General features: G+C 35.2%; 2 protein-coding genes and 9 non-coding genes across 12 annotated transcripts; 10 read left to right on the plus strand and 1 right to left on the minus strand.

The window, feature by feature from the left end:
• The first annotated feature begins 19,938 nt into the window (after positions 1-19,938).
• Positions 19,939-22,817, plus strand: LOC126695469 (uncharacterized). The gene is made up of 2 exons (XM_050392224.1): positions 19,939-20,393; positions 21,996-22,817. Exons 1-2 carry the CDS (start codon positions 20,030-20,032, stop codon positions 22,691-22,693), a joined length of 1,062 nt encoding a protein of 353 aa, XP_050248181.1. The 5' UTR covers positions 19,939-20,029; the 3' UTR covers positions 22,694-22,817.
• A 3,203-nt stretch (positions 22,818-26,020) lies between these two features.
• LOC126697965 (small nucleolar RNA snoR134) lies at positions 26,021-26,167 on the plus strand. The gene has a single exon (XR_007646337.1). It is a non-coding gene; the product is annotated as a small nucleolar RNA snoR134 (small nucleolar RNA).
• Positions 26,168-26,507: 340 nt separating this feature from the next.
• LOC126697962 (small nucleolar RNA U36a) lies at positions 26,508-26,597 on the plus strand. The gene has a single exon (XR_007646334.1). It is a non-coding gene; the product is annotated as a small nucleolar RNA U36a (small nucleolar RNA).
• A 101-nt stretch (positions 26,598-26,698) lies between these two features.
• On the plus strand, positions 26,699-26,791 carry LOC126698010 (small nucleolar RNA Z223). The gene has a single exon (XR_007646372.1). It is a non-coding gene; the product is annotated as a small nucleolar RNA Z223 (small nucleolar RNA).
• A 184-nt stretch (positions 26,792-26,975) lies between these two features.
• On the plus strand, positions 26,976-27,091 carry LOC126698015 (small nucleolar RNA Z278). The gene has a single exon (XR_007646376.1). It is a non-coding gene; the product is annotated as a small nucleolar RNA Z278 (small nucleolar RNA).
• Positions 27,092-27,327: 236 nt separating this feature from the next.
• LOC126698016 (small nucleolar RNA Z278) lies at positions 27,328-27,449 on the plus strand. Its single transcript, XR_007646377.1, has one exon. It is a non-coding gene; the product is annotated as a small nucleolar RNA Z278 (small nucleolar RNA).
• Positions 27,450-27,590: 141 nt separating this feature from the next.
• LOC126697955 (small nucleolar RNA snoR97) lies at positions 27,591-27,693 on the plus strand. Its single transcript, XR_007646327.1, has one exon. It is a non-coding gene; the product is annotated as a small nucleolar RNA snoR97 (small nucleolar RNA).
• Positions 27,694-28,433: 740 nt separating this feature from the next.
• On the plus strand, positions 28,434-28,521 carry LOC126697963 (small nucleolar RNA U36a). Its single transcript, XR_007646335.1, has one exon. It is a non-coding gene; the product is annotated as a small nucleolar RNA U36a (small nucleolar RNA).
• Positions 28,522-28,615: 94 nt separating this feature from the next.
• Positions 28,616-28,708, plus strand: LOC126698011 (small nucleolar RNA Z223). Its single transcript, XR_007646373.1, has one exon. It is a non-coding gene; the product is annotated as a small nucleolar RNA Z223 (small nucleolar RNA).
• A 2,322-nt stretch (positions 28,709-31,030) lies between these two features.
• Positions 31,031-31,133, plus strand: LOC126697956 (small nucleolar RNA snoR97). Its single transcript, XR_007646328.1, has one exon. It is a non-coding gene; the product is annotated as a small nucleolar RNA snoR97 (small nucleolar RNA).
• A 14,058-nt stretch (positions 31,134-45,191) lies between these two features.
• Positions 45,192-47,724, minus strand: LOC126695470 (putative pentatricopeptide repeat-containing protein At1g03510). Of its 2 annotated transcripts, none has more exons than XM_050392226.1 (2): positions 45,982-47,724; positions 45,192-45,639 (listed from the first exon to the last, which is right to left on the minus strand). In XM_050392226.1, the coding sequence occupies exon 1, from the start codon at positions 47,432-47,434 to the stop codon at positions 46,148-46,150; it is 1,287 nt and encodes a 428-aa protein (XP_050248183.1). In that variant the 5' UTR covers positions 47,435-47,724; the 3' UTR covers positions 45,192-45,639; positions 45,982-46,147. The 2 variants fall into 2 exon arrangements, with proteins under 2 accessions (XP_050248183.1, XP_050248182.1); XM_050392225.1 differs by having other exon boundaries at positions 45,952-47,724.
• Positions 47,725-68,066: the final 20,342 nt, after the last annotated feature.

A 68,066-nucleotide genomic window follows, 5' to 3' on the forward strand; every position in this document is an offset into this window, starting at 1 on the left:
TTGTGAATGATAGTTTTTTTCCCTGAATAATAATAATAATAAATAAAGCATCATCTAACTCCCTCCTTGGTAAAGTGGGATAATACTTATGAGATCTAAAAACTTTTTCGTTTACTATGTTAAGCTGAGCCCTTGAGCTTACCTAAAAAAGAAATATTTGAGTGAAAAAAATAAAGTATCTAAGATTGTTGACTTTTGATTTGTCTTCCTTGGCTTTTTTCCTTTTGGGGTTTAAGTCTTTCTTCTCCTTCTTGTTGGATCCGTCAGGTGTTTGGTCACCTAGTGGACCTTGTCGTGTTTAGATTTTAAACCGCTTGGTTTCATTCACCCATTTTTTGTTGTTGAAGGTTTTCACAGAGAGAGAGAGAGAGAGAGAGAGAGAGAGAGAGAGAGAGAGAGAGAGAGAGAGAGAGAGAGAGAGAGAGAGAGAGAGAGAGAGAGAGAGAGAGAGAGAGAGAGAGAGAGAAGATTTGTGTTTTGTTTAGTGGGTTTAGGAGGCTAATTTTACCAAATAGCATAAATTTAGAAAATATTTAGGATAATAGCATCTGGTCAAACTTATTTAGTTAGAGCATTTACAATTATGGTGCCAAATTGCTATTTTTAACAACCAACCCAACAAAAATGAAGCTGCGCGCAATGAAGGTGCTATTGCTAAATTTTTTAATAATTGAACTATAGTAAATTGCCATCTACAGCAGTCCACTATAGCTCAAAGCAAAACACATAAATGAATTTTTCATATTTTAATTAAAAAGCACATCTCTCTCTCTCTCTCTCTCTCTCTCTCTCTCTATTTTTCTTTTCTCTTTCTTCATCGAGTGTCTTCAGTCATTCTCTTCTTCTTCTTCTTTTTTTTTTTTTTTCTCCTTTCTTCCTCTAGTGCCCACTCACCCAACCTTCGAATAGAAGCCCCAAGACTGAAGCCGCTAAACCTAAGCCCTAACTTGAAGCTTATGAGAGGGCCACCACTGACATGCAGTAGCGCCACCACTACCACCATCTTCTCCTCTCTCTTTGATGTTTTTGGTTTTGGTTGATTTGGTTTTGGTCAGCTTTGGTTGGATTCAGTTGTGGCAGCAGTGGGTGGGCTATGAGTGTTTGTGGTAGTGATGGTAGGTTGCCGGGGTAATGGGTTGCTCAGTTTTGTGGCAGTTTGTGGTGGTTGTTAAGGTGGGTTTATGATGGTGGTGGTGATGGTGGTTGTTGTTGTTGTTGTTTCTTTTTTCTTAAATTAGAGTTGCAATGTAGGCTAGTTGTGGTTATGGTAGTAGTTGGTGGTTGGTTGTTGCAAGGTTGGATCGATGGTTGTGATATGGGGGTTGTGGGTTTGTGATTTGGTTTTGGCTGGGGTTTCGATTTGTGGGGGTTGTGGGTGGCAGTGGTGGTGGCTAGTAGTGGTTGGCAGAGGATGTGGGTTTGTTCATGCTTCATAGAAAGAGAGAGATGGAAGAAAAGAGAAAGAGTAAAAAAAATAATAAAGAAATAATATTTAAATGAAAGTGATAAAAATATAGAACCATTGATGTTTGGTGTATTGTAAAGTAGGTTGTTAAAATAGATAAAATAGTTTTTGGAGTTGCAAAAAACTAAAATTTTTAGTTCCATCACTATGAATGCTCTTATGTAGTACTTTTTTAGAACTTGAGCTTGTTAAACTTGAGTTCCAAGTGAAACTTGAGTTTACAGAACTTAATTTCCAAGTATTATGTTTGATCAAATTACTATAATGCTTGAAACTCGAGTTTGCTAAACTTAGTTTCACTTGGAACTTGAGTTTGTCAAACTTGAGTTCCAAAGAAGTGCTACATAACTAAATAAGTTTGGTAGGTTACTTTTTTCCTAAAATTATGTTATTTGGCAAAAAAGGCCAGTTTTGGATCTTTTGTTTTCAATTTTCAAAGGAGTTGGGTGGGATTTTTACACTAAATTATTGGAATGGTAGAAAATGGATCCAAACCCATGGAAAAAAATGATTTGATTTTACTGGAGATTGGTTTGGATGCTTTGGATTGCTTAAGATTGGTTTGTGTTTTGATTTGTAATTTTTTTAGTGTTTATTTGGGAATTTTTTTTGATATATTTGGGCAAATGTTGAATGTCCAGAAAATCAGAAATATTTTAAAAGAAAAAAATATTTTATGCACTTTTTAAAAAAATTTTATGTAATCTTTGAATTTTAGAGCATTTATTTTAATTATATATAATAGAGTTATACACATGCCATATTTTTATTGGATCAATTGACATATATGGCAAGTTGATGTGGCACTTAACGGATACATCAACACTTAACTGACAGAGGGGTTGCTAATCAAAACAGTATAGTCATTATACACTTAGCCCTCGTTTAGGAGAAGGGAATGGAAAAGAATGAAAAAAATAATTTTAGAATATTCTTCCCCTTGTTTGGGAGTTTTAATGGAGGGAATGAACTTTTCATTCTCTTGTTTAAAAGTTTAAGTGGGAGGGAATGGAATAGGTAGGAGGGAACACTCACTCCTCTTTATTCTCTTAAAATCTTAAATTTTCATTTCCCTCGAAATTAAGAGGAATGAGAGGGAATGAAATTAAATTTAATGAATTTTTTACAAACTTGAAGAGATGAAACAAGGACCCAACAATATTATTAACTATGGCCGAGGGTGGGTCTGTGAGGCGAAGTATAGCGTTCACCACTGTTAAAGAATCACTTTCGAAGATGCAGTCTCAGATCCCCATATCCCATGCGAAAGTAACTGCTTCCTCCATTGCTTTAGCTTCCACCTTGAGAGCACCCAGAGGAGCTTTCAGCTTCTTGCTTACTACCGCCACCACCGCACCGAAGTGGTCCCGGATCACAACCCCCACGCCAGCCTCCTTTTGCTGAGCAAATACCGCACCATCCATGTTAGCTTTGAACCATGGAGGCTTGGGAAGTTGCCATGTTGCTTCCGTTGATTCCTTGTAGGGCCTAGTGGAATGATTAGCCATTAAATAATCCTCCAAATAGTTTTTTGTCCACCGAGCAAGAACAGATGCAGGCTTCCTACTTTTTCCATGGCGTACCTCGTTCAGTCATGTGCCTCGGTCTGGGAATAAAGCTGTGTTTATTCTCTTAAAATCTTAAATTTTCATTCCCCTCGAAATTAAGAGGAATGAGAGGGAATGAAATTAAATTTAATGAATTTTTTACAAACTTGAAGAGATGAAACAAGGAGGGCGTTTGGATACTGCTGAAACTCAAGTCTGCGTTTTGCGTTTTACTTTTTTTTTTTTTTTTTTTTTTCCTGCACCGTTTCTGATTTTGGGGAACAAAAACACTGTTCATACACTGTTGAACACTGTTCACACACTGTTTGACACTGTTCACAAGTTAAAAAATATTAAAAATGGGTCCCACGATACTATTCACACATTTAAAAATTATTTTGCTACAGTGTTTTCAGTTTTCAGTTTTCAGTTTTCAGTTTTCAGTTTCAGCAACAATAAGCTCAATCCAAACGGACCCAAGGACCCAACAATATTATTAACTATGGCTGAGGATGGGTCTGTGAGGCGAAGTATAGCGTTCACCACTGTTAGAGAATCACTTTTGAAGATACAGTCTCGGATCCCCATATCCCATGCGAAAGTAACTGCTTCCTCCATTGCTTTAGCTTCCACCTCGAGAGCACCCAGAGGAGCCTTCAGCTTCTTGCTTACTACCGTCACCACCGCACCGAAGTGGTCCCGGATCACAACCCCCATGCCGGCCTCCTTTGCTGAGCAAATACCACACCATCCATGTTAGCTTTGAACCATGGAGGCTTAGGAAGTTGCCATGTTGCTTCCGTTGATTCCTTGTAGGGCCTAGTGGAATGATTAGCCATTAAATAATCCTCCAAATAGTTTTTTGTCCACCGAGCAAGAACAGATGCAGGCTTCCTACTCTTTCCATGGCGTACCTCATTCAGTCATGTGTCTCGGTCTAGGAATAAAGCCACCCACACATTAGCACAGGTTGCTAGAGGCTTGTCAGGTCTGCATGCTTGGGTTGAAGAAACACCGGGTTGTATTGAGAGCGTGGTGTCCCAGGATGTATTGTTTTTGTCTTAGTTTGAATAAAAGTCATGGTTTTCACATCAAAAAAAAAAAAAAAAAAAAAAAATTGAAAAATTTTTGATTTAACCACCACCCAAGGTGGTACCATGAGCTTGGGCGGTTATATTATATAATTAGGATTTAGGAGCAAATAGTTTTCCACATTGGGGGGTTATATTATATAATTAGGAGCAAAGTGTTTGACACTTCACAATATATAAATTTTCCACCACCTTTGCTACGATTATTATATAATTAAGAGCAAATAATTTTCAATCGGTTATATTATATAATTTGGAGCAAAGTGTTTGACACTTCACAAGATATAAATTTTCCTTTGCTATGTTGGCTTCCACCTTAGGCGGTTACATTATATAATTAGGAGCAAATTATTTTCCACCTAAGTTGCCTTTTCCACATTAGATGAACTGGACCATGATCATTTTCCACCGTGTTTGATACTGCAAAATTTTTAAACTTTTTGCTCTATTTGTCACTTTATTATATCCTTAATTCATGTCTAAATTGAAACTATTTTGACATAAACTTGTTGTTCACTCACAATCTAATTTCTTCATGAATTTTCATGATCCTACAAAAGTAGTACTTAATTATGTTTGCCATATGGTAACAAAATTCCTTGATTCAAGAAATAAAAACAACTTTTTATTTGAAAGCACTAATGCTATGTTAGAAAGTTTGGAGGGAGAAAAGAGTAGTGGAGAGGAGAGTAGAGGAAAATGGTTACCTTCCATCTCGTTTGGATGTTTTTAAAATTAAGTATGGAGGAAGAAAATAATTAGCCCTTTCTTATGTTTTGATGTTTCAAAAATTAGGATTGGAAGAAGAAGAAATTATTATTATTATTATTATTAATTTCCATTCAAGTAAAACCACTCCTTCTCCTAACTGAATTATGAAATATATTAGCCTCAATGCACTTCTATCATTATTATTTTCTCATTACTGCTCCTTATTAACCGAAAAATGTTTATATGAATTTAAGTTTCTCATGATATGATGCCTATTTTTAAGCCTCAATGTAAAATTACTATCGTCATTAACAAATTATGAATCAATAAGGTGGCAAATTTGTGCATTACAAATTTACAAAAATTTTAGAATTAAGCAAATATCACAAAGTCATACATCATGACTCCCTATGTTTTGTTAAGCAGATGAAAGAAGATCATTGCAACCGTTCAAATATCTATAAGACATCCCAGAAGTTCGAAGTTACGAATGACAGCACTTCACATTTCTTAAGGGAGTGTCAATTGAAATTATTTAGAAGTAAGGACCAAAGGTTTAAAAAAAGAAAAAGAAAAGAAATGAAAACGTGCCTAAAAAGAATTTCAATTTCTTTACTTAACACTTTATTTTAGGATCATCTTGTTAATTGAATATAAGAACAAACACAAAGCACAGTTCACACAACAAAGTTAAAACTTAAAACTTGGCCTTGTCCTCTTACTATTGGAGCTTCCAAAAAATAACAACTCTATCTCTGTACACAATCACTCAAGTAATTTATCAAACACATTGTGAGCAACTTTTTCAAACTTTAAAATTCTCGGAAAAAAACCATCAGGTCAAAAATCACCATTTCAACATAACCCATAAACCAAATGTGTGTAGTATAGATACTTCAAACCACAAAATAACTAGAGATTGAAGAAATCCAAAAAAAGCATATGAATCTGCGAAGTTATAAATCCAAATTAACCCAAAATTAAACAATAAAACCCAAGAGAGAAATAAAGATAAGAGTTTACTTATGAAAGAGAGTTGGGTGTGAGAAAGAAGAGTGAGAGAGCAATGTCTGAGAGGAGTGAGAGAGCAGTGTGGAAGAGCAGCGTATAAGAGGGGAGAGAGAGAGAGAGAGAGAGGAGCAGAGAGCATGTGTCTAAGCTAAGAGAGAAATTTGTACGTGGGGATATTTTGTAATTGCTAAAAATGGTGAAGGGTAAAATAGGTAATTCAAAATGTTTAATTAGCTCTACAATCACTCTCCTCTACTCTCCTCTAAATCTCTACAATTTGGGGAATTAAAAATGAGGGGTTAAATAATAAAAACCCAAGAGAGAAATAAAGATAGAGTTTACCTATGAGAGCGAACTTTGTGTGAGAAAGAAGATCGAGAGAGCAACTTCAAAGAGGAGCAAGAGACTAGCGTGGAAGAGCAATGTGTAAGAGGAGCTAGAGAGGGGTAGAGAGCGTGTGTTTGATCTGAGAGAGAAATGTGTACGTGGGTATATTTTGTGATTGCTAAAAATGGTGAAGGATAAAATAGATAATTCAAAATGTTTAGTTAGCTTTACAATCACTCTCCTCTATTCCCTCTCCAAATCTCTCCAATTTTGGGGAATTAAAAATAAGGGGTTTAAAGTTCTTAAGATCTCTCCAAACCCCTCCAAACAAGGTAAATCCAAACAAGGTAAATTTAAATCATTCTCCCTCCTTCCCCTCTACTCCCTCTCAATCCAAACAAAGCATAAGATATGTCATTTGCCTTCATCCCCATGTAAAAGCTGCCTACTTGAATTTGAAGAATGAAGATCTTGAACAAGATATTTAGAAAAACAAGTAGCAAGAAAGAAAGAAGGGAAAAGGGTTATCATTGTTTCAATTATTTCTTGTAAAGCACACTTAGAGCATTCACATCAGCAAATTTTATCCTATTCTATTTTACCATCTCAAAAACCTACTTTATCAATTATACAATACCATTTTACAATACATCCAGTATCCCAACTTTTATTTTCCTATTCTACTCATAAAAATAATATATCTACGTAACAAAATATATATATATATATATAAAATTTTTTTTTTGTTTTTTCTCAATTTTCTCCTCCACACGCTACCTTCCAGACTCCTCCATTAACTTTACTTTTCACCTTCTTCCACACAACTCCATTCCTTTATCCTCCATCATCCATAACAACCCAGATCGGCGAAACACAAAAAAAAAAAAAAAAAAAAAAAAAAACCAACAAACCAAACCAAAACACCCCAAATAGACCAGCAAACCCATAAAAAAATAAAAAATAAAATAAAAAACCATTAACAGAGCCATCGTCAAAACCCACATCGATCTCCACTGTTGTCAAAACCCAAGACCCACCATCGTCAAAACCCACGCCGACCCACGCCCACGTTAGTCACAAACCCACCACCACCAGAGAAAGAGATAGAGAAACCCACAACCACCAGATGAGAGAGAGAGGGTCATTGGAGAAAGCACAGGGTCTTGGGTCTGAAGAGAGTAGAGAGTAGATGAGAAAGAGAGAGAAAAGAAGAGAAATAATGAGAGAGGAGAGAGAAATTTCGAGGTTAAAAAGGAGGAGAGAGAGTATTAAAAACTATTATTTTGTTTTAGAATTGAGCTACAATGCAATTCTACAGGTAGAATTGCACTGTAGCACTATTGCAATTTTTTTTGCAATAGTTGAGTTTTAGAAGTTCGGAAGAAGCTTGGTTTTTGTGTGAAAATGGTAAAACTCACCTACATATGCCATTTAGCATGCCCAGTGCAAATGCTTGGAGGGAGCTTCACAAACTGGATTACAAGCAAATTTTAAATAATGTAATAGCTTTTGTAATAATTTATCCATAACGTTATATTGAACTTTTTCTCATTATTATTATCATTATTTAGAGTAAGTTTAGATGAACTTATTTTTATTGACTCATTTTCTTTAAACAATAAATTATATATTAAAAAGTTGTAACGGTTTAGCTTTCACAAAACTTTGCATAAATATGATAAATAAAATTTCAAACAAACTCTAAGAATAAGTGTAGTGGAAAGCTAATATTGAGACTAGGAAATATTTTAGTGCAAAATTTGTGTAATAGGGATGACAATAGGGTGAGGTGGTGCCAAAGGATGGGGTTTCCACCCTCATCCTGCATAGTTTTGTCTTAGCCTAATCTTTATTTAAAAAAAAAAAAAAAAAAAGTGTATATGTGTGAGAGTCTCATTTTTGGAGACTTGAAGTCTGGTTTTTGTCCCTCACACCCCACATATACTTATACTTGTGAAGTGACCATCACACAAAAAATACACGATGGTTATATAAAATTAAAAAAGCCACTTAAGTAATGAATCGAGGTTGCACAACACAGGGCTAAATTGTTGGTCTCTCATTACTTGTAAGCCTACTGTCAAAAACATGTCGTGGTCAAGTTATAATCACAAAAATACAAATTTAGACTTATTGGACCACTAGGTGTCATTTTCTCAATACAACGTGTTTCATACTTCTATTTCTCCAGGTATCTACTCTTGCTGCGTTAATGACGTGTTGTCCACACTTTTTTATTTTTTGAGCAATACTATGAATGGATGACTTTTTTTATACCTATTGACGGTGGTCAAGGGTAGGGGCAGGGGCAGGAGCAGAGCCAGAGAGGGTCGAGGGGTGGGCAGTTGCCCCCTGGCTCCTTGAAAAAAATCCTTGAAGTAGGTATATTATGAACTATTCTTTGGTACTTTACCTTGACAAAAAAAAAGACTCTCACTTTAATACATGTACGGACCCTTAACACCAAGAAAGTAGGAAAAAAGAAATTTCTCCCACGTACCAAATCATATAACTTTTTCACCACATTTACTATTCTCATTAGTTTTATCTCACCATGTATGTCTCCAACCATTTCATTGTTCTTTTTTTTCTCAATCATTATTTTCAGTTTACTATTCACAACTATTTTCTTGTGGAACAATATTATGAATACTACAAAATTTACAAATTGACATGTTATCAATTATAAAAAAATTCATTCAAATATTTATTTATTACATTGTTTAACCGTCATACATTCTTGTCACATCAGTTTGTGAGATTTTTACAGTAGAATTTATAGTCGTTTTAGTTTTGAGAAATTCTATATCCACAATATTTTAACAATACTTTCACAACAAATCTTAAGTAACAGGTTGTTACTAACTATTATTGGTGAGCAAAAAAATAATTTCAGTGGTGGGTTGAAATTTGAACTAGTAACAATTTACCACTTATGATTTGTTGTGAAAGTATTGTGAAAATCTTACTTATCCCATTTTTTTTTCCTAGCAATCCAATTAGTGGTCCCCATAAGTAACATATAATTATTAGAAAAAAAAAAACTTAATTTCCTTTTAATATTATTTTAATCTTGTTCCCCTCGACTGAAATCCTAGCTACACCACTGGTCAGTCAGTGGGGAACTATAATTTGACTTTAAGCCATAAAATTTATACTCATATATTCACTCAAACATATATATAGTATTTTAAAGGTTAAAATGCAAAAATTAACCTCTAAGTTCAACATTTTTCATTTCAGTCTTATAAGTTTGGATTTTGTCATTTTAGTCCTCAAAGTTTCATTTTTTTACCAATTAAGTCCTCAGTTACTGTGCTGTTAGTTTCTGTTGTTAACTTACCAAAACAATGTCATTTTAGACCTTAGTTATTTATTTCTTAATTTTTGAAAAAAACATTAAAAAAAAAAAAAAAACAGAAATCCAATTAGACCCACACATAAAACCAAATAAAAATTACAAAACTTTCCTTCAATTTCTGCAAATGGATACTCAAATCAAAAGTAACCCAGTCCTTACCAAACCTTCATCGTTGCAAGGTGGTCTATTTTAAAAAATAAAATAAAATAGAAATGTAAACTACCATACCCAAAACTCACATCATAGCACCTAGCTTCGGATCTCTATGTTGAAGGCCAACGGGCATGGACCCAGCACTAGTCAAGCCTCACATTATGGTGGGTCGAGTTTTTGAGGGTATGATGGAAAGAGATGGGGTTTCTTGGAGCTCTATGGTTGAAGTGTATTGCAAAGGGGAAAGGATGGGTGATGCTAGAAATTCATTTGATATCATGCCAGAGAGGAATGTAGTTACTTGAACGGCAATGATTGATGGGTATATCTATACTATTATTTACGAGGTTTTTTCTATTTGGATTCCTCATTTTTTAATTCAAAAATATCCTTATACTCCTATATTTAAGTAGAGACAAAATTAAAGGACAATCCGGTAAAAATGTAACTCTAACTTCTACTAAAACATTGCCTAAAAGATAGGACCACTCTCCTATTAATTTTCAAATTACATTATCCACTTATAAATTAGATTCTCAAAATAAAAATTATATATATAAAATAAAAACACAGTTTTTTTTTTTGGGCTAAAAAAAAAGTCTCATTGCAGGCACGAAGCGCGTGTGATGAGACTAGTGAGGTTAGAGAGTTTCAAAGATGGGTTTGAATTGTTATTCATATGTGGGTGGGACTACGTGTTCCTCTAATTGGATTTCTATTTTTTTTAATTAACATTTTTTATAAAATTAAGTAATAAATAAAAAATAAATATTAATTAAGGTCTAAAATGACCCATTTTGGTAAGTTAATGACAGAAACTAACAGCACATTAATGGGAGATTTAATTGGGAAGGAATGAAACTTTAAGAACTGAAATAACAAAACTCAAACTTAGAGGGTGAGTTATGCATTTTGGCCTATTTTCAACCAATATTAAATCTAAAAGTCATTTATGTGTACCTTAATTGGTATTTTGTTTCTCAAAATAAATAAATAAACCTGATATTTTAATGTAAGAAAACCCAAAAAATATAAAATATTCCATACATTTGTTTATCTTTAAAGATTTTTTGCATGATTATTATGTTTTCTTATTATCTTTTCAAGTTTAAATTTTCACTTATGAATAAAAAGATTTTTAATCGTTAAATAGACACCAAGTACAACTTACATATATTACGTTATTATGTATAATTATCCCTACATGTTATTGTTTATTACACAAATTTTTATGAATGAGAATAAATTGTTACATTAAGAATTTGAGGTCTTATTATTAGCTTTTTTTATTAATCACTTTTTAAAGGTATGAATAATTTTTCTTTTCCTTATGTTAACCTATGTCTACTGAGATAACAAGTTGTTTAATCATTAATTCAATATTACTTTTGTATAAACCTGTCGTTAATACCAGTTTTATTGTATACAAATCATAATATCAGTTTTATTGTACACAAATCATAATATGTCTCCTCAATAAATTCTCTCTATATATATTAATTAAAAAAAAAAAAAAAGATGAATAGACTTTTTTTCTATCAAACCCAGTAAAAAAAAATAATAATAATAATATATATTTTTTTCTTTTTTGCTTTTTGTTGAAAATGGGAAGGGGTATGGTATTCAAATTATAAATATGAGACATTGCAAAGAATGCCGTACTAGCTTTGTTGTTGGGGTTCATTAAGTATAAGCCTCAAGCTCACTCTTAAAGAAATAATTTGACTTAAAATTGCTTAAATAAAGCATCATTTGGTAACTCAATGGCGCACCCTTTATCTATGTTTGCTAAATCTATCTTTACTAATGTAACTTGAATGGAAGATCCTCCTTCTCCTACCTTTAGTGGCTTTGTTCTTTGATGTAAATGCTTCTCTTTGTGAATGATAGTTTTTTTCCCCTAAATAATAATAATAATAATAAATAAAACATCATCTAACTCCCTCCTTAGTAAAGTGGGATAATGCTTATAAGATCTAAAAACTTTTTTGTTTACCATGTAATTGATTATTGATAGGAGAGCATGAAACCTGTTAAACTGAGCCCCCGAGCTTACCTAAAAAAGAAATATTTGAGTGAAAAAAATAAAGCTTCTAAGATTGTTGACTTTTGATTTGTCTTCCTCAGCTTTTTCCTTCTGGGGTTTAAGTGACTGTTTGGATCTGTGTTTGTGAGATTATTTCAGCGTTTGCATTTAAAACTCAGATGGGACACACGCTACAGTAGACAAAAATAAACGCTAAGATGAGAAACGCAAGAATGATCTAAAACATAGGAATGAAAATTAAGACACACTGTTTCATTAAACTCCAAACGCGTGTGCAGCTACTGTTCATGGACATAAGCCAGCAAAATTCATTGCACAAGCACAGCTGATCTGATCAAAACGGTGATTCATTTTGCACAAGCATAGCTATCTAATCAAAACGGTGCACTCTGTTCAACGATCTGATCAAAACGATGATTCATTACACAAGCATAGCTATCTAATCAAAACGGTGCGCTCTGTTCAACGGCTATTTTCGCATTCTCTTCAGCTTTCTTCTTTTCTCTCAACTACCATGGCAGAATGTCTACAAAGCTCTTCAATGCTCCGTCCAAATCTGCTTCAATGACTTGCACCTATCCACCAACCCTAAAACCATCAAAACAAAGCACACACAGTAATTGCAAACCCATTACATGGAACGCGCTTACCTGATCCCCTCTGTTCTTCCTTCGCTCAAGCTCACCTTCTCTCTGCTTGGGACATCGTTGCCGCCATTGTGGTTCTTTGCATTCACGGATAAGTTGTGTCTAACGTCTCATGCATTTTGATCTGTTGGTGTGTGGTTATATTATTTTCCATGAGGCTTCATCAATCTGTGGTTTTTTGTGTTCAACGTTTGTGTGTGATTTTTTTGTGTTTTCCATGACACTAGTATGTGGGTTTCTCCCTCCTTCGTGTAATTTTGTGTGTTTCTCTTCCTACCTTTGTTGTATTTGGATATATGTGACTTTACTTTACATTTTTTATGTGGGCATGCCTAACTGATTTATACAATGCACACGAACTGTTTGTTGAAATGCCTTAATGAGTATAGAAGGAAGTTGTAACAAAAATGGTTAAGGGAAAATCGAAGGACGGTGGTAATGATCCGAGAGTTGATTGGAAAGAACTTAAGGAACTACAAGCTTTTTGTGAGTTCTGTGCTGTTCAAGTCCTAGAAGGCAAGAGGGTCGGAGGATTTTTTACCAAAACTGGGGTTGATGCAGTGATTAAGTAATTGGGTGACATGGAAAAAGTGGTGACTCACCTGCAAGTTAAAAACAAATGGGATCATTTGAGAAAACTGTGGAAGCAGTATAATGAGTGTTTTGACAATGAGACTGGGTTGGGTATTGATGCTGGAATTGGGATGCTTGAGGCCAGTGATGAGTGGTGGACCCGAAAGATTGCGGTTAGTTCACTTTACATAATTGTGAAAACCTTTACTGTCTACAACTATATTGTGTTCTAACTACTGGTTGTCCACATGTAGGTATGTCTCAATGCAAAAACCTTAAAAAAAAAAAGGTTTTCCGAATCGTGACTCCATGGATATCATGTTTGGAGGCACGGTTGGAACGGGGAAAAATACATTCTGCATGAGTGGTCAAATACCAAAGGAAAGCACTGAAGGATCTGGGGACTCCGCTGATAGCATAGAATTTGTTGACCCTCAATGTGAACCCTTTGTGAATGTTGACCCAATGGAGGTTGAAGGTCCATCATCCTCGAGGGCAAGACCAGCAGTGAATAAGGGGAAAGGCTTGGCAACTAGTGTCCACATTTTCAAGCCAATTTGCAAGAAACCAAGAAAAAAGCGTTCAGTTGTATAAGAGATGTCCAACTCTTTGAAAAGCATCTCAGATGTTATTGTTGAAAGTAGAAGTGTAAGTACTCATACACCATTTGCTTCTACAGCAACTACTGAGGTTAAAGCAATTCTGGACATGGTGTTGAGTCTTCCTAAAATGCAATCGGGTGATCACCTTTATCTATTCACCACCTTTTTCTTTATGGAAAAAGTAAAGGGTAGGCACATATTTGCAGCACTTGGCGATAACAAGGATGTCCAGCTGAAGTGGCTAGAGAGGTAGTACCAAAGGCACCCTGAATATCATTTTTCCTAAAGGAAAGGGGATTGTCTCGATAGGGTTGCTTAGGCTTGGTGTTGTAGTGATTGGATTTTCAGTGTTGTACTCGTTACACTATTTTTTTCTTTTTTTTATTGGTAGAAACTATGCTTACCATGGGTGTGTATGTAAGACAATGGTTACTAATTCATTGTCATGTAGTGTATGCTTACATGTTCCTTTGCTTGTTGCATTTTCTCTTTTTCTGGTGAGTTTTGAAACTAGTAAAACTTTTTCTTTATTTTTTTAAGGTTTCTGTTTAGTATCATACTCCTATTGAAAAAGGTTACCTAACTTCATTTGGATAGTGGCTTATAGTTCTTGTCATCAACTCTGTAGTGCTATGCATTTGATATGGTCTCTAATGTAGGATGGCCCTCTGGATTGGAATGCTTGGACAATGTAAGTTACTTAGAGTAGTTTAGGAAATGCAAACTCTTCAAGAGACACACTCTTGGTATGATACCTATCAGGAAAGTGTTCATTCAATGCTCCAAAAACTGATTATAAAGTAGTAGGCTTGGTACATTTGTAGCCATCAAGGTAGGCTGCTATTGGTTGGCTGGTTTGTTGCACTTATTTCTCTTTGATTAGCTTACAATAAAAACTTTCTAACTAAATTTTCAGTTTTCAGCAAAATAAGTTGTATCCAAACGGACCCTAAGTCTTTCTTCTCCTTGTCGAATCTGTCAGGTGTTTGATCACCTAGTAGACCTTGTCGTGTTTAGAGTTTAGACCGCATGGTTTCATTCACCAATTTTTTGTTGTTGAAGGTTTTCAGAGAGAGAGAAAGAGTAGTAGTTGCTTTGTTTAAGAGAAGATTTGTGTTTTGTTTAGTGGGTTTAGGAGGATAATTTTTCCAAATAGCATAAATTTAGAAAATATTTAGGATAAAAGTGTCTGGTCAAACTTATTTAGTTAGAGCATTCACAATGATGGTGTCAAATTACTATATTGCTATTTTTAACAACCAACCCAGCAAAAATGAAGTTGCAATGAAGGTGCTATTGCTAAATTTTTTAGCAATTGAACTATAGTAAATTGCCATTTATGGCAGTCCACTATAGCTCAAAGTTAAACACATAAATGAATATTTTATTCCTTCTTTCATACTTTAATTAAAAAGTACATTTCTCTCTCTCTCTCTCTCTCTCTCTCTCTCTCTCTCTCTCTCTCTCTCTCTCTCTATTTTTCTTTTCTCTTTCTTCACCTAGTGTCTTTAGTCATTCTCTTCCTTTGATTTTTTTTTCTCCTTTCTTTCTCTAGCGCCTACTCACCCAACCTCCGAACAGAAGCCCCAAGACTGAAGCCGCTAAACCTAAGCCCCAACTTGAAGCTCATAAAAAGGCCATCATTGACATGCAGCAGCCCACCACCACCACCACCATCTTCTCCTTCTCTCTCTTTGATGTTTTCAATTTTGGTTGATTTGGTTTTTGTTGGCTATTTTTCTTTTCTCTTTCTTCACATAGTGTCTTTAGTCATTCTCTTCCTTTGATTTTTTTTTCTCCTTTCTTTCTCTAGCGCCTACTCACCCAACCTCCGAACAGAAGCCCCAAGACTGAAGCCGCTGAACCTAAGCCCCAACTTGAAGCTCATAAAAAGGCCATCATTGACATGCAGCAGCCCACCACCACCACCACCATCTTCTCCTTCTCTCTCTTTGATGTTTTCAATTTTGGTTGATTTGGTTTTTGTTGGCTTTGGTTGGATTTAGTTGTGGTAGCAGTGGGTGGGTTATAGGTGTTTGTGGCAATGATGGTGGGTTGCAGGGGCAGTGGGTTGCTCGGTTTTGTGGCAGTTTTGTGGTGGTTGTTGAGGTGGGTTTGTGGTGGTGGTGGTGGTGTTGGTGGTTGTTGTTGTTGTTGTTTCTTTTTTCTTAAATCAGAGTTATGATGTAGGCTAGTTATGGTTGTGGTAGTAGTTGGTGGTTGGTTATGGCAGTGGGTGGTTGTGGCAAGGTTGGATCGATGGTTGTGATATGAGGGTTGTGGGTTTGTGATTTGGTTTTGCCCGGGGTTTTGATTTTTGGGACTTGTGGGTGGCAGTGGTGGTGGTGGTGGTTGGTAATGGTTGGCAGAGGACGTGGGTTTGTTCATGCTTCATAGAAAGAGAGAGAGAGATGGAAGAAAAGAGAAAGAATAAAACAATAATAAAGGAAGAATATTTAAATGAAAGTGGTAAAAATATAGAACCATTGATGTTGGGTATATTATAAAGTGGGTTGTAAAGTAGTTTTTTGAGTTGTTTAAAACTAAAATTTTTAGCTCCATTACTATGAATGCTCTTATGTAGCACTTTTTTAGAACTCAAGCTTGTCAAACTCAAGTTCCAAGTGAAAATTGAGTTTACTAAACTCAATTTCCAAGTGTTATGTTTAATCAGTTACCATAATGCTTGAAACTCGAGTTTGGTAAACTCAATTTCACTTGGAACTCAAATTCCAAAAAAGTGTTACATAACTACATAAGTTTTGCAAGATATTTTTTCCTAAAATTATGTTATTTGGCAAAAAAGGCCAGTTTCAGATCTTTTGGTTTCAATTTTCTAGGGAGGTGGATGGGGGTTTTTACACTAAATTATTGGAATGGTAGAAAACGGATCCAAACCCATGGAAAACAATGATTTGATTTACTGGAGATTGGTTTGGGTGCTTTGGATTGCTCAAGATTGGTTTGTGTTTTGATTTATAATTTTTTTAGTGTTTATTTGGGATTTTTTTGATATATTTGGGAAAATGTTGAATGCCCAGAAAATTAGAAATATTTTAAAAGAAAAAATATTTTATGCACTTTTTTTATAAAAAGTTTATGTAATCTTTGAATTTTAGAGCATTTGTTTTAGTTATATATGATAGTGTTATACACATGCCATAGTTTTATTGGATCAACTAACATACAAGGCAAGTTGATGTGGCACTTAACGGACACATCAACACTTTACTGATAGAAGGGCTGCTAATCAAAATAGTATAGTCATTATACATTTAGCCCTCGTTTTGGCGTCACCATTGTTTAGTTGGTGTTACCTAAGGTTGTCAAAATCGAGATTCTATGTAGGATCGTGGGAGGTAGGTGGGATCGTGGATTGTAGGATCGGATCATGAATTGTAAGATCCTACATTTTTTCAGATTTAGAGCAAAAAACACATTGACAATGACTTTGTATGTTGAATAATCATATAAATTGTGATTTTATCCATTTAAAAAAAAAAAAAAAAAAAAAAAAAAAAAAAAAAAAAAAAAAAAAAAAAAAACAACAACAACAACAACAACAACAACAAAAATTTGCATCATATGATGCAATTTGCATGTCATGCATTGTTACGTCTATACTAACGAAACAAATATATCTATGTTTTGACTCAATGTATCTAAAGAGTTCAAAAAAATTTTAATTGGCAACCAAATACCAAAATATTTATCAACATAGATGGAAATATTTTCCAAGTTCCAAGTTTAAAATCCAAAATAAGTTATCAAATGGAAACTAGCTAATTAAAATATGAAATCCAATGCAAGATGAATATTAAGGTGAAGTGAACATATTCCCAATCTAGGGTTCTTATAACCACTATCCTAATCTTCATCATCCAATTCATCATTTATGTATCCATTGTATACTACAAAAGAGATCATGATAGAACTTCACACTCAGCTATTCAAGTTATACTACTCAGCAACAATTATTGAGCATGCTAAAAAAAAAATCAATCAATTAATCAATATACAAATACAAGCATACTAATAAAATTATATATAAGAAAAGCATTTCAATGATATTAGAACACAATTTAGTAGATTGATCAAACAAATTTAACAATATTATAGTGTAAAATGTAGCAAAACCAATATAATCTCTTCATTTAGAAATGATGAAGTATTCCTTCATTTTGATTACAAGTAAACTAGAAACTAGAAAAAATTTGCTTAAGTTAACATATTTATATATATAAAAAAAAGTCATACCATCACAACATAGAAAAAAAAACACTTAAAACTTCATTAAAACCAAAAATTTATCCCAAAAAAAAAAAAAACACAAAAACTGATGTTTTGGTAGGATCCCATATGATCTTACATACGATCCTACCATTTTTATGATCTTAAATGTTTTGATGAGGTGTGATCGTAAAATCATGCGATCCTATGATCTAAATCGTGATTTTGATAACTATGGTATAGTGCTAGTTTCAATTGTTGCTAGCCTTACGTATACTCTTTTTGATAAATAAAAGTTTCTACCATTTCTCCAAAAAAAAAAAAGAATATTCTTCCCTCTCCTTGTTTGGGAGTTTTAATAGAGGGAATGAACTTTCCATTCTCTTATTTGAGAGTTTAAGTGGGAGGGAATGGAATGGGTATAAGGGAACACTCATTCCTCTATTCCTTTAAAATCTTAAATTTTTATTCCCTTCGAAATTGAGAGGAATGAGAGGGAATGAAATTAGATTTAATGAATTTTTTTTTTACTAAAACTCTCAAAATACTCTTTTATATATATATATATATATATATATATTCAATCCTTTATTTAAAAATAGAGGTTAAATAGTAAAGTTTAAAATTTTGAAACTTTAGAGTGTGAAATTTAAATATTCCCAAACTTCAGGGTGTGTTTTACATTTTACCTGTGGGAGGGAAGGATCTGAACACAATCTAGAGTCCATGGGCCCAGCCCGAGGATGGGCAAAGGCCCATTCATGCGCCAATTTAGGCTCGACACGTGGACTAAAGTCCGAGGAAGGAAGATATAAAGACCACTCTAATCTAGACTTGACATGTGGACAAAGGTCCGAGGATGGAAAATGAACAAACCCATCGTCTAAGGAGCTTGAGGAACAAATGCACCTCAGGATTGCCTCATTTGACCACTTGCACCAAAAGATAAAACACCGTGGAAGACATCATAGACGTGCAAGTAAAGAAGAGAGAAAATATCTGGGGAAGGTAGCTATCACCTCCACATGCAATGCATTGTACCAACTTAGTTGGCCGCATTAATGAGGAAAAGACACCTGAATAATAGTTCCACAGCTCACAACACTCTCTACCACCTCCAGCAAAGTCCTGATGGGACAAGCATCCCAATTACTACCCATAGATGTACAGATGGAGAGTTCAGATGCATTAGGAGAGACTATATAAGGGAAGGGGCTCCCTCTAGAAAGGAGGTTGGAATAATAGAATTTGAACAAGAGGGAAGAGAGTATCAACTTGTATTAAGATTTGAGCAAATAATATATGAACATTGCATCCTCTGACAAGCTCGAGAAAGAGTTTATACTTGTTTTGTGTTTATTTTCATCGTATTAAGAGTCACGACTTCATTGATTTCATACTTGGATCATGCAGGGTATTATAGTTGACTTAGTAAGCCCACTCTCTTATAAATTAATTGTGTTTGGCTTGAAATACCTAGTACTACTATTCTAAGTGTGGCCGAAGGCCATTTTTGTGCTCTTACATTACCCCTTCAAGAATTGTTGCTTTATACTTTAAAATCATTTAAACTAAAAATTTTAAAATATAGAGAAAAATTAAAATCCAAAACTTCTTTCTAAGGGCCTGTTTGGATATCACTTATTTTGCTGAAATTGAAAACTTATTGTTGAAAGTACTGCAAAGAAAGGTAAAAGTTAGTTGAAATAGTACAGTGAGGCCCATGAATAGTACCAAAAAGTGCAGTGGGGCCCATGAATAGTAACAAAAATAAGCTGAATAGTGAAATAATTTTCATTTTTCATTGGTATCCAAACGGAGGTTAAGCATGCATTTGGGAAGGAATTATAAATTAAAATTATTCCACTATTTAGTTTTTTTTTACTATTTATGAGTCTCACTGTACTTTTTAACATTATTCATGGACTCCATTATACTATTTCAACTAACTGTTACTTTTATCTACCGTACTTTCAGCAATAATTTTTTAGTTTCAACAAAATAAGCGGTATCCAAACACATCTTAAGTAAGATGAAATATTGCGTCATAAAGTCATTTTTTCCAAAATTTTCAGCACAAAAACGAAAAATAAAACAAAACTAAAAACTAAAGCTAAAATTATCTTTTATATATATATATAAACTAAAATTAAAATGGGTATTGGTAGGATCCGATAACATTTATCGGGTCAAGATCCGAATTCTTCAAACCCCTGTTCGTCCTTAGATAATGGCAAAAACCCTCTCTATAGTCCCAATCCACCATGTCAATGACTCTTCCCACACTCTCATCTCCAAATGCCTCACTCAAAATCACTCCCTTTTCTCACCTCAGAATTAAAACCTATGTCCAAGCCATTCCATTTCGCTCATTACCAACAAAACCCCCATCTTTTGGCCCCATACCAAGCCAAAATTTTCATGGGTTTTCCGGGAAGAGACTGGGTTTTGTGTTTGAGAAAAAGTTGGACTTAAAGGTTTGTGCTAGTGCAGGGAATGTTAGCGGTGGTGCTGAAGATGATGAAGAAGCTAAGAAAGAGGCTCGAGGGGAAAGCACTATGCCAGAGCGGTTCAGGTACTTGACCAAAGAAGCTCCTGACCCACCACTCAGATGGCCTTTGTTTGTAGGTAAATTCTAACTCTTTCACTTTCTTTTTTTCTTTCTCAATTGGGTCCTGTTCAACTTGGTGCGTGTTTAACTTAACAATAAAAAAGAAAAGAAAATCTGGGTCTGATCCAAGTATTGATCTTGGGTTGAGTTGGGTTTTCCATTACCTATAAATGTTGAGCAACATAAAGCTCGATTTTCGTTTTTGTTTTATCATTTTGCCTGACTGTCTTAGCTTATAAACAGAGGATAAATGTTTGGAAATTTACTTTGTGCTTTATTTGGTTGTGGAGAAATGAATGAAAAGGAACGGAAGCAAAGAAGTTTCAAGTTTGTTTATTATTTTTCATGTAGTGTGGCTTTTAGTGTTATTATACTTGTGCATGAACTAATTGTGGGAAACTGGGTATCAATATCGTAGCTGAGTATTAAGGATTATTTTATAGTAATACGATTGTTTTTGTACTGGATTAATGTGTCTATTTCATTACTCCTTTTTAATAATTGTATGTCATCATGGTTCTTTACATGCTATGAGTACTCAAAATGGAGTCTTTTTTTTTTGAAAGTTAAGTAAAATTTCAATATTGAAATCAAACATTTTGTAAGCAAAAGTGGAAAACAATAAGCCAATTTCACCTAAGAGATTATGGGAAGAAGTTTGTAACTGATAAACTGCATGCTTCTTGTAGAGGGATGGAAGAAATGTAGTTGAAGAGAAGTGTTTTTGTGAGGGAGATTCCTGCACCTAATTACCATTTTTTCATGGTTCTATTTCCTGCGTATCTTTGCGGAATCGTATGATGTGAATTATTTTATTTAAATGCACTAGAACTGATGAGGTTCCTGTTTTGCTGAAATCTTTAAAGGTGTAAATTTTCCGAGTGTTCATGAGCTGTTTTGGATAATTTCTGTGTGATATAAACTGCCAATAAGCTCTAGCTCAAAATGGTATCTCCTCCTTTTGTAAGACCAAGGTGGAGGGTGGCTTGTGGGTTCAAAACCCACCGGTGCATGTATGTAACTTACCAACCAAATTTTTCCATACTAAATTATTCTTTAAAGAATATTTTCCTTGACATTGTAGTAAAAGAGGCTGCCTAGCTTGCATACATTTGCGCACAAACACAGAGGCATGGACTCACTCTTAGATAGAGGCCAAAAGCCTCACTTGGGTTATGCTTAAGCGAGTAGTGGGTTTGTTGCTTGTTGGAAGGGCCAGGCCTGGTAGACATCATCTGGCGGATTTGTGAGGGGCATTTCTACTATGTGTTATGTGGACTTTTTGGAGAGAACGAAACTACTTGGGTTATTTTTGTCACGTTCCTTGTATGATTAGATGGCTGATTTGATTGGATTGGTTATTCATTTTCTTCGCTTGACGAGTTTAGATTTATGTAATTTTAGATGGTTTTTTGTAGTTGCCCTAGTATACTGCCTGTGTACATTGGAAGCATGTTTCTCTTCTTTTTAATATAACTTTTTAAATTAGTGATAAAGAAATAAACAACTTGTTTTACTTGCTTAAAATATTCAGTGAATTTTGTTTTTTGTTTTTTTTTCAAAGAAATAAAATGCATATGCTGCTGACTAACTCATACTTACTGTCGATTATTATGCAGCCCTCGCTTTCCTCGTCTATGCATGGAGGGCAGTCTTGTTTGAACTTTCTAATTGGCGAAAGGCTGCACTTGGTATTGTTAGTTTTGTGGGATACCTCTTCAAACTTGCCCTGGCTCTCGTATTCCACTTCATTGGTGATCCCATAACTTCAATAATTAGATGTATTGAGACTGCTCTCTATGCCATTCGAGCTCTCCATTCTGCCATAGTGGCATATACACCTGTCCCAGAGTTGACCACAATTATCCTACTGGCATCAGCTGTTCTTGCCATTGCAGAAGTTGCTTCTCCCAACTCTGTAAACAGCCAAACTCATCTTCTCACAGTATCTGGCCTAATTGGGTATGCAGCTGTGTGTGGTTACATCTTGGAGCCATTCTTCTGGACCCTTCTTTTGTTGTTATATGGTTTCTCACGGTTTGTTAAAAAGAAAGATAATGTTTCATCTGCATTGCCTGTTGCGGCTGTGCTGGCTGCAGTTGGAGAACCTTGGGTCAGAGTTCTGGTAATAGCTTCATATCTGGCTCTTTCTATTTCTCACCATTCAAAAAAGGTTTCCAATGGAAAGGAAGAAGTGGAAGTTGTAATGGCAAATAGGAGGCTTCCAATGCCGTTGCTGGTTGCAGCCTTTACCATTGGAATCCATCTTGCTGCTAAGTGGGCTGGGTACCGGCACTTGACATGGAAGATAGTCTGAGCATGATAACTTGACTTGTGCCTACATAGGTTTTGAGGAATGTTGCCCTTGTACATTTTTGAGTTGGCTTGTGTGAGGAATTATTGTGGTGGCAATCAATATAATTTTCATTCTTTTCAATTCATTAGTAATCTTTCCATGTCGATGGGTAGAATAGAATGGTGACTACAATTTCTTGCTTATGTTGTTCCCCTTCTTTCTTCTTCCTTCGTGCAGGTTAGGATTCAAAGATTATGCAAATGTGATAAAATTAGATAATTTGTGGCATATAGTAATGGTTTCAAAGTCATCTGCAACTACAATTTTACTGGTATCTCAACTGCCGGTAGATGGCCATGGATCTGCACTCTTTGCATGGAAACTTTGACGAGATAGGTCTATAATTTAGAAACTATTTATTGAAAATTGTTTCCTGTTGAAATTTTCTCAATCACAAAAAAGTTTCCCCAAGTTAGATATAAGGGCTGTCTTGTTTCTAATAGGGACGATGATGGGGAAAGCTGAAATCTGAATAGAGTTTATGCACACAATCAGATGAGATTTTCATTTGACATAATGCATTCAGCGAATAAATGAAAAAGTATTTACATTCATAGTTGTCAGTATCGTATGATAGGTATCGTATTGTGTGTAAAAAGTTTCGTATTGTATCGGCGTATTGTAAGTGCTCATGAATCGTACGATACAATGTGCATATCGTATGAATCGAATCATAAAATCGTACGATACACAAATGCTTTAAAATGAGATTTTTTTTGTTAAAATTTGTACTTTTATTTGAATCTAACAAGCTGTTAGACTCGTTTTTAACACAAAATTATTAGTTTACTTAATTTAGCTTACTAAAATAATATATTCATAAGTTTTTTTTCCTCTCTCCTATAATGGGACTACACAGTATACACTTACCCTTCAATATTTACAAATTTGTTTTATATACTATGAATAAAATATTAATTGACAATATAATTTTTTTTATCGTTATTTTTATAAGTCCAAGAAACTAGAAAGCTAAAAAAAAATTTATAAAAAAATTATTAAAATAAAAAGAACAAGAAGAGATAGTAAGGGGCTGTTTGGATTGCCAATTCTCATAACTCAATTCTAAGCTTTCATAACTCATAATTCAAAAATGGTGGGACCCATAGCAAAAAGGTTGTTTGGCAAACGATAACTCTATTTCCATCACTCAATTCTCTGATTTTTGAGTTATGAGTTATGGAAACTAAAAACAACTAAAGATTGTTTTCAGTTTCCATAATTCATAACTCAATGGTAATATTGTAATTAAACGCACATAGGGGACCTATAGCTGCAACTTTTGACCACCTTTTGACTTTTTTTTTCACTTGTTCGGTCTTCAATTCTGGGTTTTATTTATTATTTTTTTTTTTTTAGCTTCGGTGAGTTTGGGTACTGGAAAAAAAAAAAAAAAGTTGCACCGGCTGACAGGTATGGGCCCACAAATAGTGTGAAAAATATTGAGTGATGGAAATTGAGTGATGATGCCAAATGAATGTGAAAAATTGAGTGATGAGTAATGAGTGATGGAAATTGAGTGATCAAAATATCGAATCCAAACAGCCCCAATGTTAATGGCGAATGACGATGAAGAAAATTTTAATGAAGAAATAAGTTTGCAAAATTATAAGCATGATGATAGCATTGACTTAGATGGGGTTGATTAGACAATTTGATGAATATGATGAAAATAAATAATTATTTTTGGGTCATTTGAAATATATTACAACTTTTTTTTTTTTGGATAAAATATATATTATCATTTTTGAATTTAAGTAATTTGAATGTGTATGTTATAAATATATGCTAGTTTGATTTTTTTAGTTAGCTTGTTAAATATTATTACACAAGTGATGAATAAATTAGTCATTAGTTGAATATATTCAAAATTTATAATGAATATACCTTATATATATATATATATATATGTATATTTATAATTTTTTATTAATTTTATTATGTGCTTGTGTATCTTACGATACACAATACGGAAAAATTAAAAATCTATTCACGATACAATTCACGTTTTGATAACTATGTTTACATTCTAGTCAGCAATGCCTATATTCAAATAAAAATTCCCGGAATTTATATCATGTTTCATATTAATTAGGTCATAAATTTAAATTTTATTAATTAAAATCCCAAATTTATGAAACTATTTTAATTTGAAGCATCAGTTTATTTTTCTGATATTCTTGATGGTAAGGAGGAATAGAAAAACAAGAAATTGTGGATAAAAATTTTACGTCTTCCATTTTCTAACATAGAAGAATCATTTTCATTTTCTTAATCTAAGCAAAATTTTCTCTCTAAATAAAGGTTTATTTATTACCCTATGTGTTTTAATGTTTTATGTCCATCAAATTGACTTATGAATAACTTTCAGGTAAAATGTAGAGTTTTATTAATAGATTTCTGCTTCGTCTTGCTGTATTATTAGTTATTACCCATAATAATGGATATGAATAATGAAGATGGGCACAAACATTAAATTGATTTTGTGGTGTGGTTGTTAGGCAAACCAATTGTGCTGCCCACGGCTTATCTACTTAAGCTCTTTTTTTGTAATGGTTTTAGGGCCCTTCTCACTTTGCTCTTCAATCTTCTAGCCCATGTCTTAGAGGCAAAGAAGCTTGATGGATCAAACTGTTGATGTAAACGGAATAGAACTATGTAAGAAATAAAATCAAAATTCTGAAATTTCATATGTAAAATCTAAACACTCTCAAATTTTAAGGGTGTAGTTTGCAATTTAACCCCAAAAAAAAGAAGAAAAAAAAAAAAAAAAAGAGTTACAGCTTTCCCCATCATCTGATCTTAGCGAATGGGCTGTGAAAGGTATTTGGATTCTAGATGTAAGTGGATTTTGAGTCCAAAATAGCAATTCAGTCAATTTATGTGAAGAAATTAGAGCTAATAATGGGCCGGATGGTCCTACTTGTACTGGGCAAAGCCCGTCTTCATTGGAGTGAGCTTGGACTTGGTCTCTCCCTCAGTTGCACTAGCTGGGCCTAATCATTGTTTGTTGAAACCCGGCCCGAACCCGGACAAAACAACCTACTACTGCCTCTTGAGAGCTGTCTAGGGTTTTTATAACTTTCATCCCAGAACGCCTATATAAACAAACGCAAGCTCCTCTAAATTCTCACGCAACCATTCTCTCAACTCTCTCAATAACACAACAATTTTCATTCTCAGCCAGCCTCAGCTCTAGAATTAGGGTTTTCAACTCTCTCACCGTCTCTCTCTCAATTTCAAAATTCGCTCTAGCAGTGTTAGGGTTTCGTTTTCGGCATATATAGCACGCACGATGCACAACCCCGGGCTTCTCTGAAATTCAACAATGACGATGAAAGCCCCAATCATCGTGCCAAAACCACTGTCGTCTAGTGTTGCAGTTTCGCCACTTTCTCTCCACGGCTTAGCTGTGTCAAAATGACGCCCACATCTAAATCTAAATCTCTCTCTCTCTCTTCATGTTCGAGTCTATTTTTTTTTCCCCCCAAAAAACGCTGTCGTTTTTATTGTAGTTTATGTTTTGCCTCAGCTACACCTTTAGCTTGTTTTCTCATTAAACATTAATGAAAACAAAGCTAGTCATGGAGGCAAATATTGATGTCGCGGTGTACACGTGGAGCATTTCTTTTTTCCTATAGTTTTGCCTCTAAAAACGTCCGCTATAGCTTTTTTTTTTCTTTTCTTTAATCTGAGATTCAAATTTTCAAATGCTTTTTCGGTAATTAGTTGTTAGATTTGAAATAGTTAATTAGTTTTATATTAGAATTAATGTTGGCGATGATTTGATATTTATCCGCGCTTCTGAGAGCAATCTATGAAGCATAAAAGGTAAAATAATGGTTGAATTTCTTAATATGAGCCAACTTATTTTAAAGTTTTGGTTTTAGAAAATACCCATATGCTAATTCTCTCTGTTTTAATGTACATTTATTTTGTATTTAGCAAATGTGATCTTTGTTGATAAATTGGCAGTGATGATGAAAATTTCAGCTTTAATGCCAGTTCTGCTTCAGAAAATTCTTGATTGATAGAGCTGTTTTGTGATCTGAGCCATTAAATACATATAATACCTTTAAAATATCTTGTTTGAAAACTGTTTCTCAAATTTGTATAACACTCTGTTTTTAAGACTATTATTTCCCAATTGATAGGTTCTGAGACTTTTGTTAAAAAGAATTTTCAATCTTGACCAAACTTCCTATTTTTTAGTTTAGTTTTGATGCTTTTATATAGATTAGATGCCTATGATGATCCAATCCACCTTGTTGAGGTGTAGTGGAGCCAAGATCCTGCCTAGCAGGGTGAACCTACTTGGTGAAGCTACACTAATAGGAAAGTAATGGATTTAGCTGAGGCTATAATTATATGTGAAATTAGTTTTCATTTTATGTCCCTTGTGTCAGTGTTTGTGATAGATGTGTTTAGTGTAATATATTGTGACTCCTTTGTTGACCTATGTAACTATTTTGATATTGATGTTCAGTTTTCTCCATTGTTGTAGTGTTTTGGAATTGTGTTTGTTATTTGGTTTATTACTTCATGTTACAATGTTTAGGCTGCCTTCAAGTTTTGTGTTTCATAAAATATAATCAGCCTATGATGTTTTTCAATCCAACTTGTTTGAGGGGCGTTGGATCCCAAGACCCTGTTCTACAGGGAGAACCTACTTGGTGTATCTGCGTTTTCCTTTGACTGAAACGATGTAAACTGAGGCGCTGGTTGAATTACTTTCTTCTTGTTTTCTTATTCAGCTGTCTTTGAATGTCTAATTTACTGCTTAGTTTGTGCCATCTACTTCTTGAACATATAGTGTTGTTGTTCGGTTTGTTATATATTGAGTTTTAACTATACTCATACCCTGTTGTGGGTATAGAGTCTGAAAAACTCAGACATTGTGTGTTGTCATCAGCTTCTTCTCCACATTCACGAGATTGGAGTTAAATAACAGCACTACATTCCAATTCTCTATTGAACCTAAATGTTATTTACATCAATACAAAATTTTGATAAATTAATTTTCCTAAATGGTGCTCTTCAATCATAAAACTGGTGAATGGACAGTTCAATTGTTATAGGAGGAATCGGTTTCTTACCAATTATTCAGTTGTTACTTCCCAACTGCTTATTTATATGGTCCAAAACGGATATTCATTCTATGTAACAATTGGCTTTTTGAGCAAGGCTGTATGGCCTCGGATGTGATAACATTGGAACGAGGAAAATTTCAGTGACCAAAAGAGCAGGAATTACTGATAATCAATGGTCCTCACTCACTACTGTCTAAATAATTCAACATATGACAGAGGGCAATGGTAGTCGGCTAGTCGAGTATCTTTTAGCTAGTAAAGGCTAGCTTTTCTTATTGATCAAGCACTTGCATGAGTCAGAATATGTCCATTCACATGGGCAGCAAGGTCTTATTAGATTTTAATTTTATTCATACATAGATTGATTTTCCTCGCGTTGTGCTGCCAATTGAACCTATCCTCCTTCCAAAAAAAATTGAACCTATCCTCGCTTTAGCCAACCCCGATGAATAGAGAGTGGGCCAGTTTTCTTATATGGTTTTTTTGAAGGTTACATCTCAAAGAGACCCATCAAAATTACCTTAAAAGTAGAACACACAACTTTGCTCACTGATCCCTTCAAAAGTCCCTCACTCCCTATTAATGACTACGGAGTAGGATCTCTACTTTTTTTGTGATTTAATATTTTATCTGCGCTTCTGAGAGAAATCGATGAAGCATAAAAGGAAAAACAATGGTTGAATTTCTTAATATGAGCCACTTATTTTAAAGTTTGGTTTTAGAAAATGCTATCTCTCTGAAATTTTTTATGCACATTTATTTTTGAGTTTAGCAAGTGTGATCTTTGTTGATTAATCGGCAGTGATGATGAAATTTTCAGCTTTAATGCCAGTTCTGCTTCAGAAAATTCTTGATTGATAGAGCTGTTTTATGATCTGAGCCATTAAATCCATAATATCTTTAAAAGCCTTGGATTTTAAAAATTGTTTCTCGTATCTTTAAAAGCCTGGATTTTAAAAATTGTTTCTCGTATCTTTAAAAGCCTTGGATCTGAGCCATGATGATTTTTCCATGTTTTTGAGGCTAGTTAGCTTCAAGCCCCTGTTTACACAGAGAACCTACTTGAGATTGCTATATCATAGTACGAAATTTCTGGATTATTCTGATATTTTCTATAAACAAAATTGTGTTTTGTAATTTAGAAATTTGTTTGTGTTTTCAATCTTAAGTCATACATTTATCACCCTAATTCCAAAGGTTAAAAACCCTGAAAGAGTAACTGAATTTAGGTCTATTAGCCTTTGTAATGTGATTTATAAGATTATTAGTAAAGTTATAGCAAACAGGCTTAAACCACTGCTTAACTCTGTTATCTCAAAAACACAAACTGCTTTTACAACTGGTAGGTTGATCATAGACAATGTCTTGATAGCGTTCGAATTACTACACCATAAGAAAACTAATTGCCTCGGGAAAAAAAGGTTTCATGGCACTCAAGTTCGACATGAGTAAAGTCTATGCAAGGATATTGAGGCAATGATTAGGAAATTTTGGTGGGGGCAAGAATAGAAGAAGAAAATTCTTTGGGTGAAATGGAGGTCATTGTGTTCCTTGAAATCTATAGGTGGCATGGGGTTTAGGGACTTTCAGTACTTCAACAACGCTTTATTAGCTAAGCAAGTGTGGCGGCTTTTTCACCAAAAAGATACCATTCTCTTTAGGGTGTTCAAATCGAAGTTCTTCCCAAGTGGGAACATTTTTGATGCTGTTGTACTCGCAAAATGCTCCTAATCATTGTTGTGTTGTATTCCTTCAGAACTAGACATATTCCTTTAGATTTCCAAAACAGATCCATGATCAGGCCAAGGCGGTTTGGAAATTTGAGGCTAGTTTTGTTGTGTTGTATAAGACCCAATTTCGAACATTCATGGATCTGTTTGAGGCGGTACTGGGCAGAGGATTAGTTTTCCACATTGCATGGTTCTCAACGACTGCTTGGAGCTTATGGCAGAGACACAATAGGCTTTGAGAAAAGCAACCTTCTTGGCCCCTTCACGAAGTTAGCTTGCGAGCGAAGAATATGGTAGTAGAATACTTTGAGATTCACAAGCATCCACCCAAGTTTCAAAGGAGAACTGAATCGACGCGTTGGCAACCTCCACTCGAAGGCTTGTATAAAGCCAATTTTGATGCAGCCTATTTTGGCAACTCGGGCATGGCAGGTATTGGAGTCGTTGTTCGCGACAGTGAGGGGGAAATTATTGCTGCCCTTAGTTAACAGATTCGTGAGCCTCATTCAGTGGATGCTGCTGAAGCATTAGCGTGTAGTATAGAGCAGTTTCTTTTGCAAGGGAATTAAGCCTCTTTTCTGTGATTGTTGAAGGTAACGGCATGCAGGTTGTTCAGGCAGTCACCAACAAGAGGGAGAACCTGACACTTTTTGGTCATGTGGTTAAAGAGATTCATGGCTCATGTTCTAGCTTTATTAAGATTAGTTTTCAACATGTTAGGAAGGAGGGTAACAATTTAGCCCATGCCCTTGCTTGAAGAGCAATTTTATCTGCTGACACTACTGTATGGGTAGAAGAACTACCCACTGATTTGGAGGATGTATTCCAATCGGATTTGTTTGATTTATAAAACTTTGCTTACCGGATTCTCAAAAAAAAAAAAAAAAAGTCTTAACCCAATTACCAATTTTTATAGTTTAGCTTTTATGCTTTTATAGATGCCTATGATGATCCAATCCACCTTGTTGAGGTGTTGTGGAACCAAGATCCTTCCTAGCAGGGTGAACCTACTCGGCTACACTTAATATGCAACTAATGGATTTAACTAAGGCTATAATTATATGTGAAATTAGTTTTCTTTTTATGTCCCTTGTTTTAGTATATGTGACGGATATGTTTAGTGTAATATATTTTGATTCCTTTGTTGACTTATGGAACCGTCTTGATATTGCTGTTCTGTTTGTTTTGTGTTTTAGCCTATGATGATTTTCAAAATGTTGTGCTCCTAGATTTAATCAAATTTGATAATTAAAACAAATAATTGTCATATATATATATACACACACACATACCGCAACTTTAACACAGTATCAAAAAGTTGAACCAAACTCATCCTAAGTTACTGCTTAGAGTTTGTGCAATCTACTTCATGGAACATGGCATTGTTGTTTGGTTTGTTATATATGTTGAGTTTTAACTATACTCATACCCTATTTTGGGTGTGTATATATATATATATATATATATATATTTTGAGAAACTTGTTGTGGAAATTGAGTCTGAAAAACTCAGACATTGTTTGTTGTCATCAGCTTCTTCTCCACATTCACGAGATTGGAGTAAAATAACAGCACTACATTCCAATTCTCTATTGAACCTAATTGTTATTTACACTAATACAAAATTTTGATACATTATGAAGCTATTAGAACTAGATTGGATTTTTCTATTTTAGTAGTAGTTAGACTAGCCAGCTCTAGTGCTTCTATGTTCAAATTGTTTTCTACAATCATGCCACTAAATTGATGCTTGCATTCACTAGAAAAAACCACATTAACCCAATACAGCTCCAACCCAACCATTTTTGCTACGAGGCATTTTTAGAACTTGAGTCTCCATTTCAAGGATCTTTTGCATTGACTTTGGATGCAATTCTTGTTCTCACTGCTCACTAGTAGAGCACCCACAACGATTCTCAATAATAAAAATCGAAAATCTGCGATTAAAAAAAATTGATAGTTATAATAGTAGGGGATATGATAGAAATGTTTAGGGAAAGATCATAATTTAGTTAGAAACATCAAGAGGTGTCAATTAATTGAACAACAAGGCTCATTGGATTGACATGGTATCATTTAGTTACGATCCAACAAATAACAAGTTATTGACAACTCTCAACTCATCATAATTCAAGATTGATGTATTTTCTAATCACCAAAATCCCTAGGGAAAGGAGTGTGATGAGATGTAGTACATAATATAAATACATATATAAAAACACATACATCTCGTCACGGGATTTTGGTGATTGAACAATGTATCACACCCTTAGGGATTTTTTGTCGCACATGTTTCAGAGGCTCTTATTTTTTTCCCCCTAAAGGTTAATAATTTTCTTTTATCATAATAATTCTAAGTTATTATTTCCTAAGGTTAATAATTTTCTTTCATCATAATTTGAAGTTATTATATTTTCACCCACAAACATATAAATCTCATCACACTCCTAAGCATTTTTGTGTATTTTTTTAGATTGGAAAATGTATTACTCCTAATTATGATGAATGAAAGTTATTAGCTTTTAGAAGAAGAAGAAGAAGAAGAAAAAAAAAAAAAAACTTCTAGCACTCTAGTATAATTAGAATTAAAATTTGTAGAATATAAGTCAAACCGAATGGTTTAGGAGCTATTGTGCATCAGTTTTCTGTGCTCAAGGAATTTTGAACACCAGTTTACTGTTTACTCTGGTCTAGTCTACAAGAAATAGAGCATGTAAGAATCCCACGATGGAAGTTGAGTTCTCCAATGAACCACCTAGGTAGAGCGAAGAGGAAGACGAGCTGGGGCGCAGCGTTAAGAAATTTAAAGAAAGTAGGGGTGCGAGGCAGTTTGTTCCTCCTCGAACTCTTGTCAACTATAAAGACAGTCTGGTAGGAGATATACCAGGTGCGTATGAGCAAACATTCAGATTTGAGAAAAAATTTGGGAAGATGGGGAAGATTCTGATACAGATGTTGAGCCACTAGTGGAAGGTATGGCAGAAGTGAAGCTTTCTAAGGCAACTAAAGCTCGTATCTGAGCTCCTTGGTCCAAAGCCTTGATAGTGAAAGTGTTTGGTAGGATTGTTGGATTCATCTACCTCACTTTCAAGCTCAATGCTATATGGAATCCAATAGCTACGATGGACTATGTGAATTTAGGAAAGGATTACTTCCTGATAAAGTTCTCAAACTCTAAAGACTATGACAAAGTTCTCCAAGGAGGGCCCTGGTTTATTGGGGAACATTTCCTAGCTATCAAGCCATGGGAACCTTATTTTAAGGCATCAGAGGCAAAATTGAATTCCATAGCTATATGGGTGAGGTTTCCAGAGTTGCCTATTGAATTTTATGATCTTGAAGCGCTCAAGGAAATTGGTAGTGTTATTGAATCAGTTCTCCGAGTTGACTCCTACACTACCACGAGTTCAAGGGGCAGTTATGCAAGGTTATGTATCCAAATTGATATGGATAAGCCCGTCATAACTTCAATTAAAGTGGGTAGATTAGTTCAACGGGTGATGTATGAAGGAATTTCAACTTTATGCTTTTGTTGTGGACACTTAGGGCATAAGCAAGAAATTTGTCCTTATAGCGTCAGGAAAATGGAGAAACCTAGAGAGGAGAATGTGGAAAAGATGAATAAGGAAAGTTAGGAGGATAGCCAGTTGGATCCTAACTATGGTCTGTGGGTGTTGGTGACAAGGAAGAAAAATCCAGTTAGGAATGGATGTGCTAGAATCCCTATGAAGCCTGACGTGGGAAAAGTAGATAATTCAAAAGGTAAATTGGTAATTTCCAGGACTAGATGGGACAGCATGGATGATGACACACCACAGGTATCGTTGGAAGAAGATTTGCTTGTCAATAAGGCTGCTACAACACATGAGAACTTGGTCCAACAACACCACGTGATGGTCATTCCCGAGGGTGAGAGTGAGGGAAACAAGTTACCCTCTCAAGTTAAACTAATGCATAGCGTTCAGAATGATGGGACTAGAGGTAAGGCTTCAGTAACTTCAAAATCCAAGAGTTTTAAAAACTTGGGAGTAAGAGGATCCAAAGCTCTTAAACGTTAGCTCTTTAACACACTCCACAGAGCTTCTTCCTCCAAGCATTCGCAGTCCAGTTTAGATGGAGACACAGAGATGGGTCTAAGCCTAATGCCTCGAATAGGATTGGTGATCTGTTACAGGGGCAAAAGTATTGTAATGGCAAACAAGATAATTGCGCAGATCCAAGCGGCTCCGACAAAAATATTGGGATGGTTCGAGGCGGAAATGAGCAAGGCCTGGAAAAATCTATTTCTGATCACTCCTTCAAGCATCAGAGAGGGCGATCTTCCAATGGATCATCCAGCGTAGGGGCAAACTCCCAATCAATGGTGGAAGTTCCTCACGGACACCCCACTGGTGTCTTGGGAGGATGCAGAGATGTTGAATAGGCAACGAAGGCCATTCGTAGTACCACACTTCGACGAATCGGGGTGGCTCATTCAGGAGAGGAGGTTGGTGGATTTCAGGGGGATGGCTTCATTGCACATGAGCAATCATCCAATGTTGAAACTAATTCAGATTCTTACTCCAATCCAAGTTTGCGACGTGCAAGTGTACTGCAAGGAGGATACGATGGGAATCTTGAAACACTTGATGATATGGAAGCCAAATTGGATAACCTCCAAGGACCTGTTGAGGAGGCTAGGGTGGAGTATGATAGATGCGGCTATGATGAATCCTAATCAAGTTGAGGTACCAATTGGTCAATCTGTTCAGATGAATATTTTGATGTGGAATTGTAGGGGTGCTCTAAACCCGGATTTTAAGAGAAGGATTTTTGAAATGGCTGTAAATCATCACCCTTCCATTATGGTTATTACTGAAACGAGAGTGGGAGGGGAGAGAGCTGAGAGAATTATTAAGGGGCTTCCGTTTGATGGTTTCATCACTACGGATACCATTGGTTATGCAGGGGGTCTCTGGATTTTGTGGAAGAAGGAGGAAGTTGAAGTTTTGCCCTTGGCCTCCACTGAACAAGAAATTCATGCCACTGTAAAGGTACGCTCCACTAACCTTTCTTGGTTAATTACTGCTATTTATGCTAGTCCGCGTTTAGCGGAAAGGAAAATTTTATGGTCTAACATTGTTAAAGTTAGTCAACTGCATAATCTTCCCTGGCTAATGGTGGGGGATTTTAATGAGGTCTTGTGTGGAGAAGACAAGTTTGGAGGAAGTCAAATAAATCTCAATAGGGCCATGGATTTTAAGGCATGTCTGGATACGTGTAGGTTTGTGGATTTGGGCTTTGCAGGGCCTAAGTATACGTGGTCCAATAAGAGGCAAATTACGGATCTAATTCTTGAAAGGATTGATAGGTGCTTTGCTAATTCTTTATGGAGAATCCTATACCCTGAGACTGTTGTAACTCATTTACCTAGAACCTTCTCGGATCACCATCCTGTTTTGATCGAGTTAAGTAGGCCCAATTCAAACCATTTGAGCAAGCCATTTCGGTTTCAAACTATGTGGATCACTCACCCCGACTTCCCCAGAATTGTCAGAGAAGCTTGGCTTGGGGATAATTCACTTTCTATGTCCATTTTGAATTTCACCACGAAAGCTAGGAAATGGAACCATAAGGTGTTTGGGAATTTGTTTGTTAGGAAGAGAAGAGTACTGGCCAGAATTGGTGGTGCCCAGAAAGCATTAGCTAATAGTCCCAATGATTTTCTTATTCGCCTTGAGAAGCAACTTATTGAAGAATATTCATCAATCTTGCTTCAGGAAGAAGAATTTTGGGCCCTAAAATCTAGGCTGAATGCAGCCACATTTGGGGATCGTAATACCTCTTACTTTCATGTCTCTATGATTGTTAGGAGGCATAGAAACAAAATAAGATGCATAAAGGATGATAGAGGGGAGTGGATTGCTGATGAGGAAGGTGTAAAGCAGCACATTATTGCTGGTTTTGAGAAACTCTATACCACGGGGTTAGAAAAGGCTTCCATAGCCTCGCCAATATCCAACTTTTCTTGCTGTTATCTCACGGATGAGGAGCAGACTTGGGTTGGTAAGGGAGTTACTGAAGAGGATGTCAAAGAAGGGTTATGGGCTTTAAAACCCTTTAAGGCACCGGGTTTAGATGGATTGCATGCAGGGTTCTTCCAGTACTTTTGGTTTGATTTTGGGAATTCAGTGTGCTCGGAAGTAATCCCTATCTTCAATGGTAGAGTTGTTCTTGAATATCTAAATGATACTCTTATTACACTGATCCCGAAATGTCAGTCCCCAGAGTCCCTAAGCAATTACAGACCTATAAGCCTCTGTAACACAGTTTATAAAGTGGTTTCTAAGATCATTGTTGGGAGGATTAGACCCTTGATCAGTAAGCTGATTTCTCTTGACCAAACAACATTTTTCCCTGGTAGGAAGGTCATAGACAATGTGGTGATTGCACATGAGCTATTCTATGCTTTGGATAGGAAAAAAGGGAAATAAGGGTACATGGCCATCAAGGTAGATTTGGAGAAAGCATACGATAGGATGGAGTGGAGCTTCATTCATAAAGTGCTCCAAGCTTTCAAATTTCCCCAGAATCTCATTCGTGTGATAATGAGTTGTGTAACCACTACAAGAATTTCAATCTTGTTCAATGGAGGTGCCTTGGAACCATTTACTCCTTCACGGGGACTCAGGCAGGGGGATCCTCTATCCCCCTAGTTATTCATTCTGTGTATGGAGTACCTTGGATACTTAATTGAGCGGAAATGTATTGAGGGTGTTTGGAAGCCTTTTAAAGCATCTCGGGAAAATGTTGGCATCTCACATTTATTTTTCGCAGATGATCTAATATTGTTTGCTAAGGTTAATGAGGAAGCTTGTGAGGTGATTTCAGAGGTATTGCGGATTTTTTGCAATGAATCTGGACAGAAGGTTAGCCTTGAAAAATCCAGGATTTATTTCTCTCCAAATGTGGAGGCAGAAGTTAGAGATGAAGTGTGTGAAAAACTGGGAATCCAAGCCACAACAATAATCGGGAAATATCTTGGTTTCCCAATCAAACACAGAGGAGCTGCCAGAAATCATTTGAACTTCATTGTGGAGAGAGCGATGAACAAATTGGCAGGTGAGAAAACTCAATTCCTTTCCTTTGCCAGAAGGTCAAATTGGCAGCTATTCCTAATTATGTAATGTAGGGAAGGGTTTTGCTTGTCCATTTATGTGAGAAGTTGGATAAAGTCAATAGAGTTTTCCTCTGGGGAACCACCAATGAGAAGAGGAAGATGCACTTAGTTGGGTGGAACAAAATCATACAAACCAAGGAGAATGGGGGACTTGGAATTCAAGAAGCCAGGGCAAAAAACATTGCTTTGTTGGCCAAGTTGAACTGGAGGATGAATCAAGAAAAGGATGCTTTATGGTCTAAGGTAATTTTGAGAAAATATTGCTCAACAGACAGGAGGAGTTCTAGGGACTCGGATAAACTCCCTGCTTCTCCTAATTGGATAGCAATTAAGCTTGGGTTCCAATCTTTGTTAAAGGTATTTGCTGGGATATAGGAGATGGAACCAGGGTTAAAGTTTGGTCTGACTGTTGGATAAGAGGTGAATCCCTTAGGGAACTTATGGAAGGCCCTTTAACAAGGCATGAGAGTGACATGGTGGTTGCTGATTTGATCAGTGGTCGTGGGCAAGGGTGGAATTAGGGGTGCTGTGTCTTTTGAGCTACCATCTAGCATCAAAGAAAAGATTAGAGCTATCCCATGTCAAAAGTTTGGAAGGGAAAATGAACCATTCTTTGGAAATTCTCTAAGGATGGTGATTTCTCTGTAAAGTCAGCTTATGATGTTACCAAGCCTCCTTAGGATCAAGAGCTTCAATTTCAGGGGCAATGGATTTGGAAATTGGATGTGTTACTAAAGATTGTTCATTTCCTTTGGCTGTGTCTACACAACAGTATACTTGTAAGGGAGGTGTTAGCATCAAGAGGAATTAATTGTGAAGGAAGGTGCCCACTGTGCAAAGACCATAATGAAACAGGCTGAAGGAGTGTGTATATGTTCGAGAATTCTGGCATAGGTTGCGCATTCCTCCTTCTTTGGTTGGTTCTTTTAATTATGAAATTTAGGATTGGCTCAGAGTAAATTGCCAAAGCAAGGAAAGTCACCCTTCCTTAGCACCTTGGAAGTATTTGTTTCCCTTTGCTGTTTGGAATCTTTGGAAACATAGAAATAAGGTTGTATTTGATAATACGACCCTACATCCTAATTTGCATAAGCAGTGTGTAAGCCAAGCATTGGAGTATTTTTTCTGTGTGGGGAAGATTCAGAGGTAGCGGAATATGGTGGCTATTCCTGTGAAGTGGAATAAGCCCCCACCTGGTTGTTATAAGTTAAATACTAATGGAGCATCATTAGGCAACCCAGGGAGAGTTGGGGGAGGCGGACTGATCAGGGATAGCTCGGGGAATTGGGTTAAAGGATTTTCTAGATCCATTGGAAGAGCAACGAATATGGTAGTAGAATTTTGGGCATTAAGAGATGGTCTAATACTAGCCAGCCAACTGGATATTCAGCACCTGGAAATTGAACTACATGCAAAAGTTGTTGTTAACTTGATTAACTCCAGCAAATGCTCTAATGCAGCTTATTCTTCTCTGTTGGTGGACTACAGGTGGTTGCTAAACAGGGTGCCTCAAGCCACGATGAAGCATGTGTTTCAGGAAGCTAATTATTGTGTTGATGCTCTAGCAAAGAATGGATGTAATCTTGATGTAGAATTCTATGTTTTTGATGCTCCCCCATCCTTTGTTACTGATCTTATATGCGCTGATGTAAATGGGACTAATTATTGTAGGCTTACAGCCGCGAACCTAGCTATTTTGGCTTCTTAGTTTATATATATTATCCCTTTAACCAAAAAAAAAAAAAAAAACCTAATGGTTCTACATGATGGTGAAAAATTAATTCACCTAAAGCCTAGTTTTTCATAATTTGACTCTAGCCATTTGTCAAAATTTTCAAAAAAAACATGATTAGGTTAGCAGTAATTGCATTCCTTAAAAGTTTCAGCACTATCAAGTGTCTATTTAGGAACAATTTATTTAGCTGAAATTGAAAACTTTTTGCTAAAAGTGTAGAAAATATGTTAAAAAAATAAGCTAAATAATACCGTGGGACCCATGAATAGTATCAAAAAGTGTAATGAGACCCATGGATAGTAGCAAAAATAAGCTAAAAGTGCAAAAATAAACTAAAAGTGTAGATAAGCTAAATTTCTCAGCTCATTCGAAATGGATGCCAAGAAAAAAATTGCATAGGTTAGTTTTCTATAAATACCAAATTCATTTTATATTTGTCCTAAACTAACACATTAAAACAGTTGTGGATTATCGGCAAACTAATTGGAATCATTAAGCATTTTTCATTGACTCATGAATGTTGAGAAGTCTTGTTTTAGTATTGGCTTAATTCAGTGACAAAAGTTTTGTTTGTAATGCTTTTAATGTTGATGTATTGTTTTCTAGGTTTTCATGTGTTTTTGGGTAGAGTACTTGAGCCTTTCCTTGAAGAATTGAAGCAACATTAGCTAGTGATCTCACGACCTAGAGGTGACCTTCTCGCAACCTAGCTTGGATGAGAATGCCGATGTGCACCTCACGACCATCTCATGACCTTAGGGGGCGACCAAGTCACGAGATGCATGATCTCTGTACTCTGCTATGTACTTGTCCACTACACATCTACTAGCACACACAGCTGTGATGCGTGGCAAAGGGCTTCAAATAAGGGTTGAACAAATCCTTGAATATGCGAGAGAGTGTAGGGGTCTTTTTTGCGTATTGTGCGTTGGGCTGGGCTGCCTCCCGCAGTAATGGGCCTGAATGTTTCTGAGTAAGGGAATTGAGACCGGTCCAACTGTAACTCAACTTGGGTCGGCTTGTGCACAAACTATGCCTCGTCTGCTAGGAGTGGGCTTACGGCAAGCAGAACTGTTTCAGATGAATTACGGCAGACAGATATAATAATAATAACAAAACAGAGTACTCTAACTATTTACTGGAAAATGGCCAAGTAATCCCTACTTATAAAACATAATTATAGTCATAACAATGTCATTTACAAAGAAAGTAAAGGAGAAAGAAGGTAATATGAACTAATAAAAAATGAGCATGGAGTCAAGTTTAAGTTTGGTCCACATAAGCAAAACCAAAGAGGGGAAAACGTCTCTTCTCAATGCAAATAATCTCCTAGGAAAAAGATCCTGCCGTGGGGATTAATGGCTTTGAGGGAGTTGGACCTGAACGGTTAATGCCCAAAAGGAATCCTCGTTATGTTTTGGAAGAGAGCAGGATTTAAAAGGGGAGAGAGGGAAATCGACTTACTGGTGCATGCCCATTGTATTATCCCTCTTTTTTCTTCTGTTTTTTTTTTTTTTTTTTTTTTTTTTTTTTTTTTTTTTTTTTTTTTTTTTTTTTACTCCGTAACACCCTCTGTTTTTCGATCCCCCTTTCAGGGCATGACAAGGGTCCTTTTATAGTGCCTGCCGTGACCAGTTTTTTTACCACTTTGCCCCTTAACTGCCTTTGTCTGGTCTGGGCGTACTTGCCGACCACCAAAGGGTTCGTCTGTGTGCCACTTACCCTTGCCAGAAAAAAGGCAGATTTGTTTCATTTGTCAGTTCACCGTAGCACTCTTACCTGCCACGGCGTAAATGCTATCTCTCTCTTTCCCTCAAGGCATGCACCTAACGGTTCCCCCCCTCAACCTTGCCTTTTTTGGGTGGTCTATCATCTCAGCAGGACGTATCTTCCAAAGGGCTTAGGCAGGAGCCGCAAAATAGGTCTTTTCCCCTCTCCCCACCACCAAACCATACTCCCTTTACCTCTTAACTCTGACCTATGACCCCACCACATCCCATATTGGCTGGGTACAGGCTGGTGGTTCTTGGGCCTTGCGCGTGCTTTCCTTTCAGATATGTCCAAAAAATCTGCCTGCTGCTCATGAGTTTGCCGTGCTCTAGAGGCTCGCTGTCCATTTTTTTTTTACCTCTTATGTGGGCTTCTCTTTGTTTTCCCGCTTCATTCAAGAGCTGGACTTTGTCTGATGATGGGCCTTACATTCCTTTGGCCCATTCCTTGGTTTTCTTTCATTTCTTGCAATGTTGTACTATTATTCCTACCCTAATAACTTAATCCTGCTGGGCTTCTTTTTAGGCCAGTCGTTTATTCCTTCTCTCAGTGGCTTGACATGGTCACTGTTTTGCTTTTACTTATGGGCTCCTATGTCCCTTTGGGCATCCTTGGCCCGTTTGCTTTCTTTGGGCTTCCTCGACCCTTTTGCTAATTCCACACTCCCATGGGCTTTTTACTAACTTCATTGGGCTTCCCTGGTCCAATAACCTTATTCTCATCCTTGGGGTTCATGGGCCTGCTATAAACCCCTTACTCTCTTAGTTTGCATTACCTTGGGCCTGCGGCAGCCCTTTCTCGCTTTTCTACCTCATACACTGCCCATGGGATGCTACTTCTTTCTTTCCAGGCTTCTTTGAGCCCACTTGCCTCTTTAAGACCCATTTGTTTATTTCTTGGACCTGTGATCCATTATTCCTGCTGCTTGGGCCTAATGGTTTTTTGCTGTCTACTTTGTCAATTCTTTGTTGCCCTTGTTATTGGGCTTTCTTTCTTTCTGCCTGGACTCTCACAAATGGCCTTCAACAGAGAGAAAAGATTATTGAAGCTAAGCCTTTGTAAGAAAAGAGAGAGCTTTTCCTTAAGAAAAACCTAAGTTCCCATCTTTCTTTTCCATCTCTTTCTATTGTTAGAGATTCTATAAACAACTTCCTCATCCACAAACACAAACCTTGTGAGTGAGAGAATTGCATTAGAAATGTGAGAAGCCTTATCCAAATCCAAATCCTTTGGTGGCTTTTCGTTGGCGGCTCATCGGTAGCAAGAAGCTAGGTGAAGAACAGACTCATAGAGTTAGTTGTTAGCTGAAGCTTGGAGGACTTAAATACATAGGAAGATATAGGCTTGGAGGGTTTATAGTTATCCATGTACTACAACTATTCATTCTAGTGAAGTTTTCCGATGGGTGGTTGGGGGAGAGGTTTTTACGATTAGGGCTCGGGTTTTCCTCTTCCATAACACTTTGTGATGTTATGTGTGGTTTGCTTTCTTGATCTTTATTTCCTCTATCTTTCTATATTGCCATGTTTGTGTAGTGTAGTTAGTTAGTTTGGAAATTTGCTAAGTAACATTTGGACTATATTGTTTATTTAATGTTAAAATCAACTTAGTCATAAAACTTTGTGTTAAGGGTTCTAAATATAATGCTAGGGTGTTTTTAGCATATTTCAAAAGTAGCCAATTTTTTTACACTGTCCTTCAATGATTGCATGAGAGGATCACAGGAAAGATAAAAGTTTATTTTATAATACTTTTTTTTTATTCAATCCCTCTGAAATCTTAACTTGATTCAACCAATGCACTTCTTGGGCAAGTCTTCAAAAAATATATACATTCTAAACTTTTATATGCTTGCAAAATCAAAGTAATAGAAAATTTTAACTGATGAGCCAAATTAACACCATTCAAACATTTAGATCTAAAAATTGAAGCTTGTGGATGGGGAAAAAGACTTTGATATCTCATAAGTGAACCTCTTTATCGCAAAGAGATTCATTTTCTCTAGAATACATATTTTTCAATTTTGTATTAAAAAATATGTGACGCACATGACCAAAAAAAAAAAAAAAAGGTTAAATTGGAACTTAAAGTTGAAACCTCTAGACAGAAATTAACAACTCTGCTTTTAAAGGACACACAAAATCTCTTTGAATAAAAAGAGAAGTGATACGTCCACAATATTTTCACAACAAATTATGGATGGTTAGTTGTTATTGGTTGAAATTTGAATTTAACATTGAGATTACTTTTTTAACCCAATAATAATAACCAGTAACAACTAACCACTCATGATTTGTTATGAAAATGTTGTAAAAATGCTGTGGACATATCATTTCTCGAATTAAAATAAAAAATAAAAAACCCATACCTTCAAACACTCACCCCGTCAATTAACTACCCTCGGCTAAATCTCAAGTTCTACCATCATAGTTGTGCAATCTCCAAGCAGCCTCCAACAAAAACCATTATGACCAAAGCAAATCAGCCGCTATGAAATCCCAACCCAAGTATTGAAACCCTTCGATCTTGTTGAATATTTTCCACTTTTTTACTCTAATAACCAAAGAAGCAATCCATTAAAGCCACTAATTTTGAAAAAAAATAAAAATTAAAAGAGATTTTAATAACGTGGAAACTATACCTCAGCATACTATTTCTTATTAGAGTTAGACTGCTTCTAGGATTTGCTTTTTCACCTACAAACCCAAAAAAGAAAAGAAAAAGAATTATCCAGTGATTTTTTATTACATAGTGTAATCGAGTTAGAAGAATGAAGCAACAGATTTGGAATTGAAATTAATCATGATACATTAATCCAAGAGAGTTAAATACCAAGGAAGTCAATCTCGTACTGGAATTTATATCGGTTTGACCAGTTGAACGATATATTTTGACACCGATCAATACCGGTGTACCGTTTTGGGTTTACCACTATTTTTTATAATAATAATAATAATAATAATAATAAGTTTACCATAAAACATTATCTCAATTCAGAACAAATTATTCATGATTTTAAACTTTAGCATTAACTAAAAGAAAAAAAAAAAAAAAAAACACAATACAAAAAGCAGAATGCTTAATTGTTCATTGCATACTAAGAAAACAAATAATACAAATAAGTTACCATTCCGCTCTTACAAAAATTCGAAAATTACAAAAAAAAGAAAGAAAGTTTTTTTATTATTTATTTTATTATATATATATATATCGGCCAATATGCTTGGTACCGGCTAAAACGGCCAAAATCAACCGGTATTTAAATTGGTATGAAACATTGGATTTTCGGTACCAGTGCACGTATTAGTACGATACGGTATCCTCTTCCTTGTTAAATACCCCTAAATTGTCCTTGTTGCAAGAAAAATTTATAGATTTGTCTTTCTACAATAATAAAGAATAATTTATAGATTTATCCCTCTGCAATAATAATAAAAGTCATATAGAGAAAAGATTGGGATAAGGAGGAATATTGCTTTTTTAAAAGGAGTAGGAAATGTATGTGGCTAAGGCCTAGTATTTGAATTCAAATAGAACACAAACATTGAATTCGAATGGATTGTGAGGTAAACGTTTTTTTTTTTTTGTTTTGTTTTGTTTTGTTTTTGTTTTTGTTTATTTTATTTTATTTTTTTTAATGTGTATTTGAAAGTGATGTAAGGGTATTTTTGAACCACATAAAAATTCAATCCAAGAAATGAAATTTTATGGGGAATCTTGTGACGTTATTGATGTAGGAGAAGTAATTGGTTAGTGGATGAAATATTTTTTACCTTAAAAAAAGTCCAATTAAAGAGGAGAATTCCGTTATAAGTAATATAGATTACTATTGGGCAAAAAAGTAATTTTAGTGATGAGCTTAGGTTAAAACCACCAAGAGATGCCAATCACTTGGGGCCGTTTGGTACATGTGTTTAAACACATGTTTTCATTTTTTAAACAATATTACACGCATTTTTACACACTTTTTCACCTACACGTATTTTCAAAAAATACAAACAATGTTACTAGAATAACGTTACTAAACGGCCCCTTGAAGTCTTGAACAACAAGGTTCCTTGTTGAAAATCTACGATTCTATTAATGAGGAAGAGTGGATTAACATGGTATCATTTAGTTACATCCACAACAATTTCACAACAAATGCTAGGTAGCAAGTTGTTATTGACTATCACTATTAGGCAAAAAGGTAATTTTAGTGATGAGTTTAGATTAGAACCAGTATAACTTATTATCTAATATTTGTTGTGAAATTATTATAAAAATTGTAGACGTAGCATTACGCATCTCGATTTGCTAGTAAAATTTGACATTATTTGGAATTTAGAATCCCTTCCCCACTTTAGCTTTGCAATTACAAGCATGTTTCAAAATGATAATCAGATGAATCATTTAAGTCTTTTTATTATTATTTATTTACTTCTTTTTATGTGGATAAATCCTTTAAGTCAAGTAAAATATAATATGTACCTAGAGTTTTGTAATGCAATTAACTGGTATCTCTTGGTGTATCCATGATATTTAGTGTTTTAATTCTTCATTTGCTATTATAACATGTCGAATTATGGGAAGGGGGTATTTTTTTTTTTTTTTGGGGGGGTTGGGTAATTTTTTTTTAAAATTACCCATACTTTCGTTTGATGTTTCATCAATTGAATAATTGGTAACCAATTGATAGCATCTATTTTTTTTTTTATACATAACATAAAAAATAGAGACAGGCAGTACAGCAAATGTTAGATATATTAAAAATAGTGTAAAGATTCTTGTTTAAGAAATGTTTAGAGTAGTGGATTTCATTGTTTCAGTTAGCTCAATTGGTAAAGTTTTTAATAGTTGAATAAGAAATATATCTTTTTTAATAAATAAAATAGAATAAATGAATAGTATTAAAATTTAAAGTAGAGTACTGCCTTACCCAAAAAAAAAAAAGTAGAGTAGTGAAAAGAAAAATAGACTCTACTGGAAGTGAAAAATTGGACTAGTTAAAATAGAAAAAATTTCCTTTTGGGTTACATATGACTAAAATTTTTGGTCCAGTCTAATGTTAATGCACTTCGAAGACTTAGATACTAATAAGCCACCAAATATGTTTCAGTCAAGATTTCCTATGGACTGTATAGACAAAAAATTGTAAGCCTTGTTGTGCATAATGCTGGAGTTTGCGCACAACCTCTGCCTATTTGCTGCTAGTTAGGATGATAAACCTGCAAACCAAGCAGTTTGGTCTTCCTTAATGCTTCTCTTACCCCTAAACATTGATTCATTTGTTGATTTTGATATGGAGAGCTGTAGCAGTGAACGAGAAAATGCTGACCCTCTCTTGACGACTTGGCGATAAAAGGAAAATTTGTCTGTCCTGCACACCTTGATCTTGGCATTCTAGTAAGCTACTTGTAGACACCGCACCCTTTCTACAAAAGCCTGGGAAGATAGACAAACACCATCAAATGTGACCTGATTTCTATGACACCACATAGACCACATGGTGACAACCAGTATTCTAGAAAATATGTAGTCTGATATTGAGTGTATCTATTGTATAACATTATTCATATGTGATAACTCTCAACATTTTGATGAGTGGATTAAATTTTATCACAGCATCAATATTTGAACAAATGATTACTATTATTATTTAATATCAATTAAAATTATTGATGATGTGATAAAATCCAATTCATTCATTTCAAAAAGATGAGTAAGATTTTAATAAATTTGTGATGGAGGAGGCACCATAAAAACTGAGGCAAAACTGATTCTCACACCATAACGCCATATGTTAGTCATTGTCGGGATGGTTTCGGCTCTGCATGATTGTATCTAGTGGAGGCTTTTGCACACTGTCTGAACTCTGAAGTAATTAATATATCTTGCACGTTTATCCCTCTTCAGCAGGGGAAAAAAAGAAGTAGTTCAAAGGTCACTGTCATCAATCCTGATAAACTATCCAACTACTACCAGGGGCAGCCTTCACTCCCTTCTCCTTCATTTCACTTCTCATTCTTTCAGCTTCTTCATGTCTCCCTTGGCTAGCATATATTCTAGCCAACAGCACATAGTTGGCAGGATTATCAGGTTCAATCTCAGACAAAGCTTTCCCTGCAATCTCTGCAAGCTCTAACTCTCCATAAGTCCGACATGCCCCAAGAAGAGCACCCCAAGCTTTTGCAGTCACCTTAACTGGCATTTCTCGTATCACCTGATATGCCTCATATAGTCTCCCGGCTCTGCTCAACGCATCTACTAAACATGAATAGTGATCACTACTTGCTTCCACGCCATAATCTGTACGCATTCTAGCAAAGTAATCCATTGCTTCGTTGGCTAATCCTGCATGGCTACAAGCTTTTAATACCCCAAGGAAAGTGATTCCATCAGGCTGCACTTTTGCCAATTCCATTTGTTGAAACATTTCCAGTGCAGTTCTTGCCTTCCCATGAAGTGCATATGCTGATATTATGCTGCTCCATGCAACCACATCTCTTTCCTTCATACCCCAAAACACATTATGTGCATTTACAAGACACCCACATCGCCCATAGGCCTCTACTAGGCCACTACTCAACTGTGGATGGGAATCAATGTCATTTCTAATTGCATAACTATGAATTTCCTTAATTAAATTCAAAGCCGCCACATCTATGCAAGTGGGTAATAGAGCAAGAAGCGTAATTACATTTGGAATCAACCCCATTTCCCTCATTTTCCTATAAAGAGCAATCGCCTTAAATGACCCATCATCCAACTCTGCCAAACCCGCTATAATTGAATTATAAGTTGACACATTGGGCGCAATGTCCATGACTTGGAATAATTTCAAAGCATCAGGAACACGATTAGAATGTGTATAAAGCGATATCATGGCATTCCATACCACAACATTTCTCTGAGGAATTTCATCAAACAAGTTGCGTGCAGGCAAAATTGAGACGCATTTACCATACATGTCAACCAGAGCAGACGCGACAAATGGGTTTGAGAGGAAGGAGGATTTGGCGATATGGGCATGGATAGCGGTGCCAAGTTGTGGGCGGTGAATGGCTGCGCAGGACTTGAGGACGATAGAGAAGACATGGGGGTCAAGAGCAAGGGCAAGTGTGGCTTGTATGTGGTGGAAAAGAGAAAGGGCTTGGTCATGACGACCTTGGTTCACATATGATGACAAGCGCTTGGTGAAGGAAAGGAGACGTAGGTAGTTCGAGGTGTAGGAAGCCATGTTGGTTTGGGGTTATGATCAATGGAGAGGGAAAGCTTTATTCAAGGTGGTGGTCGTCTAATAGTAATAAACTTTCTTCTAATACTAATAGTAATAAGCTTTATTCTTGACCCTTTTGGATTAAATGGCAGGACTAGCGTCACTAATCAACGAAATTTGAATCAAATTGTAATGTTTTCTTTACAAATTTTATGGACAAGTCTTGCAAATGAAATAACTTAGTCATGAATAAGACTTGGTAAATTGCAACTCCGCAGAGCTGTTTTAAGAAAATAGTCAAATGTTTTTTTTTTTTTTTTTGGGTAATCAATAGTCAAATGTTTTAAAGAGTACTGGAAACTAATGTAAGGTGTTCTAAGAGTTTTCGACACACTCTCTCTCTCTCACCTAGAGAACTAGTGTCTAATTACAGATTTTTGGACGAAATTGTAATGTTTTCTTCACGAATTTTAAGGAAAGTCTTGTACATGAATGAACTTTGTCATTAACAAGATGTGTAAAAAAATTGCTACTCCAATAGAGTATGGGAGTGTGGTGTGCAAATTACAAACACACGAATGATTAATTATAGGGGTGTGTAGAAAACCCGCCAACCTGTCAAACCCGACCCGATCCAACCCAACACAATCCGCCGGATTGGGTTGGTTTTTAGGGCTTGGTGAGTTGGGTTGGATTACAAAATTTTTTTATAGCGGGTCGGGTTGGGTTTTGGTCATAAAATTACAAACCCGCCAAACTCGACCCGACCCACCCATACTTTAATATATGTTTAAAATATATTATATATTTAATAAATTTTTTAAAAAAACCAGCTGTATAGCACTTCCTCGGTTCCTATTATCATATATAATATAAAATCCTATTAGTCTTTTTAATATATATTTAAATATATTATATAATTAATAAAAAAAATATAAAAATTTTAGATATATTTTGTTTAAAACTGAGTTAGGAACTCATGTATATTTTGTTTATAAGTGAATTAGGATAGTAGTTCATTTATATTTTGTTTATCAACTTAGTTGGATACTTAAACATATTTTGTTTACAACTAAGTTGGAATATTAGTTTATATATTAATGTATATTTTGTTTATCAACTTAGGTGGCAAGAGTGATATATTTTTTTCTGCTCAATTTAATAATAATAGTAATAAAAAAAATTGTTCAACTCATGGGTTCAATCCGACCCAACCCAACCCATGTGGGTTGGTTGGACTTATGTGATGGGTTGGGTTAGGTTGAATTTTTTTTTGACCCACCATGGTGGATTGGGTCAAAAATCCCCTCAACCCGACCCATGCACACTCCTAATTAATTAGGTATTTAAAAACCTAGGCTCATTTAATAAGAGTATTTGTGTTTTTGTTTTTAAAACAATTTGAAAATTGTTTTCAAAAGAACTCAGAATGCAAAGGTGCTTTAAGAATCCTGGATACTTATATTAAAAAAAAAAAAAAGAGAGAAAAAAGAGAGAGAAATGTTATATTATTCATGTGGTCCTCCATTTATGGACTTAAGTTCATTTTGGTCCACCAACTATCAATTAAGTCAATTTAATCCTTGAACTTGTAAAATTAAATTAATTTGATCCTGATTACCATTAAAACTATATAATATAGAGTAATATAACTTGGCTAATGGAGCACTATCATATGATATCTTAAAAAAAAAAAAAAAAAAAAAAAAAAAAGACATGTCAACAACTAATTCAACATTTGTGGGTCAGATTGGACGGGTTGAGGAGGAAATTTTTAACTAATTCACTATTGGTAGGTTGGAAAAATTCCAAACCCCATCATCAACCTAGCAAACCACAAAAATGGTAGGTCGGTTGAAAATTTGAGTAGTTTCAACTCGATGGATTAGGTAGGTTAGTTTTAGTTATGTGTTGTATATATACTAAATTTCAAAATTGATTTTATCATTTATGAATAATTTAAAAATTATTTCCTATTAATCATTGAAGGACTTGCATTAAAATATAAACCATTAAAGAAAATTATAGGAAGTGTCCACTTTGTCATAGATCAAAGTACACGTCTTATAGTATGAGTAATTTTCTAACATTTTCTCCCCAAAATAATCTTAAACATATCAATATCATTATGTATGCTTACGAATATGTTGAAAAAATATTACATTTTCCATTTTAGCATATGTATATTATGGAGTTAATAAAATAAAATAGAATAAAAAACTTAAATTTGATATGATATATTGACTAACAAGAAATGAATGTATATATATAATATATGTGGACTGAGTTGGGTCTTGGTGATTTAAAAAACTCAACCCACCACCCAATTTGACCTATCTAAATAATGAGGTGTAAGGGTATCCACGAGTTAGGTCGGTTCAGTTTAGGTTGGTTCGGTTTTAGATTCAACCCAGTCCTAACCCGCCTACAGTGGGTAGTAGGCAGAGAGACCTGTTGCCAACCTCTTACACCAGTGGGTTAAGTCGGTTTAAGGCTTAAGTGGATGCCAATCAGTTTGGTCAATGGTGAAAATCACTGGAATTTGCTGGAACTCGTTAGATTTGAGAGAAATTTCTTTGATTTTGGTTGGATCTAGTTAGATTCGATAGAAATCTCATCAGATTTGGTGAGATCTCGCTGAATCTATTGAGAAGTCTCAACGAGCTGAAATATCACTGAATCCAGTGGAAATCTCGCCAGATCTAGTAAGATTTTGTTGGATCTGTTGAGATCTAGTCGGAGTTTACTTAGATAATGGGTCGGGTCAGTTTGATCGTATTTTGGAGGAGAGAAACCAAGACTTGACCTGGCAGAATCGAGTCTTAAAGGCTCCAATTTGCCACCGACCGCCACTTCGCCGAATCGGTTTGGTTTCAGCTTGGGTCCTTCAGGTGGGTTGGGTTCTTAGTTGTCTCGGACAACCCTAATGTGGTGTTAGTAGTTAGTACATAGTTGTTGAGGCTCATCTTTGGCAAGCCTAGTAAGAGAAAAGGCCCAGCAACACCGGCAGACCAAAGTTAGCAAGCAAGAAAAAGCTATTGAGCCCAAGTGGCAGGAATGAATGGCTCTTGGGCTCATAAAGTGGGTTCTGAAGAAGCAAACAAGCCTGAATGGGCTCGGAAAGAGAAGAAGCAAACCAATGGGCAGTATGTAGAAAAGCGAGAATGGGCCATAGCAGGCCCAAAGTAATGTAAGCAAAGAAAGTAATGGGCTAATAGAAGACTCATTAGCCCTAAGGATGAAGTATAAAATAATTGGGCTAGGGAAGCCCAACGAGAGTTAGTAAAGGCCTATGTGAAAGTAGGATTGGAAAAGGGCTGAGGAAGCTCAAAGAAAGCAAATGGGCCAAGGATGCCCAAGAGGGAAATGGGACACAGGAGCCCACAAACAGTGTAAGAAAAGGCCCAGTGAACATACTGAGTCACTGGGAGGAAAATAAACAGCAAGCCCAAAGAGGCCCAGCAAGATTGAGTCAAACAACATTACAATAGGAATAGCAGAGTGGTACGGCAGGGGCATAGGAACAAGGCCACAGAGTGAACACAGAATAGGCTGGGGGAAGAAAGGCCCATGATCCAACAAGGCCCAATCCCCAAAAGAAGCAAGTCATTAAGAATGGAAAATTGGAAAACAACCCACGCCATAAGAAGCCAAATGTGCACGGCAGAATGTACAGAACAATCTTCAAAACACGACAAGTGCATGAGCAACAGGTGAAGAAGGTGAAGCACGCGCGAGACCCAGGCACCACCAGCCTGTACCCAGTCAATATAGGAAGTGGTGGGTCATGGGTCAGAGGGCATGGTCTGGCGGTAGGGAGAGGGAAAAAACTTATTCTAGGGTTCTTCCTCAGGCTCTTTTGGGAGAAATGTTCTACTGGGATAACATGCCACCCAAAAGAAGCAAGGATGAGTTGGAACCTTCAAGTGCATGCCATGAGGGATAGAAAGAGAGAGCACACACATTGTAACGGGTAGAAAAAGCCACAGCAAGCAAACAAACAAAATAGTCTTCTTTATCTGATAGAGGGGAGTGGCATAGCCAACACAGGTAAGTGGTGGTGGCTGAACCATTGACGACCAGTAAGTGGTCGGCAAGGACACCCACACTAGACAAAGGCAGTTAAGGGTTAAAACAGTAAATAACAGTCACAGTAGGCTCTATAAAGGACCCCTTGCTGTGCACTGAGAAGGGGATTGGAGAAATCACAGTAATAGGAATTTCCAGAGAAAAACACAACCCAGAAGGAAGCATTGAGAAGGAAAGGAAGTAAAACAAAAGAAAAAGAAAACTAAGAAGTAGGAAGGAGAGGAAAAGAAAAACAGAGAGTTTAGAATGACAGGCATGCATCAATAAGTTGACTTCCTCTCTCCCTCAATAGCCTTGCTCTCTATAAAAGGCAAAAGATTTGGATTTGGGCATGGACCATTTAGGTCTGTTCTCTCAAAAAAATTAATTTCTTCTCTGAGATTACTCGCGTTGAGGGAACGACTTCTCCTTTCTTGGTTTCAATCCCGTGTATTACTTGGCATGGCAGACTAACGCTTTGATTTGCCTAACTCTTTTTATTCTTCACTTTGCTTATTCTGTGTATAAAGAGCCTTTTGTTGCTCACTTTTATTTATTATGACTAAAAGTAGTGATTGTGTTTCTTATATCATCTTTATTATATCCGCTCGCCATAACTTACTCACAGTGGTTCTGCCTGCCATGGATCTATGATTAAACTCTGGCAAACGGGACATAATTTGTGCACAAGTTGAACCAAAGTGAGTTACAATTGGACTGGTCCTGACTCCCTTACTCAGAACATTTAGGTCAAATATCGCAGGAGGCAACCCAGTCCAACATTGCAAAAAAGGCCCACTACAATAGTCACACTTGTATAATTTGAATTTGACTATTTTTTTTAACTAGCTAACATCAGCATTGGTGGTGCCATAAATTTTAGCTTATGGCACCACAAAAAAACTATTCTATCTATTTTACCATCTCACTTTACAAAACACCTAACGTCAATGGTTTTATTTTAGTATTCAACACATTAAAATAATATAAACAACACAATAAAATAATATATCAACTATAATAAACAACAACGACAACCACAACAAAAAGGAAATAATCATTATAATAATAAGAGGACAAATAATATATATTTTTAAAGTATAACATCTGAGCTATAGTGCACTGTAGCTCAAGAGCAAAAAATTATACCTTTAGCTCCATTGATGTAGCCTTATTTTTCTTATATTGGTTGTTAAAATTGGCAATCCAGCAATTGATACCACCAATACTAATGCTGTAAGGTATGTAATGTACATCTTCTGTATATATATACATACATACATATAAAGAAGCAAGCAATTCCAAGGCTTAGAAAAACCATCTCACTACTTGTGTGTTAATTTATTCTTTTACCATACACCAGGAAGTCTGAATGAAAAAATTTTGTCAATCAATGCATCCAGTCTTAAATTTCACTCAGGCAATCTTTGAGTGCCATTGTAAGTTTATGAAAGTATCACAAAGTTGCACCTAGTCTCAAATTCTCAATTTCGTGTTGTATTACTATTTCGTGTGTGTTCTAATAAGTATTATCATTTATTTAAAAAATAAATAAAAAAACTCTCAATTTCGTGCTGTATTCTAGTAATAAAGCAAGAAGCTAATTTACTGCACATTTTTTATAAAAATTTTATTGTTCATCTCGTATAGTATTTTTTTGAGATTATGTGTGTAGCTTAAACAGACAAATAGGACAATCACTGTCGCACTGATATTCTCTATTTTTTTTTTTTTTTGCGAGAAATAACCATATAAATTTCTTTTTTGAAAAAAATACATATAAATTTGATACACAGATATTACAGATATTACATGACACAAGCTACGTTTGCTAGAAGCAGCAATATTAACAAAATTTGCATTTTTTTTTTTTTTGTTTTTTCTTAAGAAAAAAAAAGGGGGAAAAAATTTGCAGAAAATCTTCAGGTCTGTGGGGGCTAAAGTGCATACCGAGTGCTCTGACAGTCTTACCCTCTTCATCTGTGAGTACAAAGGAATTAACATATTGAAGCTTTACTGCCTTACTGAAATAAAAGACTCACATTCATCAATAATTTAGGAAGATATTAAATGGCCCTCAACTATTTTGAAGGCATCTGAGTTGTCATAGATCATCTCCAACCTCTTTGAATTCCTTATAAAAAACTTCATGACATTATCTCTGTCAGCAACATCTCCAAAGTTATGCAGTGCAATACTTCTGAGACGATGAGCACAACACTTTATAAGGCGATACCGACAACAACATGAGTCTTCTTCCATATCTACCGACATATAATATTGAAACTGTAAATTTAAAACAAAATACCAAACATGTTAGCTCGAGACGTTGAGCTGGATACTGGGGACAGGGAAATTTCATGTGACACTACTTCAACCACATAAAAGTATGCAAGTAGCTGCTTTTGAAATACAAAAGGATATCAAACAAGGTTCAGATCAAATTAGGGTGGACACTATGGTCATGAACTAAAAACACTTGGTTATAAAAAGAATAAAAAATGATACCAAAGAATAACTTTAAATTTTATTACATAGACCTTGCAAATTAATGTATCATTAATCACAAAAGTAATTCATACTCATTTGTTACCTTGTTAAACTGTCATCAATATTGAATGCCACATTTAACAATTGGGTGTAAGGTCAAACAAGAAATCAGCAATTCTAACATTAATTCTTGGACTTAAAAGACACATAGAAATAAAAGTTTCTCCATAAATTTAATTATGAATTATGATATCTTTAACAAACTTGAAAACTGTTTCTTCTCAAAAAAAAAAAAAAAAAAAAAAAAAAAAAAAACTTGAAAACTGATAATTTACATTACCTTTATGGATTCTTCATTGGAGCCCTTAACAAATGATATGGTCTCTGGGCGAGGAACGAGCCAGACCAAGCTTTGAAGTAATCCCATCAGATCTGTTCTGCAAAGTAATTGTATCTTCACATGCTTGATATCAAATAGCGGAGGAAGCATTTGCTCTCTCAATTCTTTCGGAATTATCAATTCCTGAGAGCAAAAATAAAAAGGAAAAAGGTTCCACTCATTAGAATCAGGGTAATTTACAATTTTATCATGTGGGGTGAGACTAGAATATGTATTTACAATTTTATCATGTGGGGTGAGACTAGAATATGTATTTACAATTTTATCATGTGGGGTGAGACTAGAATATGTATAGAAAATAATTATCTAGAAATGTGAGAAAACGTGGGGATTGTAAAGGAGCGTTTATATTAAAACATTTTACAAGTATCTGGAGACTCTAAAGCCTTTGTAGTTGTAGTTACACTAATTTGTGAAAATCGTGTGTAAGGAGCCCGAAACCAAAAGAAGAAAACATTCACAAATTAATCGTAAAAAGTCTTCTTCTTCTTTTTTTTTTTTTTTTAATAAGGAACAAAAATTGTATTAACAATAAAATCGACCAAACTACACTAAAAATATCCTATGGGGTAATACAATCAAGAACCCAAACTACAATGATCAAATAAATCAGTAAGGCAAAAATATGAACATGTTTGTAAAAAGTCTTGCAAGCATATTATACATATATCCTCTACTGGGGGCTCTAGGTGAACCCTAAGGTCATATGCCCTAGGCTTCCACTTATCTCAATATTTCAACACTCCCCCACCTCATGCAAACACCCCACACAAATTCAAACTTGCATGCTTCCATTCTCCAAAATATATATTAATATATGTGTTAGCAATTGCTTCAACTCCCTATTTTGACTTAAATAATTTGGATTTTTTTTATACTGAAAAGAAAGTCTATCCCTTAGTAAAAAAAATAATTATGGTATTTCTTGTCCACTAAGATATATATTCCTAATCTATCAATTGAAGCATAGTGAAAGGTTTAGTGATTTTGACCCAAAAGTCCTCACACATAAGGAGAAGAGACTACTCTTAGAAGAATATATTGGCTTGGAAGGGTAATTTGATTGTTTGATGATTGTTGAGGTGAGAAAGCACCATTGAATGTAAGGGGTTTCGGGAAAGCAAGTGTCTCATTTGTGTGTTTTTCAGTTGGAATTAAGAGTTTGCTTTAGGCGTAATGGGATCTAAGTTAGCTTGTGTTCTGAGAGTTTTGATTGTAAATGTTGTGAGTGTTTTTTGTGAGGGCGTCCATGAATTTGGTTTTGTGAGAATTTGCCATATGGTTGTAATTCATATCGGTGCTAGTGAATTTTAATTAGTGTTGCTCATAGATGTAGATAAGAAACTAGCCGAATCACAATAAATTTTGGTCCCTAATGTGAATGTTTTTATTTCTTGTTTGTGTGATTATTCTTCTACTAGTCTCAAATTTCAACAAACTAATATCAAAGTTTCTGCCATTACAACAGCGCACGCACACGCACACATATATAACATATCTTAAATTATTTTTAAGATATATCTCATATATCTTAAAATTAATTTAAGATATGTCTCATATATCTAAAATTAATTTAAGATATGTCTCATATATTTGTAATTTAAGATATACGTATGTATGAGGGGAAACAAAAACAAAATAAGGAAAAAAAAGAAGTGAAGATTAAAATAAAGAAATTGTAGAGAATAGTTACCTTATCATTGTTGCAAATCAGTGTCAATACTTTGCAAGTATCAAAGCCCAGAAGAAATTCTCTCAATTTTTTGAACCACAAGTATGGGGGAAGATCTGTTTCTTTCAACTTGATCATAGCATCCCAATGAGAAGAAATAATCACCGGAGGTGCCATTATTTGCCCAGTGTACTCAAATGAATTCAGATTTGGAGCATCGATTTCGGCCTCCTCCACATCGCAATCATGCAATTGAAAACATGTAAGCAGCTCATTATGAAACTTAATCTTCTGCAACGCCTTGCAACATTCCAATCTTAGTCTCTCAAGTAAACAAAATGCAGAAATGTTATCTTCAATCCACCTGTCTATTATGGTAGCACCACGCAAAATTAAATTCCTAAGGTATTTGCAAGCAGAGATATTGATGTCACATTGTTTGGACCGATCCATACTGTATACAAAAGATTGAAGATTTTGTGCTACAATGTCAACCATCTCTAGTCCATCACAATTTTTCAACTCGATTTCTTTGATATTGGCATTATGAAACTTAATCTTCTGCAACACATTGCAGCATTCCAATCCTAGTCTCTCAAGTAAACAAAACGCAGACATGTTATCTTCAATCCACCCGTCCGTTATGGTAGCACCGTGTAAAATTAAATTCCTAAGGAATCTGCCAGCAGAAATATTGATGTCACATTGCTTGCGCCGATTCATTCTGTATACAAAGGATTGAAGATTTTGTGCTACAATGCCAACCATCTCTAGTCCATCACAATTTTTCAACTCAATCTCTTCGATATTAGTATGAAATAAGCCGATATATTTCAATCCTCGACATTCATATAGTTTCAGAATCTTAAGAAAAGGAAATTTAGAAACATGGTCATAGAGCCACAGGTCCATGATGCTAGCAAACTCTAAGGATAAGCTTTTAAGAGACTTACAAGTGGTCATAAGGATCTCACATGGCTGGGGAGGCTGACTAGGATCAACATCACGACACCCAGTATATGAAAAAGATTCAAGATTTTGCGCATCAATATCAATTTTCTCCAGTCCAGAGCAGGTGTCCAATTTTACAGCTTTGAGTTTTTTAGCTCCTGAAACCCTAATACTTTTCAACCCAGAACAGTTAGTAACCCTAAAATCCTCAATCAAAGGGCAGCTTAAAATCAAATCGGGGACTTCTACTTTAAACCCTTTTAACTCCAAAACCCGAATTGAATTCGCACAAAACATCCTCTGTGGCAAACACGCATCAACGTAGGAATCATCGAAAAGATAAATCTCTTTTACGTGCTTATCCAAAGCATAATTGATGAGCCAATGATTGAACGTAGAACCATCAAAGAGACCCCTTATCCTTAACTTTTCTAAACAAGCATTGGGATCACGACGATTAAGAGAGTCGCGCACGAACGTGGTGAATTGACTGGTCGTCTCTCTATACCGTCCTGGAAACAAAGTTGCATCGAAATCGATAACCGGGAAGGAAAGCCAAGCGGACCTGAATCTCTTCGAGAGGGCACTGGTTCGAGCCGCGTATTTGGTGGGGACGAAGGACACGATATGGTGGATGATGGGTTCGGGCAAGTCTGAAAACCGATCAAGGTAATTGGGATTCATGGCAGCGTTTTTTTGTTGTGGTGGTGTTGTTCTTCTTCTTTTCATTTCGGAATTCTTTTTCGAAGCGGAATTCTGGTTTGGGTTTTACACGAAAGTAGGAAAACAACGCGGCTAATATAGGAGGAGGTTGAATCTTCTATCTGTCTGGTCTGTTAGTATCTCTCAGGAAGAATAAAAAGGGTTAAAGATGCCGAGATCTACTAGGATTTTGATTTCCGTTCAAAGAAAGAAGATAATATGTAGTAGTAATTAAGCTGCGCGGCCTCTTATAGAAGAATATATATAGGGAAGGTATCGCTATCGTTATGGGTTATGGCTTTGAATAATAGTTGCACCAGTCTTAGGATAATAAATTTGGACAAGACTTAGGTACGGTATTTAAGTGTTATTCTTTAAATTTTCCTTTTAAAATTCTATTTTTTTTTTCATGGGGTAAAAGTGTATTTTTTAGTTAAGTAGCCATATGATAGAATTTTAAGAAGGAAACTTAAGGAACAGCACCTAAGGTACTGTACCTAAGTTTTGTCTATAAAGTAATATATAAACTAATAATAATAATTTCTGGCCAAAAGTATAAAGAAAACTAGTCTCTCACGCGCGTGCTCAATGACTTTTATTTTTTTTGAGTAAAAGTTAGTAATTTGCATATATTATAATTTGACATTACTACATTTCCAATTACCAAAAAAAAAAAAAAAAACTAGGAGTGTGATGAAACTTATAATGTAGTCACTAAGTACACATTCATAACAAATTTCAATGCCTAAAAAACCCAAAAAAAAAAATTAAAGAGGAAAATCTCTCACATTATTTTGTTTTGTTATCAAGTTATTTTTTTTTTAATTTTTATTTAAATGAAAGTTATCAAGTTTTTTTTTTTTTTTTAATAATTTTTTTAATAATCCTATAAGATAGCCACTTAGTCCTATAATGTAGCCACTAAGTACACATCCATAAAAAAAAAAAAAAAAAAAAAAAAAAAAAAAAAAAAAAAAAAAAAAAAAATCAAATACCTGAAAACCAAAATAAACAAATTAAATAGGAAAGGCTCTCACAGTCTCAACTCTTATGTTGTTTTATTTTTTTAAATGGGATTTGTGAAGTTATATTTAATCCTTAAAAGAAAAAATTATAAGAAAGGTTGTCAACATTAGCAAGTACTTAATCACCAATAATATCATTTAATTTTTTAAAAATAAAACGTATTTTCTTGAAAAAAATGAAAAGAAGTTGTAGTAAAAAGGTATAACAATTGTTAGGGATAATTTCATATGAAAGAGATGAGCTTGAGAAAAATGGAACAATTATCACTAATAGTAAAACAATTATTACCTTAAGGGAATACATATGCCAAAGTCAATAAAAACTAGGCACTAATATATGCAATCTAACAACGTTCTAAAAAGTTTCTCAAAAAAAAAAAAAAAAAAAAAAAAAACAACAACAACAACAACAACGTTCTAAAAACAACCAAGACAAAAAACCTGTACACTTTGTAAATTGATTAGCACTCTTTTCGCTTAGGAAATAGAAAATTGAAAAAAATATCTAAAGAAAAGCTGCCCCATTAATAATCTTTGTTTTATTAAAAAAACATAAAACATGTTTCAAGTTTCAACTGCTTGTACCCTGCATCACACATGGTTGTTGTACCTTGTGCTTCAAAAAATTTGTTTCCAGTTGATTATGGAGTAGGGAGAACGGGAGAAGTAGCATCTTTTGCCTAATTCCCAGTAAAAAAAACCTATTTACACTAAAGCCCAATGATCCAATCAGAGGCTTTTTTTTTTTTTTAACAAATATATTAGTCATATGGTTGTATATAATGGTCAGTCATTCTCCTTTATGTATATATTTTGTGCTTCGAAATAGAGTTAAGTGCAATATAATTAATTAATATGTGATACTTATCCAAATAGTACAATTTGTGTTTCTTTTACACAATTTGATACTTATCCAAATTACACAATTTATGTTCTACTGTAATATATTGAAATCAAAGAAATTCACCGTAATACTGTAATCAAAGAAAAGAAAAGCAATGAGTAAGCTTTAACCCACAAACACATAGTAAAGAAAAAAAGGATAATCATAAGGAAATATGAAAATGAAGAAGACCCAGAGTCCAAATAATTAGACTGCTGTTGATTTCTTTATAAAAACAAAATAGAAAAGAGCAATGTACATTGACATACCTGTTGAATCGAAACAATTAGAACTGCACTTTTGTTTTTGTAAGTAAAGTTTTTTCTTTTTTGGATTTTGAATTTAGAAAAAATGATGATGATGGTGTAGAGAAAAAGGACATAGAAGAGAGAAATTGAGGAAGAAATAAATTGAAGAAGTTGAGATTTAAAACCAACGTGACTGTTGTTCTATTTTGTAGGCAGTGTTCTACATGCGAGTTAGAGATTATTTTTAGCATGTTACACTCAAATTTTATCTCTACTTTTTTTTTTTTTTTTTTCAAATTCAAAACAAAGATATTTGAGGAAAAAAAAAAAAAAAAACCAATGTGAGATGAGATTAAGGAGCAAGGGAATCCGAATATTTAAAAAAAGAAAAGAAAAACTTAAGTCTTTATTTTTTTGATAAAAAAAAAACTTAAAATCTTTGAATGCTTAGTTTGAAAACTAATTGGAGAGTGCTCCTATTTTGTAGTCAATATTATATGTGGTAGTTAGAGATGTATTTATATTATGTTATCCTCAAGTTTTGTCTTTACTTAAACTTAGGAAATAAGGATATTTTTGAACAAAAGAAATGTTTATTTTAAATAAGAGGAGCCCCTTAAATAGTAGTATAAAACATGATAATTTATACTATTTATAAAAAGATTTCTATTTTTAAACTGGACTTCTATGTGGTTCAGACAGGGACGAAGTCAGAACTTTGAGTTTGGGGGGGCGGTTTTATTGTTTGTTGTGTGCGGCAATTTCAACCTTTGACTCTACTACTACTAATCGTTGAGTTTTTTTTTTTTTTTTTTTTTTTTTTTTTTTTTTTTTTGTGGATAAGAACAAAATTATTTTTGTTTAGAATTTTTTAAAGGGTATTGTGGGGCCCAAAATCTGCGGTCCCAGCCCACCTTGTATTAAGGGCCCAAAGCCCAGGCCGAGAAGCCCTACTACCAAGGACGTATAATGAAAGTCCCTTAAAGGCCCAAGGATGTGGTCGAGGACGATTTCACGCTCAACACCTCACAAAACGCCTGAAGTAAAGGACAAACTCAGTACAAGAGCATTACAAGGGAGAAAGCTGCCCACACCGTAATGTGGAGCCCAGCACCTGACAAGCCCACACTCCAGACCCTGCTATTCAACTTTCCCCAACCATTCCCAACCACTCTGACGTATGGATTGATAGGACGAGCACTTACTCCAAAAAAGGAAAAACTGACACGTAGGTGGAGAAGGGGGAAGTAAACACTAGTATAAAAGGGAAAGGGAGCTGAGAAAAGGGGGGGGGGGATCGAAAGACCCTACAAAAAAGAAGAATGGGGAGAATGTGATGCTCCTCGGACTAATTCTGAGGAGACAAACCCTTCAAACAACATCGATGTAAGGCTTAGCTATTCAGGCCAAACCCATCTTTGTGCGAGCTCTCATCAAAATCAGGCCAAACCGCTGCCCGGCGACTAAGGGCACGCCTTTCAAACCCACTCTCTATAAATCATATTGTTCGGGCCCATTACATACGAATCCAATGTTATCCTTGGGTCGTTAAAAATCATGTCCCTATAGGTATGGTTGTTTATTTTGGATAAAATTGGTTGATTGGGCTTAATTTTTTTTAGTTTTACTATTGGTAATTTTTGTTGTTGAGTTAATTTTTTTTTTTTTTTTTGCTTATATATTTTGTTTTAGATTTTAGATCTATAATTTTATTTTATGGCCACTAAAATGAGGAAAATGCTAGAGTTACAAACTTTTTTTTTTATTTTTTTTATTTTTATAAATTGCTAAGGTAATAAGTTGTTATAAGTAAGTAAAAAAATAATATAAATAGTGGGTCCATATGCAAACCAATAAGAATTTGCTACGTAAACAGTTTGTAAAAGGGTTTGTGAGTATAACATTACTCTTAAAAAAATCAATTATATTGTTTAAGGGGAGTAAAATGCAATTTTATAAAATAAAATTGCTAAAGTTAGTACACACATATATAATAATTTTTTTTTTTTTTAAATTGGGGGGGCCATTACCCTCCAACAGTGGCTCCGTCCCTGGGTTTAGATATACTCCTAAACCTTACGTTTAACAAGGTTAAAATTTGAGAAAAACCTAGTAAAAATATATATCTAAATCCACTTAAAATGCCTACAAAATGGGGTTCTTTCCTACTAATCCATGTCTTCAAAACAAACTTATCCAAACTACCGCACACCCTTGGTGTGATGATCACTCCACAAGTATAAGTACTTGTGGGGTGTGGAGTTCAGATTTGAAACCTTGTAGAATTATTTGTATTCTCATTAGAAATATTATATTTCTCTTACTTAGGTTTTGAGAGTTTTGGTGACAAAGCTAGTGCAGATTAAATTCGTGCTTAATTAGTTTGCACATTGAGGTAAGTGGGATTTACATACTACTCCCTTTACATTATCCATATTAGTGTAACTCCATGTATATGTATGTGTATAATTAAAAACAATCACAATTATATGATTTAAAAATTTTTTTTTTTAGAAGATGTTCAAATTATACATGGTATTAGCTAATAAATTTTTTAAACTATACATTTCTAAAATATATAATGGTTTTTTATTATATGATTTAGAATTTAATTGGATTTAAACTCTTCGATTTTTGCACTTAAGAATTCACTTGCCACAATAATTAAAAATTTAGATGGACACGTGGTGCAAAATTGGACTTCTATTGAAATCTAATTTGGAATCTAATTGGATTTAGATTCTTTAATTTTTACACAAAATAATTTATTTTGTACAAAAATTTAAATTAGATGGGACACGTGGTGCAAAACTAAGAATCCAATTGAAATTTAATTGGATTTTCTATGAGTTTTGGCTTTTAATATATACTAATACTAGTATTATGCTCATGTGATGCATGAATTAATAAAAAAATTATATAAAAATTATATAAAAATGTTTATTTTTTGATAATATAATTAAATTTAATAACAAATAAAATAGTAAAAATATTTTAATTTGTTTATATATATATATATATGGCACTTAAAAATCTTTCCATTATATTGCTAACATGTAGAGTAGTAGAAGTGTTAACCATATATAAATTTCTTGCATATATAACCAAAAACAAATTCCGTAAATTACAAAAATATAAGTATTTAGAGTTTCTAGACTGCAATGTAAATGTAAAAGTTTACCTATAAATTATTTCAATGTTGCCATAAGTGAGGAAATAATCAGCATAATCAATTAAGAACACCAAATCAAAGATGAATTGCATTATCTAAATTTTTTTTATAAAAAAATCATAGATTTAAGCTATAATTAAACTATGTTAGCTGCGAAGGGTCGCACACAGCAGCGATTATTGTTGTGCCATAATAATTTAATCACCTACGGTAGCCCCCATATGCTCGGTGCTAACTCAACAACAATACAACTTGATGTATGATATGTTGCTACCTCAAGGCTTGGTGTATGGAATATCTAACACCTTGCTGTGGGCCATTTAGCTATGGCCTTTAGCTATTTGGTGAAGACTTCATTTAGCGATGACGCCAAAAATATTCAGCTACGAAGGGTTGCACACAATGACAATTATTGTTATACCAAAATGAGTCAATCACCTGCGGCTCCCATATGCTCAGCATGTGAGGGGTTCTTGGTTTCGAAATTGATGTTTAGAGCTTTGCATTGTTGATTATTGGTTGGAACTGTCATACCCTTTGCGGTTGGATTTGTGGCTTGCCATTTTTGCATTTTCAAGCTACAACAAAATTTTTCACAAGTATCATGTAAAGCAAGAGATAAATGATAATTCATCCATAAGAATGATATCTAAAATATATATATATATGGATGAGTGGAAGAATTTTTTTTTTCCTTAAATAAGAAAGTTGATTCTCCCTCCATCCTTCACTTCTTGGGTGGTTTCCGGAGGTTGGAGCGATTTTGGCACATGATTTGGAGCATCTCCAGCAGCTCAATGAGCTAAGGATAGAACTTTTTCAAGCTCAACTTCACAATGATCTTCTTGCGCAGTAAAGCATCATACAACTTCCCTTGGAACGACAAGTTGGTGTGAGAAACACCATCTCTTTGCTGGTTCCACACCTTTGGAGGCACCATTTCTCTTGTGTCAGCTGCTTGACTCCCCAGCGGAGTCGCCAAAATGTCGGGGACGTTTTTGCGACAAGGGCCGAAAATGCAAGAATGGCCCAAATCTCCCCTTGGGTTCTTTGGAAGTGTTTATTTGTGGAGAATCAAGTCAAAAATTCCAAATGTATAATGAACAAAAGGCTAATGGTGTTTTGACAAGAGAAAATCAAAATGCTAATAATGAAAGTATAGAAAAAGCATAAAAACATAACAGGTCTGAAACTTCAACCCATAGCACACAGAAAAAGAAAATGAGGAAGGTCGTGAGGAAGAGAGGGAAGGTTCCCCTGTACCCATAGTTCCACCCCTAAGGTTCAGAATTGTGAGAAACTGAGAATGTCTCTTGGCTCAGTGGGTTTTTACTCTCAAGTTTCAGCTTTATATGGAAAACGTGGTTTAACAGATCTGAAATTTCGACCCACAATCACACAGAAGAGGAAATTGAGGGAAGTGGTGAGGAAAAGAGGGAAGATTCCCCTATACCCATATTTCCACCCCCAAGCTTCAGAATTATAAGATTGTTGAATAGCTGAATGGGTTTTTTGCTCTAAAGTTTCAGGGCTCTAGGTAGAACGTGGCTGCCCCTTTTTATGAGTTGAAGAGAGAGTTTTATATAGAGTTTGGGGTGTTGCTCTTGACTGATTTTTGAGTAGTGGAAGAGACTTTTATCCCCTAAGATAACAATTTGGTGTTGTGGCTTGGGTTGCTTTTGTTTAGGGAAGAGTTTGGTAAGCTTTTTACATAATTTTGGAAATAAAGGAGGCTTGTTTTAATTGATTGCCTTTGGTCAGACATTTCAGACCATTGGGAGGCTCACCTAAGTGAGGTCTAGCAGATGGAGTTGGCCAATGGGAGCCAAATCTGTTTTAAAGGTAAAAGTGGGTTAGAGTAGAAACTTTAGGCTACAGTCACCCAGAGTATAAAAACTTTTTTGGGGTGGAAATTTTGGATACAAGACCTATTCCATGAGCCTGAGGTGTTACCAGTGTCCCTTGCTCACTTGGTAGCACGCATGGGCTGGGCTCATGCAAAAGGTCCGAAAGGAACCGACCCATACCCTCCAAACCACACTTCCTCAATTTCCCCCAATAAGTCACATGGGCTTGGGTCATGCTTAAAAAAATAAAATATAATACATGAATTGAGCCCACAAGGAAGTCGGGCTTGGTTGAATCGGGCTTGTAGAAAATGTGTCGCAAAAATGGGTATCAACAATAAGAAATAAAAAATTATATCTATTTTTTAAAAATCTAATAAAATTTCTGCAATTATAACTATTTTTTTTAAATCTAAATCTAAAACGTGTAAGACTTTTTTGTTGCTTTGTTTTTAATTAATTTTTTTTTCAACTCATATATTATAATAATAAAAGTATTAGATGAATTGGATTGTAATCAAATTATGATTTTTATCAACTTAGAAATTATAGGAGAAGAAAAATTATATATATATATATATATATTTTTTTTTTTTTAATCTAATAAAATTTCTGCAATTTAGTAAAACCACTTGACATAACCTTGACCTCTAAGCCCAACTTTTATTATATAGTATGTAACTCGTGTGTTGTAGTGGTGCTACTGATGTTAGTTTGAGTTATTAAACATGTTAGACATAGTTTGACTTGGATATTTGGAGGCACTAAAATAGTTTTTCCTTACAATTTTCATGATATTAGTTACGCAAAGTTTCTCATTACATTGCTATTACGTATATAATTTTGTAAATCACTATTGGATACTATATATACAATATCAATTCACAGTTATTGTATGTGAAATTCTACTAAATATAACAAAAAATAAAATAATAAATTGGTCAAATAGTATCTCCTAAAATGAATGGAGATAAGTACATGGGATCGTTCAGCTTAATGACAGTTTGTTATGTTCAATATCTTTGCATATAAAATATCTGAATAGAAACACTGAACAATATAAAAAATATGCTCATTAGTTCAGAAAAAAAATAACAACAATGTTAAGACATATGTGAATCATGTTAGGAACATATGTTAATATAGAATTGACTAACAACATAACCTACCAGACCTAGGAATCCCGACAGCCACAACAATAATGGAGAAATGGATACGCAGCTAGCAATGAATTTGGGTATTAGAATTTCCTTGCTTTCAATGCCATTAAATAAGGACACAAATCCAGACTTTATGGAGGTATCGAAACGTAAGGAGCTTAATGAGGAAAATCCCGAAAATAAAGATGAGAGTTTTATCAACATTCCTGTATCATACGTGAGCAATATGGTCAACACAGGCAAACATATGGAGTGTGAAACCTTAGCGGCACTAGTTACTGATGGGTAGGCACGTAAGGTTACTAAAATTCCACGAGCGAAGACTCAAAGTGGACTAGACTCGCAAGAGAACAATCGGCTAGCAAGAAAAGAGAAATTAGTGGTGGGGCTACTCCCGATGTTTTGTTTCTTATGAAGACAAAACAAACCGTAGATGAGATGAAGAATATTCAAGCCGATTTACACTATAATTCCATGCTAGCAATTACGTGCGTCTGTAGAGTTGGTGGTCTTGCTATGTTATGGAAGGCCATAAAAAGAGCATCGAAAGCATGAGTCTTGGGAGTATTTGAGACATCTCCACTCAAGGGATTCTCTGCCGTGGTTGTCTATGGGAGACTACAATGAAATTTTATCGTCAGATGAAAAACAAGGGCAAATCCCATGACCACTTTGATTCATGGAGGAGTTTTGGAGCACTTCGTTAGACTGTGGGTTAATTGACCTCGACTTCACTGATATTTTCACTTGGAGAAATGGCAAAGGGAATGGGATTGTTCAAGAGAGATTGGACCGTGCCTGTGCAACTATTGAATGGCGAGACATTTTTCCACATACAAAAGTGCACCACTTCCAAGCTGCATACTTTGATCACGTTCTAATCTTGATTACCACTTAAGCCAACACATTGGTCAGCAGATGAAAAAGAAAGCCAAAGCGCTTTGAGGAGAAGTGGGCATCAGATTTGGCATGTGAAGGTATGATCCATGAGGCATGGAATGGAGTGGCACCGACGGGTAGTCCTATGTACTAGTTGTTTGACAAGATAAAACACTGCTGCATGGCACTAGTGGGATGGAGCTGAACCTTAGGTAACTCAAAGATAAAAATTGAGGAGAAGCATAAAGAATTAGAGGCACTGACCTCTATGAATATGGCCGAAAACCAAAAGTTGATTCAAAAGGTGAGGGATGAGATTAATTGCTTGTTATTACGGGATCAATAATTTTGGAGGCAGCAGTCGAGGTCTATTTGGCTTCCTGCAGGAGATAAAAACATAAAATATTTCCATCAGAGAGCCAGCCAATGACGACGAAAAAATCATATCTATGGCTTTTTAGATGAGAATGACTAGTGGTGTACATCAGAATCTAACACAGCTAGAGTGGCTGAAACCTACTTTCCGAATTTGTTTACTATGTCAAATCCAACAAACTCGGAATCGGTATTGGATTTGGTGGACAAGGTGATGACCCCAGATATGAATCATACACTCCTCCAGCCTTACACACCAGATGAGGTTAAAATGGCATTATTCAATATGCACCCATCCAAATCTCCTGGGCCTGATGGTATGTCTCCTTTTGTTTTTTTTTTCAAAAATACTAGTGAAGATGATAAAATATAGAGCCTGATGGGCCTACCTTAATGGGCCTGACGGACTGGAACTGTTGGGCCTGTGTAAAGATGATCCCATGCGCTGTGAAGGCCCATCGCTGACAGACATAGTAAGGGTCCATGATCCGAAATCTCTATCGCCTAGAAAAGCCCTAAGATCCGAAAATGGAAATCCTTGCTCACCACGCTCAGAAGAATTTGTATTAGAGTCCCACATGGAAAAGATTTAGAGATCAAGAAGAAAAGCCAACTCTCTACCACTATAAAAGGACTAACACCTGCACAAATCAAGGTACGTTTTCATTGACCCTCTCTAGCGTTCTAGAGTGGTGAGAAGAATTCTAATTTAACCTTCGGAGAGTGTTTGGCCGGCACCACACCGGTGCTCTCTCAAGGTTTTCTTTCGATTGCTCTTGTT

Source organism: Quercus robur, chromosome 8 (genome assembly GCF_932294415.1).
Source record: "Quercus robur chromosome 8, dhQueRobu3.1, whole genome shotgun sequence".
NCBI classification, from domain to species: domain Eukaryota; kingdom Viridiplantae; phylum Streptophyta; class Magnoliopsida; order Fagales; family Fagaceae; genus Quercus; species Quercus robur.

Bases quoted from the DNA above. Each gene is read 5' to 3' on its own strand.
- LOC126695469 (XM_050392224.1), top strand. From the start codon at position 20,030: ATGTCAATGACTCTTCCCACACTCTCATCTCCAAATGCCTCACTCAAA. The intron at 20,394-21,995 runs GTAAATTCTAAC...ATTATTATGCAG, and splicing joins CAGATGGCCTTTGTTTGTAG to CCCTCGCTTTCCTCGTCTAT.
- LOC126695470 (XM_050392226.1), bottom strand. From the start codon at position 47,434: ATGGCTTCCTACACCTCGAACTACCTACGTCTCCTTTCCTTCACCAAG.